This window comes from Hyperoodon ampullatus, assembly GCF_949752795.1.
Source record: "Hyperoodon ampullatus genome assembly, chromosome: 4".
Lineage (NCBI taxonomy): Eukaryota > Metazoa > Chordata > Mammalia > Artiodactyla > Ziphiidae > Hyperoodon > Hyperoodon ampullatus.
This window is the reverse complement of record NC_136917.1, coordinates 46452394-46523156: the sequence shown is the minus strand read 5'-3', so window position 1 is coordinate 46523156 and position 70763 is coordinate 46452394. Positions and strand designations below refer to the sequence as shown.

Here is a 70763-nt window from a genome sequence, read left to right as displayed (position 1 = left end):
TATAGTTCTCTGTGCTCTACAGTAGGACCCTGCTGTTTATCCATCCTGTAGTTTGTATCTGCTAATCCCAAACTCTCAATCCTTCCCTCCTTGACCCCCGGTTTTTTTGTTTTTTTTTTGCGGTACGCAGGCCTCTCACTGTTGTGGCCTCTCTCGTTGCAGAGCACAGGCTCCGGAGCCATGGCTCACGGGCCCAGCCGCTCCGCGGCATGTGGGGTCCTCCCGGACCGGGGCACGAACCCGTGTCCCCTGCATCGGCAGGCGGACTCCCAACCACTGCGCCACCAGGGAAGCCCGAAGCTGAGCTCTTGAACTGGAGTGACCCTTCCGAGAGGGTCTGTGTTGGGCTACGATGGCCTGAGCTTCACACTCCACATCAATCATTTCTTGCCGTGCACCTCGGGTGAGGAACCCAGGCAATTTCCAAACTCACTGCCAGCTGAAGGCTTTCTGTGGGATGCACCCCCAGCAGCTGGGGCCACAAGTCCTTCATTCAAGAAATGCACCCCACGTGGATATTTCAAATGGAACGGTGTCTTTCAAAACATACCCTCCAATCTCCTCATTATATAGATCCTGTGGCCAAAACTAGGAAGTAACATAAAGTCCCATATTAACAACCCCCCCAGCCAAATACTTCTTTTCACAGAAACCACAGTGCCCTCCACAAAGTGCACATTTGATCAGGCCACTCCCCTATTTAAAACATATCATGGCTTTGCATCACTCCAAGGTCCGAAATGAAAATCCTTTAAATGGACCTCAAGGCCTTGCATGGCGTGGCCCCTGCTGTGTCCCCCAGCATCACATCATGCTTGCTCTGCCAGCCACGACACTGCCTTCAATATGCCTCCCACCATAGCACATCTTCAACAATCCTGTGAATGACCTTATTTTGCTGTAGGGAAAAAAACCCTTTCTAGTATGTATGTGTGTTGCCAGACTTGAAGTTTGGGACATTGGTTAGTTTGTAATCAACCATCCATTGCCTAATTGCACTTTCAGCTGCAGAATTGCCACCATGGTGATGAATATTGCTGTCCAAAATATTGGCCTCTATCTGATAGGGTGTACTGACTTGATACCCAAATTGATGTCTCCCTCCAGAGGAAGATGCCTGTTGCTTTGAAATACGTAGGTATCTGTGCATGTGTCTCTTGATGAACTGTCAAGATAGAAAAGGAAATCCAGAGAAAGTGCCAGGCAGGGCAGTTGCGGTGGGCAAGTCCCCACCTCCACTTTACTACTGCACTGGAGGTGTAAATTGTGTCAACTGTGGGTCTGGTCAGCTAACGCCCTGCACAGTGGACTAACTAGGTTCACGTTAAAGAAGTCCTTTGGGGTGAGGGAGTGAGAATGCCTAATACAGGCTAAGAAAGACAAAAGCTAAAGCCAAGGGTACAGAATCCTAAGATGAAGCTGTTTTAAGTAGGCTGATTCAGCCTCTGGCATAGTGAGAATCTGGGGCTCTGAGTCAAAGGCTTTGGAAAGAGTTCCCCTTTATCTCCCTCCTCTACCCCAGAACTCCTCACATTTCCGGAAGGCTTCCCCCAAATCCCTCTCAGGTCTTAGAGAACATGGCTCTTTCTCTCCTCTTACCAAGACCCAGTGCTTCAAGAGTTAACTCCAAGGACACATTGATCCCCACAATCTATTGGTCTTTGTTTATTGGAAATCACAAGATGGGATTTTCCAGCCACCCACCAGAGCAACTGAGAAGGGCTTCCTCTCATCCTCCCAAGCTACCACTCCTCCCAGAATCCGTATCTTATTTCTCACCTCCTCCACCTCTACCACTTAATTTGCTCTGCAGAGAAAGTCCCTAAGTTTTACTGGAAACCCAACTTCCATCCTAGTAGACCCTGTTGTCACAGAAGGGAATGAGCAGAGAATTGCAAGGCTAGCAGATGACTCCCCGGTTCATACAAACACACATGGGGCTTCCCTGGTGGCGCAGTGGTTGGGAGTCCACCTGCCGATGCAGGGGACACGGGTTCGTGTCCTTGTCCGGGAAGATCCTACATGCCGTGGAGCCGCTGGGCCCGTGAGCCATGGCCGCTGAGCCTGTGCGTCCGGAGTCTGTGCTCCGCAATGGGAGAGGCCACAGCAGCGAGAGGCCCGCATACCGCAAAAAAACCCCAAAAACGAAACACACACATGGTTCTCAGAGGCATTCTTCTCAAATCCAACGGTTGTTAACTGTTATCAACAGTTACTCTAATCCAACTGTTATCAACTGTTGTTAACAATTTAATGATTTTCATGGACTCATGAAATTTATTTACAACTTATTTTTAAATTGGAAAGACTTTTTTATGATGGACTTTTAAAAATGCATAATCTCATTATGAAATGAGATTTCATAATCTCATTTATGATGTTTTAATTTTTAGAATCGCTTTCCACATGCATACATAATTTGCATAGTTCATCAGTACAGAGCATTTTGGATTATTCTGTTATTCCTTAACAATATATCTAAACCTTTCTTGTGTTCCTGGATAGTGAGTATTTATGCCCCTTAGTTTCTTTATCTTATAGTTCTTGAAAGATATCTTTCAGACTTTGTCATCCATCTCTTGTGCATATATTGAAAGGAAAACAACAGTGAAACAAATTGGTTGAGATATTTCTAAGGCAGTGACTGCCACTTGGCTGACAGCAGTATGAAAATCATCCTGATGTCAGAGATGTTAAAATAAAATGGAAATGATAATACATTCCCATGGACATACCGCTTTGCATAATAGCTTTTCCTCCCAGACCATCCCTCCCTTCTTTTTACCCTACAGAAATCGACTATTGTGAATTTTGTGTTTATCATGTCCTTGTTTTTTTCTCCCCTTTTAGCAAATGTGTGCTAAACATGGAAGCCAACCAAGCCGATCCCAGCCAACCGGGGCTTTGTCTGCCTCTCAGTGGTCATGTGTGAGCCTTGTTTCTGAACCAGGAATGACTCTGAAGCTCCTAAAGAAGGAGAGGATCTTACTGGATGTCTTACTTAGAGTCCCTGAACTGGTGGTGGACTGGCTGTTCCTCGGTTTGCGAGCTGTCCTCCCGTCCTTTGTCAACTTTGGAGTTTCCATGGCCAGATGAGGACCAGTAGGAGGATGATTTCTGGGTCTTGTCCCCTCCTGTCCAGTGGTGACCTGCACGTGTCCTGCGGTGTTGGGAACTTTTCCTCGATGAAGACATGTCCTTCTTTTTTTCCGTCCAGGCTTCATCCCTGGGGTGGGAGCCCTTCTGGCTTCCATCCCGTTCAGACATGTAGCCTTCGGTCTGCAAGGTGGAGACCACGGGGTCTGCGACCTTCCCTTCAGCTCTTCCAGCAGCAGGCTTGCCGGTTGTGACTGCAACTGGCAACACCATGCTCATGCTGCTCTCTGGACCATCTGCCCCCGTCGAGGATGTGCTGGCATCATCCGCCAAGACCAGGTTCGTGTCCTGCAAGGATAAGCTGGCAGCACCTGCAATGTCCTCGCCGGATCCGCTTTCTCCTGGATCCTTGATGGTGGCTCCCGCCAGGCCCATGGTCATCCCTGCGGCTGATCCTTTGGGGCTTTTCACGGCTGCAGTTGATCCATGGGGGGTACCTGCAATGGCCTCGCCAGATCCCCTTTCTCCTGGATCCTGGATGGTGGCTCCCACCAGGCCCATGGTCATTCCTGCCGCTGATGCTTCGGCGCTTTTCACGGCTGCATTTGATCCATGGGGGGCACCCGCAGTGGCCTCGCCGGATCCGCTTTCTGCTGGATCCTTGATAATGGCTCCCGCCAGGCCCATGGACATCCCTGCCCCTGATCCTTCAGCGCTTTTCACGGCTGCACTTGAGCTATGGGGGCACCTGCAATGGCCTCGCCGGATCCGCTTTCTCCTGGATCCTTGATGTTGGCTCCAGCCAGGCCCATGGCCATTCCTGCCGCTGATCCTTCGTCGCTTTTCACGGCTGTAGTAGATCCATGTTGGGTACCTGCAATGGCCTCGCCGGATCTGCTTTCTCCTGGATCCTTGATAATGGCTCCCGCCAGGCCCATGGACATCCCTGCCGATGATCCTTCGGCGCTTTTCACGGCTGCAGTTGATCCATGGGGGGCACCTGCAATGGCCTCGCCGGATCCGCATTCTCCTGTATCTTTGATGGTGACTCCCGCCAGGCCCATGGATATCCCTGCCTCTGATCCTTCGGCGCTTTTCACGGCTGCAGTTGATCCATGGGGGGCACCTGCAATGGCCTCGCCGGATCCGCTTTCTCCTGAATCTTTGATGGTGGCTCCCACCAGGCCCATGGTCATCCCTTTCGCTGACCTTTCGGCACTTTTCTCAGCTGCAGTTGATGCATGTGGGGCACCTGCAATGGCCTCGCCGGATCCGCCTTTTCCTGGATCCTTGACGGTGGCTCCCGCCAGGACCATGGGCATCCCTGCCGCTGATACTTCGGCGCTTTTCACGGCTGCACTTGATCTATGGGGGCACCTGCAATGGCCTCGCCGGATCCGCTTTCTCCTGGATCCTTGATGTTGGCTCCAGCCAGGACCATGGCCATTCCTGCCACTGATCCTTCGTCGCTTTTCACGGCTGTAGTAGATCCATGTTGGGTACCTGCAATGGCCTCGCCGGATCTGCTTTCTCCTGGATCCTTGATAATGGCTCCCGCCAGGCCCATGGACATCCCTGCCGATGATCCTTCGGCGCTTTTCACGGCTGCAGTTGATCCATGGGGGGCACCTGCAATGGCCTCGCCGGATCCGCATTCTCCTGTATCTTTGATGGTGACTCCCGCCAGGCCCATGGATATCCCTGCCTCTGATCCTTCTGCGCTTTTCACGGCTGCAGTTGATCCATGGGGGGCACCTGCAATGGCCTCGCCGGATCCGCTTTCTCCTGAATCTTTGATGGTGGCTCCCGCCAGGCCCATGGTCATCCCTTTCGCTGACCTTTCGGCGCTTTTCTCGGCTGCAGTTGATGCATGTGGGGCACCTGCAATGGCCTCGCCGGATCCGCCTTTTCCTGGATCCTTGACGGTGGCTCCCGCCAGGACCATGGGCATCCCTGCCGCTGATACTTCGGCGCTTTTCACGGCTGCACTTGATCTATGGGGGCACCTGCAATGGCCTCGCCGGATCCGCTTTCTCCTGGATCCTTGATGTTGGCTCCAGCCAGGCCCATGGCCATTCCTGCCGCTGATCCTTCGTCGCTTTTCACGGCTGTAGTAGATCCATGTTGGGTACCTGCAATGGCCTCGCCGGATCTGCTTTCTCCTGGATCCTTGATAATGGCTCCCGCCAGGCCCATGGACATCCCTGCCGATGATCCTTCGGCGCTTTTCACGGCTGCAGTTGATCCATGGGGGGCACCTGCAATGGCCTCGCCGGATCCGCATTCTCCTGTATCTTTGATGGTGACTCCCGCCAGGCCCATGGATATCCCTGCCTCTGATCCTTCGGCGCTTTTCACGGCTGCAATTGATCCATGGGGGGCACCTGCAATGGCCTCGCCGGATCCGCTTTCTCCTGAATCTTTGATGGTGGCTCCCGCCAGGCCCATGGTCATCCCTTTCGCTGACCTTTCGGCGCTTTTCTCGGCTGCAGTTGATGCATGTGGGGCACCTGCAATGGCCTCGCCGGATCCGCCTTTTCCTGGATCCTTGACGGTGGCTCCCGCCAGGACCATGGGCATCCCTGCCGCTGATACTTCGGCGCTTTTCACGGCTGCACTTGATCTATGGGGGCACCTGCAATGGCCTCGCCGGATCCGCTTTCTCCTGGATCCTTGATGTTGGCTCCAGCCAGGCCCATGGCCATTCCTGCCGCTGATCCTTCGTCGCTTTTCACGGCTGTAGTAGATCCATGTTGGGTACCTGCAATGGCCTCGCCGGATCTGCTTTCTCCTGGATCCTTGATAATGGCTCCCGCCAGGCCCATGGACATCCCTGCCGCTGATCCTTCGGAGCTTTTCACGGCTGCAGTTGATCCATGGGGGGCACCTGCAATGGCCTCAGCACATCTGCTTTCTCCTGGATCCTTGATGGTGGCTCCCGCCAGGCCCATGGTCATCCCTGCGGCTGATCCTTTGGCGCTTTTCACGACTGCAGTTGAACCATGGGGGGCACCTGCAATGGCCTCGCCAGATACCCTTTCTCCTGTATCCTGGATGGTGGCTCGCAGCAGGCCCATGGTCATTCCTGCCGCTGATCCTTCGGCGCTTTTCACGGCTGCATTTGATCCATGGGGGGCACCCGCAGTGGCCTCGCCTGATCTGCTTTCTCCTGGATCCTTGATAATGGCTCCGCCAGGCCCATGGACATTCCTGCCGCTGATCCTTCCTCACTTTTCACGGCTGTAGTAGATCCAAGTTGGGTACCTGCAATGGCCTCGCCGGATCTGCTTTCTCCTGAATCCTTGATAATGGCTCCCGCCAGGCCCATGGACATCCCTGCCGCTGATCCTTTGGCGCTTTTCACGGCTGCAGTTGATCCATGGGGGGCACCTGCAATGGCCTCGCCGGATCCGCATTCTCCTGTATCTTTGATGGTGACTCCCGCCAGGCCCATGGATATCCCTGCCGCTGATCCTTCGGTGCTTTTCACGGCTGCAGTTGATCCATGGGGGGCACCTGCAATGGCCTCACCGGATCCGCTTTCTCCTGGATCCTTGATGTTGGCTCCAGCCAGGCCCATGGCCATTCCTGCCGCTGATCCTTCGTCGCTTTTCACGGCTGCAGTAGATCCATGTTGGGTACCTGCAATGGCCTCGCTGGATCTGCTTTCTCCTGTATCCTTGATAATGGCTCCCGCCAGGCCCATGGACATCCCTGCCGCTGATCCTTCGGCGCTTTTCACGGCTGCAGTTGATCCATGGGGGGCACCTGCAATGGCCTCACCAGATCCGCTTTCTCCTGGATCCTTGATGGTTGCTCCCGCCAGGCCCGTGGTCATCCCTGCCGCTGATCCTTCGGCGCTTTTCACGGCTGCAGTTGATCCATCGGGGGCACCTGCAATGGCCTGGCCGGATCCGCTTTCTCCTGGATCCTTGATGGTGGCTCCCGCCAGGCCCATGGTCATCCCTCCTGCTGATCTTTCGGCGCTTTTTGTGGCTCCAGTCACGTCACGAAGCTTGTGAAGCCCAGCCTCATCCTGATCCCTTTCTCTGTGGAGCTCTGTGGTCTGAGCCAAGGGGAGGAGAATCAGGTAAGATAGAGATGACAGAAAGTGAGATCAGAACTGTCCGCTCCTCTCTCATCCTGGAGCTGAGCAACTCAAGGGCTTATACTTAGAATAACCTTTGAAATCACCCAGTCTAAGCTCCCATTGGATGCAAGATCCCATCTACTGCACCCCTGTCAAACGGCCACTCCATTTTACTTGAACAGTCCCAGGGTCAGGGAAAGCACTGATACAATTCTCCATGATATACACTTTAATTTTATATCCTTGTGCTTCTCTCTCTGCAGGACAGATTCCTAGAAGTGGGGTTCCTGGGTCAAGGGATGCACACCTCCTACATTTGGGTGACTCCACGGGTTGGGCTGATTTGAATCAGCATGTTGGCGTCACGGGGAGACACAATGAAGGAAGGACTTCCTAACTGTGAATGATGTTCCCCAACTGCTGAGACTACCTGGGCTGGGGTAAGTGTTCAAGAAGAGACCAGACAATCAGGATGCTGTAGAAGGGATTACAGCCCTGGTGATGAGACCAGTGCAGCTGATATGATACCTAAGGTCTCTCTGAAATTCAGCCCTGTGGGACAAGGTGGAGAAGCACTCGGAACCTCTCCAGTGTGGTGAATCCCATAGTGATAGCTCGTTTGTCCCTGACCCTTTTCAACAATAGAAGGTATTTCCCAGGTGAGTCTCAGAGAGCACCAAAGGCTATGAAGGACCAGCTTTGCCCTGCTCTCCCAAAGCACCCTGCCCCGTGTTCTTGAGTCTCTGTGGGTGCTTCCCACTAGGATTTTGGCATCCTCTGTAGTCTCTGCATCTCCAGTTTGGAGCATCGGGGTACTGCGTAACTGTCTACCGGTGGTCCCGGGATATAGACAAGCTTTTCCCAATGGGAAAAGAGGTCTTTTTGTGCATGGGATGAGGGGCACAGCTGCAGATAGAAAGTACGGCCAGTAGCAAGATTCAGGCACAGCTGCTGTTTCTCACGGTTGTGGATGGAGATCTTGACAAACTTCAAGGGAAGCAGCCTGGTGAGCTCTAGGATCTTCACGGGCTTGCAACCTCTCCCCTTGGTGATCCCGGCGCATCTGACATGCTCTTCACAGACTTTCGTTGTTCGGGCTAGCAGCATGACGTCAGGTAGTGGGAAGAGGGGGCTGGTGGATGCGACACCCACAGTCACCCTTCGGACGCGGTTGTCTAGGTCAATCAGTTCTCCTTTCTTGCTGACCTGGATAAAGTCGCTCTCAAACATGGGAGCATACTTGAAAAGGTCATACTCTCCTCCCTCGTACAGTTGTCGTTGCAGGACCCCCATGGAGGTCCTCAACACCCCCACTGAACAGTAGCTATTGGCCATGTAATGAGGTAAAGTCTCACTGCTCATGGCTCTCTTCGTTCAAGACAGAGCCACCAGCCACAAATTGAGTCTCGGAGAGAGAGAGGGAACGAAAGCAACTCGTCACCTCCCTGCAGGACTCTGCCAGAGTCTCTTGGCCCGACCATATTTATACCGCAAGTCCTTTGTGACCCGTCACCATCACATCACACACCCCTTTGTTGAGCCTCCAAGTCCCCACCCCCTTGGGGCAGGCTCACCAGCCTCCCCCTAAACCAACCACCATGTCCATAGGGAACAGGCTGACCCTGCCAGGGTATAGGTGTGGGTAGGCTGGATAGTCTTTCTAATCAAAAGGTTGAGAAAACCCTCCTGCTTTTGTAAATATCTGGGTGGTTTCCAGTCTTGTTGTTGTGACAAATCTCCCTGCAGGGATCCTCTTCGTGCTTCTGCTGAATGATGTCCTGGGGATAAAATCCTGGAAGTGGACTGTGTACTTGCTAAGGGCAGGCATCCTATGGGAATTGGTGTTCTCTGTGCCCCCAGCGTATATAACACAGTGCTGGCAGGAACTTAGAAAGAGTGCTACCTGTCAGAGTCCCATTGGTACTGTCATTTCCAGGATATGGAGAATTTTCTCACCCATTTTGTCTTTTCAAGGAGGCTAACTTTTATTTATATTTATATTTTTTACAGTTTTAGAAAGTTTTTATTGTGAAATATAACACACATTCATGAAAGTGCAGAAACCATAAATATAGCTTAATGAGTAACAAGAAAGTGAACACCCTTGTAGCTGCCACCCAGAGCAAGAAATAGAACCCTGCCAGCCCCTCTTCTGCATGCTCCCTCCCCACAAAGGTAACCCAAACTTGGTTTGTATTTTTTTTCTTTTCCTTCTTCTTTTTTATTGATGTATAGTTGATTTACAATGTTGTGTTAATTTGTGTTGTGTTAATTTCTTCTGTTAATTTCTGATTCAGTTTTTTGTATACATACATTCTTTTTCATATTCTTTTCCATTATGGTTTATCACAGGATACTGAATATAGTTCTCTGTGCTCTACAGTAGGACCCTGCTGTTTATCCATCCTGTAGTTTGTATCTGCTAATCCCAAACTCTCAATCCTTCCCTCCTTGACCCCCGGTTTTTTTGTTTTTTTTTTGCGGTACGCAGGCCTCTCACTGTTGTGGCCTCTCTCGTTGCGGAGCACAGGCTCCGGAGCCATGGCTCACGGGCCCAGCCGCTCCGCGGCATGTGGGGTCCTCCCGGACCGGGGCACGAACCCGTGTCCCCTGCATCGGCAGGCGGACTCCCAACCACTGCGCCACCAGGGAAGCCCGAAGCTGAGCTCTTGAACTGGAGTGACCCTTCCGAGAGGGTCTGTGTTGGGCTACGATGGCCTGAGCTTCACACTCCACATCAATCATTTCTTGCCGTGCACCTCGGGTGAGGAACCCAGGCAATTTCCAAACTCACTGCCAGCTGAAGGCTTTCTGTGGGATGCACCCCCAGCAGCTGGGGCCACAAGTCCTTCATTCAAGAAATGCACCCCACGTGGATATTTCAAATGGAACGGTGTCTTTCAAAACATACCCTCCAATCTCCTCATTATATAGATCCTGTGGCCAAAACTAGGAAGTAACATAAAGTCCCATATTAACAACCCCCCCAGCCAAATACTTCTTTTCACAGAAACCACAGTGCCCTCCACAAAGTGCACATTTGATCAGGCCACTCCCCTATTTAAAACATATCATGGCTTTGCATCACTCCAAGGTCCGAAATGAAAATCCTTTAAATGGACCTCAAGGCCTTGCATGGCGTGGCCCCTGCTGTGTCCCCCAGCATCACATCATGCTTGCTCTGCCAGCCACGACACTGCCTTCAATATGCCTCCCACCATAGCACATCTTCAACAATCCTGTGAATGACCTTATTTTGCTGTAGGGAAAAAAACCCTTTCTAGTATGTATGTGTGTTGCCAGACTTGAAGTTTGGGACATTGGTTAGTTTGTAATCAACCATCCATTGCCTAATTGCACTTTCAGCTGCAGAATTGCCACCATGGTGATGAATATTGCTGTCCAAAATATTGGCCTCTATCTGATAGGGTGTACTGACTTGATACCCAAATTGATGTCTCCCTCCAGAGGAAGATGCCTGTTGCTTTGAAATACGTAGGTATCTGTGCATGTGTCTCTTGATGAACTGTCAAGATAGAAAAGGAAATCCAGAGAAAGTGCCAGGCAGGGCAGTTGCGGTGGGCAAGTCCCCACCTCCACTTTACTACTGCACTGGAGGTGTAAATTGTGTCAACTGTGGGTCTGGTCAGCTAACGCCCTGCACAGTGGACTAACTAGGTTCACGTTAAAGAAGTCCTTTGGGGTGAGGGAGTGAGAATGCCTAATACAGGCTAAGAAAGACAAAAGCTAAAGCCAAGGGTACAGAATCCTAAGATGAAGCTGTTTTAAGTAGGCTGATTCAGCCTCTGGCATAGTGAGAATCTGGGGCTCTGAGTCAAAGGCTTTGGAAAGAGTTCCCCTTTATCTCCCTCCTCTACCCCAGAACTCCTCACATTTCCGGAAGGCTTCCCCCAAATCCCTCTCAGGTCTTAGAGAACATGGCTCTTTCTCTCCTCTTACCAAGACCCAGTGCTTCAAGAGTTAACTCCAAGGACACATTGATCCCCACAATCTATTGGTCTTTGTTTATTGGAAATCACAAGATGGGATTTTCCAGCCACCCACCAGAGCAACTGAGAAGGGCTTCCTCTCATCCTCCCAAGCTACCACTCCTCCCAGAATCCGTATCTTATTTCTCACCTCCTCCACCTCTACCACTTAATTTGCTCTGCAGAGAAAGTCCCTAAGTTTTACTGGAAACCCAACTTCCATCCTAGTAGACCCTGTTGTCACAGAAGGGAATGAGCAGAGAATTGCAAGGCTAGCAGATGACTCCCCGGTTCATACAAACACACATGGGGCTTCCCTGGTGGCGCAGTGGTTGGGAGTCCACCTGCCGATGCAGGGGACACGGGTTCGTGTCCTTGTCCGGGAAGATCCTACATGCCGTGGAGCCGCTGGGCCCGTGAGCCATGGCCGCTGAGCCTGTGCGTCCGGAGCCTGTGCTCCGCAATGGGAGAGGCCACAGCAGCGAGAGGCCCGCATACCGCAAAAAAACCCCAAAAACGAAACACACACATGGTTCTCAGAGGCATTCTTCTCAAATCCAACGGTTGTTAACTGTTATCAACAGTTACTCTAATCCAACTGTTATCAACTGTTGTTAACAATTTAATGATTTTCATGGACTCATGAAATTTATTTACAAGTTTTTTTTAAATTGGAAAGACTTTTTTATGATGGACTTTTAAAAATGCATAATCTCATTATGAAATGAGATTTCATAATCTCATTTATGATGTTTTAATTTTTAGAATCGCTTTCCACATGCATACATAATTTGCATAGTTCATCAGTACAGAGCATTTTGGATTATTCTGTTATTCCTTAACAATATATCTAAACCTTTCTTGTGTTCCTGGATAGTGAGTATTTATGCCCCTTAGTTTCTTTATCTTATAGTTCTTGAAAGATATCTTTCAGACTTTGTCATCCATCTCTTGTGCATATATTGAAAGGAAAACAACAGTGAAACAAATTGGTTGAGATATTTCTAAGGCAGTGACTGCCACTTGGCTGACAGCAGTATGAAAATCATCCTGATGTCAGAGATGTTAAAATAAAATGGAAATGATAATACATTCCCATGGACATACCGCTTTGCATAATAGCTTTTCCTCCCAGACCATCCCTCCCTTCTTTTTACCCTACAGAAATCGACTATTGTGAATTTTGTGTTTATCATGTCCTTGTTTTTTTCTCCCCTTTTAGCAAATGTGTGCTAAACATGGAAGCCAACCAAGCCGATCCCAGCCAACCGGGGCTTTGTCTGCCTCTCAGTGGTCATGTGTGAGCCTTGTTTCTGAACCAGGAATGACTCTGAAGCTCCTAAAGAAGGAGAGGATCTTACTGGATGTCTTACTTAGAGTCCCTGAACTGGTGGTGGACTGGCTGTTCCTCGGTTTGCGAGCTGTCCTCCCGTCCTTTGTCAACTTTGGAGTTTCCATGGCCAGATGAGGACCAGTAGGAGGATGATTTCTGGGTCTTGTCCCCTCCTGTCCAGTGGTGACCTGCACGTGTCCTGCGGTGTTGGGAACTTTTCCTCGATGAAGACATGTCCTTCTTTTTTTCCGTCCAGGCTTCATCCCTGGGGTGGGAGCCCTTCTGGCTTCCATCCCGTTCAGACATGTAGCCTTCGGTCTGCAAGGTGGAGACCACGGGGTCTGCGACCTTCCCTTCAGCTCTTCCAGCAGCAGGTTTGCCAGTTGTGACTGCAACTGGCAACACCATGCTCATGCTGCTCTCTGGACCATCTGTCCCCGTCGAGGATGTGCTGGCATCATCCGCCAAGACCAGGTTCGTGTCCTGCAAGGATAAGCTGGCAGCACCTGCAATGTCCTCGCCGGATCCGCTTTCTCCTGGATCCTTGATGGTGGCTCCCGCCAGGCCCATGGTCATCCCTGCGGCTGATCCTTTGGGGCTTTTCACGGCTGCAGTTGATCCATGGGGGGTACCTGCAATGGCCTCGCCAGATCCCCTTTCTCCTGGATCCTGGATGGTGGCTCCCACCAGGCCCATGGTCATTCCTGCCGCTGATCCTTCGGCGCTTTTCACGGCTGCATTTGATCCATGGGGGGCACCCGCAGTGGCCTCGCCGGATCCGCTTTCTGCTGGATCCTTGATAATGGCTCCCGCCAGGCCCATGGACATCCCTGCCCCTGATCCTTCAGCGCTTTTCACGGCTGCACTTGATCTATGGGGGCACCTGCAATGGCCTCGCCGGATCCGCTTTCTCCTGGATCCTTGATGTTGGCTCCAGCCAAGCCCATGGCCATTCCTGCCGCTGATCCTTCGTCGCTTTTCACGGCTGTAGTAGATCCATGTTGGGTACCTGCAATGGCCTCGCCGGATCTGCTTTCTCCTGGATCCTTGATAATGGCTCCCGCCAGGCCCATGGACATCCCTGCCGATGATCCTTCGGCGCTTTTCACGGCTGCAGTTGATCCATGGGGGGCACGTGCAATGGCCTCGCCGGATCCGCATTCTCCTGTATCTTTGATGGTGACTCCCGCCAGGCCCATGGATATCCCTGCCTCTGATCCTTCGGCGCTTTTCACGGCTGCAGTTGATCCATGGGGGGCACCTGCAATGGCCTCGCCGGATCCGCTTTCTCCTGAATCTTTGATGGTGGCTCCCGCCAGGCCCATGGTCATCCCTTTCGCTGACCTTTCGGCGCTTTTCTCGGCTGCAGTTGATGCATGTGGGGCACCTGCAATGGCCTCGCCGGATCCGCCTTTTCCTGGATCCTTGACGGTGGCTCCCACCAGGACCATGGGCATCCCTGCCGCTGATACTTCGGCGCTTTTCACGGCTGCACTTGATCTATGGGGGCACCTGCAATGGCCTCGCCGGATCCGCTTTCTCCTGGATCCTTGATGTTGGCTCCAGCCAGGCCCATGGCCATTCCTGCCGCTGATCCTTCGTCGCTTTTCACGGCTGTAGTAGATCCATGTTGGGTACCTGCAATGGCCTCGCCGGATCTGCTTTCTCCTGGATCCATGATAATGGCTCCCGCCAGGCCCATGGACATCCCTGCCGCTGATGCTTCGGAGCTTTTCACGGCTGCAGTTGATCCATGGGGGGCACCTGCAATGGCCTCAGCATATCCGCTTTCTCCTGGATCCTTGATGGTGGCTCCCGCCAGGCCCGTGGTCATCCCTGCCGCTGATCCTTCGGCGCTTTTCACGGCTGCAGTTGATCCATGGGGGGCACCTGCAATGGCCTCGCCGGATCCGCTTTCTCCTGGATCCTTGATGGTGGCTCCCGCCAGGCCCATGGTCATCCCTGCTGCTGATCTTTCGGCGCTTTTTGTGGCTCCAGTCACGTCACGAAGCTTGTGAAGCCCAGCCTCATCCTGATCCCTTTCTCTGTGGAGCTCTGTGGTCTCAGCCAAGGGGAGGAGAATCAGGTAAGATAGAGATGACAGAAAGTGAGATCAGAACTGTCCGCTCCTCTCTCATCCTGGAGCTGAGCAACTCAAGGGCTTATACTTAGAATAACCTTTGAAATCACCCAGTCTAAGCTCCCATTGGATGCAAGATCCCATCTACTGCACCCCTGTCAAACGGCCACTCCATTTTACTTGAACAGTCCCAGGGTCAGGGAAAGCACTGATACAATTCTCCATGATATACACTTTAATTTTATACCCTTGTGCTTCTCTCTCTGCAGGATAGATTCCTAGAAGTGGGGTTCCTGGGTCAAGGGATGCACACCTTCTACATTTGGGTGACTCCACGGGTTGGGCTGATTTGAATCAGCATGTCGGCGTCACGGGGAGACACAATGAAGGAAGGACTTCCTAACTGTGAATCATGTTCCCCAACTGCTGAGACTACCTGGGCTGGGGTAAGTGTTCAAGAAGAGACCAGACAATCAGGATGCTGTAGAAGGGATTACAGCCCTGGTGATGAGACCAGTGCAGCTGATATGATACCTAAGGTCTCTCTGAAATTCAGCCCTGTGGGACAAGGTGGAGAAGCACTCGGAACCTCTCCAGTGTGGTGAATCCCATAGTGATAGCTCGTTTGTCCCTGACCCTTTTCAACAATAGAAGATATTTCCCAGGTGAGTCTCAGAGAGCACCAAAGGCTATGAAGGACCAGCTTTGCCCTGCTCTCCCAAAGCACCCTGCCCCGTGTTCTTGAGTCTCTGTGGGTGCTTCCCACTAGGATTTTGGCATCCTCTGTAGTCGCTGCATCTCCAGTTTGGAGCATCGGGGTACTGCCGTAACTGTCTACCGGTGGTCTCAGGATATAGACAAGCTTTTCCCAATGGGAAAAGAGGTCTTTTTGTGCATGGGATGAGGGGCACAGCTGCAGATAGAAAGTACGGCCAGTAGCAAGATTCAGGCACAGCTGCTGTTTCTCACGGTTGTGGATGGAGATCTTGACAAACTTCAAGGGAAGCAGCCTGGTGAGCTCTAGGATCTTCACGGGCTTGCAACCTCTCCCCTTGGTGATCCCGGCGCATCTGACATGCTCTTCACAGACTTTCGTTGTTCGGGCCAGGAGCATGACGTCAGGTAGTGGGAAGAGGGGGCTGGTGGATGCGACACCCACAGTCACCCTTCGGACGCGGTTGTCTAGGTCAATGAGTTCTCCTTTCTTGCTGACCTGGATAAAGTCGCTCTCAAACATGGGAGCGTACTTGAAAAGGTCATACTCTCCTCCCTCGTACAGTTGTCGTTGCAGGACCCCCATGGAGGTCCTCAACACCCCCACTGAACAGTAGCTATTGGCCATGTAATGAGGTAAAGTCTCACTGCTCATGGCTCTCTTCGTTCAAGACAGAGCCACCAGCCACAAATTGAGTCTCGGAGAGAGAGAGGGAACGAAAGCAACTCGTCACCTCCCTGCAGGACTCTGCCAGAGTCTCTTGGCCCGACCATATTTATACCGCAAGTCCTTTGTGACCCGTCACCATCACATCACACACCCCTTTGTTGAGCCTCCAAGTCCCCACCCCCTTGGGGCAGGCTCACCAGCCTCCCCCTAAACCAACCACCATGTCCATAGGGAACAGGCTGACCCTGCCAGGGTATAGGTGTGGGTAGGCTGGATAGTCTTTCTAATCAAAAGGTTGAGAAAACCCTCCTGCTTTTGTAAATATCTGGGTGGTTTCCAGTCTTGTTGTTGTTACAAATCTCCCTGCAGGGATCATCTTCGTGCTTCTGCTGAATGATGTCCTGGGGATAAAATCCTGGAAGTGGACTGTGTACTTGCTAAGGGCAGGCATCCTATGGAAATTGCTGTTCTCTGTGCCCCCAGCGTATATAACACAGTGCTGGCAGGAACTTAGAAAGAGTGCTACCTGTCAGAGTCCCATTGGTACTGTCATTTCCAGGATATGGAGAATTTTCTCACCCGTTTTGTCTTTTCAAGGAGGCTAACTTTTTTTTTTTTTTTTTTTTAATTTTTTTAAATTTATGGCTGTGTTGGGTCTTCGTTTCTGTGCGAGGGCTTTCTCTAGTTGTGGCGAGTGGGGGCCACTCCTCATCGCGGTGCGCGGGCCTCTCACTATCGCGGCCTCTCTTGTTGCGGAGCACAGGCTCCAGACGCCCAGGCTCAGTAATTGTGGCTCACGGGGCCAGCTGCTCCGTGGCATGTGGGATCTTCCCAGACCAGGGCTCGAACCCTTGTGTCCTACATTGGCAGGCGGACTCTCAACCACTGCGCCACCAGGGAAGCCCGAGGCTAACTTTTATTTAGATTTATATTTATATTTATATTTTTTACAGTTTTAGAAAGTTTTTATTGTGAAATATAACACACATTCATGAAAGTGCAGAAACCATAAATATAGCTTAATGAGTAACAAGAAAGTGAACACCCTTGTAGCTGCCACCCAGAGCAAGAAATAGAACCCTGCCAGCCCCTCTTCTGCATGCTCCCTCCCCACAAAGGTAACCCAAACTTGGTTTGTATTTTTTTTCTTTTCCTTCTTCTTTTTTATTGATGTATAGTTGATTTACAATGTTGTGTTAATTTGTGTTGTGTTAATTTCTTCTGTTAATTTCTGATTCAGTTTTTTGTATACATACATTCTTTTTCATATTCTTTTCCATTATGGTTTATCACAGGATACTGAATATAGTTCTCTGTGCTCTACAGTAGGACCCTGCTGTTTATCCATCCTGTAGTTTGTATCTGCTAATCCCAAACTCCCAATCCTTCCCTCCTTGACCCCTGCTTTTTTTTTTTTTGCGGTACGCGGGCCTCTCACTGTTGTGGCCTCTCTCGTTGCGGAGCACAGGCTCCGGAGCCATAGCTCACGGGCCCAGCCGCTCCGCGTCATGTGGGGTCCTCCCGGACCGGGGCATGAACCCGTGTCCCCTGCATCGGCAGGCGGACTCCCAACCACTGCGCCACCAGGGAAGCCCGAAGCTGAGCTCTTGAACTGGAGTGACCCTTCCGAGAGGGTCTGTGTTGGGCTACGATGGCCTGAGCTTCACACTCCACATCAATCATTTCTTGCCGTGCACCTCGGGTGAGGAACCCAGGCAATTTCCAAACTCACTGCCAGCTGAAGGCTTTCTGTGGGATGCACCCCCAGCAGCTGGGGCCACAAGTCCTTCGTTGAAGAAATGCACCCCACGTGGATATTTCAAATGGAACGGTGTCTTTCAAAACATACCCTCCAATCTCCTCATTATATAGATCCTGTGGCCAAAACTAGGGAGTAACATAAAGTCCCATATTAACAACCCCCCCAGCCAAATACTTCTTTTCACAGAAACCACAGTGCCCTCCACAAAGTGCACATTTGATCAGGCCACTCCCCTATTTAAAACATATCATGGCTTTGCATCACTCCAAGGTCCGAAATGAAAATCCTTTAAATGGACCTCAAGGCCTTGCATGGCGTGGCCCCTGCTGTGTCCCCCAGCATCACATCACGCTTGCTCTGCCAGCCACGACACTGCCTTCAATATGCCTCCCACCATAGCACATCTTCAACAATCCTGTGAATGACCTTATTTTGCTGTAGGGAAAAAAACCCTTTCTAGTATGTATGTGTGTTGCCAGACTTGAAGTTTGGGACATTGCTTAGTTTGTAATCAACCATCCATTGCCTAATTGCACTTTCAGCTGCAGAATTGCTACCATGGTGATGAATATTGCTGTCCAAAATATTGGCCTCTATCTGATAGGGTGTACTGACTTGATACTGAAATTGATGTCTCCCTCCAGAGGAAGATGCCTGTTGCTTTGAAATACGTAGGTATCTGTGCATGTGTCTCTTGATGAACTGTCAAGATAGAAAAGGAAATCCAGAGAAAGTGCCAGGCAGGGCAGTTGCGGTGGGCAAGTCCCCACCTCCACTTTACTACTGCACTGGAGGTGTAAATTGTGTCAACTGTGGGTCTGCTCAGCTAACGCCCTGCATAGTGGACTAACTAGGTTCACGTTATAGAAGTCCTTTGGGGTGAGGGAGTGAGAATGCCTAATACAGGCTAAGAAAGACAAAAGCTAAAGCCAAGGGTACAGAATCCTAAGATGAAGCTGTTTTAAGTAGGCTGATTCAGCCTCTGGCATAGTGAAAACCTGGGGCTCTGAGTCAAAGGCTTTGGAACGAGTTCCCCTTTATCTCCCTCCTCTACCCCAGAACTCCTCACATTTCCGGAAGGCTTCCCCCAAATCCCTCTCAGGTCTTAGAGAGCATGGCTCTTTCTCTCCTCTTACCAAGACCCACTGCTTCAAGAGTTAACTCCAAGGACACATTGCTCCCCACAATCTATTGGTCTTTGTTTATTGGAAATCACAAGATGGGATTTTCCAGCCACCCACCAGAGCAACTGAGAAGGGCTTCCTCTCATCCTCCCAAGCTACCACTCCTCCCAGATTCCGTATCTTATTTCTCACCTCCTCCACCTCTACCACTTAATTTGCTCTGCAGAGAAAGTCCCTAAGTTTTACTGGAAACCCAACTTCCATCCTAGTAGACCCTGTTGTCACAGAAGGGAATGAGCAGAGAATTGCAAGGCTAGCAGATGACTCCCCGGTTCATACAAACACACATGGGGCTTCCCTGGTGGCACAGTGGTTGGGAGTCCACCTGCCGATGCAGGGGACACGGGTTCGTGTCCTTGTCCGGGAAAATCCTACATGCCGTGGAGCCGCTGGGCCCGTGAGCCATGGCCGCTGAGCCTGTGCGTCCGGAGCCTGTGCTCCGCAATGGGAGAGGCCACAGCAGCGAGACGCCCGCATACCACAAAATAAAAACCCCAAAAACAAAAAACACACATGGTTCTCAGAGGCATTCTTCTCAAATCCAACGGTTGTTAACTGTTATCAACAGTTACTCTAATCCAACTGTTATCAACTGTTGTTAACAATTTAATGATTTTCATGGACTCATGAAATTTATTTACAACTTTTTTTTAAATTGGAAAGACTTTTTTATGATGGACATTTAAAAATGCATAATCTCATTATGAAATGAGATTTCATAATCTCATTTATGATTTTTTTATTTTTAGAATCGCTTTCCACATGCATACATAATTTGCATAGTTCATCAGTACAGAGCATTTTGGATTATTCTGTTATTCCTTAACAATATATCTAAACCTTTCTTGTGTTCCTGGATAGTGAGTATTTATGCCCCTTAGTTTCTTTATCTTATAGTTCTTGAAAGATATCTTTCAGACTTTGTCATCCATCTCTTGTGCATATATTGAAAGGAAAACAACAGTGAAACAAATTGGTTGAGATATTTCTAAGGCAGTGACTGCCACTTGGCTGACAGCAGTATGAAAATCATCCCGATGTCAGAGATGTTAAAATAAAATGGAAATGATAATACATTCCCATGGACATACCGCTTTGCATAATAGCTTTTCCTCCCAGACCATCCCTCCCTTCTTTTTACCCTACAGAAATCGACTATTGTGAATTTTGTGTTTATCATGTCCTTGTTTTTTTCTCCCCTTTTAGCAAATGTGTGCTAAACATGGAAGCCAACCAAGCCGATGTCAGCCAACCGGGGCTTTGTCTGCCTCTCAGTGGTCATGTGTGAGCCTTGTTTCTGAGCCAGGAATGACTCTGAAGCTCCTAAAGAAGGAGAGGATCTTACTGGATGTCTTACTTAGAGTCCCTGAACTGGTGGTGGACTGGCTGTTCCTCGGTTTGCGAGCTGTCCTCCCGTCCTTTGTCAACTTTGGAGTTTCCATGGCCAGATGAGGACCAGTAGGAGGATGATTTCTGGGTCTTGTCCCCTCCTGTCCTGTGGTGACCTGCACGTGTCCTGCAGTGTTGGGAACTTTTCCTCGATGAAGACATGTCCTTCTTTTCTTTTTTTCCGTCCAGGCTTCATCCCTGAGGTGGGAGCCCTTCTGGCTTCCATCCCGTTCAGACATGTAGCCTTCGGTCTGCAAGGTGGAGACCACGGGGTCTGCGACCTTCCCTTCAGCTCTTCCAGCAGCAGGCTTGCCGGTTGTGACTGCAACTGGCAACACCATGCTCATGCTGCTCTCTGGACCATCTGCCCCCGTCGAGGATATGCTGGCATCATCCGCCAAGACCAGGTTCGTGTCCTGCAAGGATAAGCTGGCAGCACCTGCAGTGTCCTCGCCGGATCCGCTTTCTCCTGGATCCTTGATGGTGGCTCCCGCCAAGCCCATGGTCATCCCTGCGGCTGATCCTTTGGCGCTTTTCACGACTGCAGTTGAACCATGGGGGGCACCTGCAATGGCCTCGCCAGATCCCCTTTCTCCTGGATCCTGGATGGTGGCTCCCACCAGGCCCATGGTCATTCCTGCCGCTGATCCTTCGGCGCTTTTCATGGCTGCATTTGATCCATGGGGGGCACCCGCAGTGGCCTCGCCGGATCTACTTTCTCCTGGATCCTTGATAATGGCTCCCGCCCGGCCCATGGACATCCCTGCCGCTGATCCTTCGGCGCTTTTCACGGCTGCACTTGATCTATGGGGGCACCTGCAATGGCCTCGCCGGATCCGCTTTCTCCTGGATCCTTGATGTTGGCTCCAGCCAAGCCCATGGCCATTCCTGCCGCTGATCCTTCGTCGCTTTTCACGGCTGTAGTAGATCCATGTTGGGTACCTGCAAAGGCCTCGCCGGATCTGCTTTCTCCTGGATCCTTGATAATGGCTCCCGCCAGGCCCATGGACATCCCTGCCGCTGATCCTTCGGCGCTTTTCACGGCTGCAGTTGATCCATGGGGGGCACCTGCAATGGCCTCGCCGGATCCGCTTTCTCCTGAATCTTTGATGGTGGCTCCCGCCAGGCCCGTGGTCATCCCTTTCGCTGATCTTTCGGTGCTTTTCACGGCTGCAGTTGATCCATGTGGGGCACCTGCAGTGGCCTCGCCGGATCCGCCTTTTCCTGGATCCTTGACGGTGGCTCCTGCCAGGACCATGGGCATCCCTTCGACTGATACTTCGGCGCTTTTCACGGCCGCACTTGATCTATGGGGGCACCTGCAATGGCCTCGCCGGATCCGCTTTCTCCTGGATCCTTGATGTTGGCCCCAGCCAGGCCCATGGCCATTCCTGCCACTGATCCTTCGTCGCTTTTCACGGCTGTAGTAGATCCATGTTGGGTACCTGCAATGGCCTCGCCGGATCTGCTTTCTCCTGGATCCTTGATAATGGCCCCCGCCAGGCCCATGGACATCCCTGCCGCTGATCCTTCGGCGCTTTTCACGGCTGCAGTTGATCCATGGGGGGCACCTGCAATGGCCTCACCAGATCCGCTTTCTCCTGGATCCTTGATGGTGGCTGACGCCAGGCCTGTGGTCATCCCTTCCACTGATCCTTCGGCGCTTTTCACGGCTGCAGTTGATCCATGGGGGGCACCTGCAATGGCCTCGCCGGATCCGCTTTCTCCTGGATCCTTGATGGTGGCTCCCGCTAGGCCCATGGTCATCCCTCCTGCTGATATTTTGGCGCTTTTTGTGGCTCCAGTCACGTCACGAAGCTTGTGAAGCCCAGCCTAATCCTGATCCCTTTCTCTGTGGAGCTCTGTGGTCTGAGCCAAGGGGAGGAGAATCAGGTAAGATAGAGATGACAAGTGAGATCTGAACTGTCTGCTCCTCTCTCATCCTGGAGCTGAGCAACTCAAGGGCTTATACTTAGAATAACCTTTGAAATCACCCAGTCTAAGCTCCCATTGGATGCAAGACCCCATCTACTGCACCCCTGTCAAACGGCCACTCCATTTTACTTGAACAGTCCCAGGGTCAGGGAAAGCACTGATACAATTCTCCATGATATACACTTTAATTTTATACCCTTGTGGTTCTCTCTCTGCAGGACAGATTCCTAGAAGTGGGGTTCCTGGGTCAAGGGATGCACACCTTCTACATTTGGGTGACTCCACGGGTTGGGCTGATTTGAATCAGCATGTCGGCGACACGGGGAGACACAATGAAGGAAGGACTTCCTAACTGTGAATGATGTTCCCCAACTGATGAGAGTACCTGGGCTGGGGTAAGTGTTCAAGAAGAGACCAGACAATCAGGATGCTGTAGAAGGGATTACAGCCCTGGTGATGAGAACAGTCCAGCTGATATGATACCTAAGGGCTCTCTGAAATTCAGCCCTGTGGGACAAGGTGGAGAAGCACTCGGAACCTCTCCAGTGTGGTGAATCCCATAGTGATAGCTCGTTTGTCCCTGACCCTTTTCAACAATAGAAGGTATTTCCCAGGTGAGTCTCAGAGAGCACCAAAGGCTATGAAGGACCAGCTTTGCCCTGCTCTCCCAAAGCACCCTGCCCCGTGTTCTTGAGTCTCTGTGGGTGCTTCCCACTAGGATTTTGGCATCCTCTGTAGTGGCTGCATCTCCAGTTTGGAGCATCAGTGTACTGCTGTAACTGTCTACCGGTGGTCTCAGGATATAGACAAGCTTTTCCCAATGGGAAAAGAGGTCTTTTTGTGCATCGGAAGAGGGGCACAGCTGCAGATAGAAAGTACGGCCAGTAGCAAGATTCAGGCACAGCTGCTGTTTCTCACGGTTGTGGATGGAGATCTTGACAAATTTCAAGGGAAGCAGCCTGGTGAGCTCTAGGATCTTCACGGGCTTGCAACCTCTCCCCTTGGTGATCCCGGCGCATCTGACATGCTCTTCACAGACTTTCATTGTTCGGGCCAGCAGCATGACGTCAGGTAGTGGGAAGAGGGGGCTGGTGGATGCGACACCCACAGTCACCCTTCGGACGCGGTTGTCTAGGTCAATCAGTTCTCCTTTCTTGCTGACCTGGATAAAGTCGCTCTCAAACATGGGAGCGTACTTGAAAAGGTCATACTCTCCTCCCTCGTACAGTTGTCGTTGCAGGACCCCCATGGAGGTCCTCAACACCCCCACTGAACAGTAGCTATTGGCCATGTAATGAGGTAAAGTCTCACTGCTCATGGCTCTCTTCGTTCAAGACAGAGCCACCAGCCACAAATTGAGTCTCGGAGAGAGAGAGGGAACGAAAGCAACTCGTCACCTCCCTGCAGGACTCTGCCAGAGTCCCTTGGCCCGACCATATTTATACCGCAAGTCCTTTGTGACCCGTCACCATCACATCACACACCCCTTTGTTGAGCCTCCAAGTCCCCACCCCCTTGGGGCAGGCTCACCAGCCTCCCCCTAAACCAACCACCATGTCCATAGGGAACAGGCTGACCCTGCCAGGGTATAGGTGTGGGTAGGCTGGATAGTCTTTCTAATCAAAAGGTTGAGAAAACCCTCCTGCTTTTGTAAATATCTGGGTGGTTTCCAGTCTTGTTGTTGTTACAAATCTCCCTGCAGGGATCATCTTCGTGCTTCTGCTGAATGATGTCCTGGGGATAAAATCCTGGAAGTGGACTGTGTACTTGCTAAGGGCAGGCATCCTATGGGAATTGCTGTTCTCTGTGCCCCCAGCGTATATAACACAGTGCTGGCAGGAGCTTAGAAAGAGCGCTACCTGTCAGAGTCCCATTGGTACTGTCATTTCCAGTATATGGAGAATTTTCTCACCCGTTTTGTCTTTTCAAGGAGGCTAACTTTTATTTATATTTATATTTATATTTTTTACAGTTTTAGAAAGTTTTTATTGTGAAATATAACACAGATTCATGAAAGTGCAGAAACCATAAATATAGCTTAATGAGTAACAAGAAAGTGAACACCCTTGTAGCTGCCACCCAGAGCAAGAAATAGAACCCTGCCAGCCCCTCTTCTGCATGCTCCCTCCCCACAAAGGTAACCCAAACTTGGTTTGTATTTTTTTTCTTTTCCTTCTTCTTTTTTATTGATGTATAGTTGATTTACAATGTTGTGTTAATTTGTGTTGTGTTAATTTCTTCTGTTAATTTCTGATTCAGTTTTTTGTATACATACATTCTTTTTCATATTCTTTTCCATTATGGTTTATCACAGGATACTGAATATAGTTCTCTGTGCTCTACAGTAGGACCCTGCTGTTTATCCATCCTGTAGTTTGTATCTGCTAATCCCAAACTCCCAATCCTTTCCTCCTTGACCCCTGCTTTTTTTTTTTTTTTGCGGTACGCGGGCCTCTCACTGTTGTGGCCTCTCTCGTTGCGGAGCACAGGCTCCGGAGCCATAGCTCACGGGCCCAGCCGCTCCGCGTCATGTGGGGTCCTCCCGGACCGGGGCACGAACCCGTGTCCCCTGCATCGGCAGGCGGACTCCCAACCACTGCGCCACCAGGGAAGCCCGAAGCTGAGCTCTTGAACTGGAGTGACCCTTCCGAGAGGGTCTGTGTTGGGCTACGATGGCCTGAGCTTCACACTCCACATCAATCATTTCTTGCCGTGCACCTCGGGTGAGGAACCCAGGCAATTTCCAAACTCACTGCCAGCTGAAGGCTTTCTGTGGGATGCACCCCCAGCAGCTGGGGCCACAAGTCCTTCATTCAAGAAATGCACCCCACGTGGATATTTCAAATGGAACGGTGTCTTTCAAAACATACCCTCCAATCTCCTCATTATATAGATCCTGTGGCCAAAACTAGGAAGTAACATAAAGTCCCATATTAACAACCCCCCCAGCCAAATACTTCTTTTCACAGAAACCACAGTGCCCTCCACAAAGTGCACATTTGATCAGGCCACTCCCCTATTTAAAACATATCATGGCTTTGCATCACTCCAAGGTCCGAAATGAAAATCCTTTAAATGGACCTCAAGGCCTTGCATGGCGTGGCCCCTGCTGTGTCCCCCAGCATCACATCATGCTTGCTCTGCCAGCCACGACACTGCCTTCAATATGCCTCCCACCATAGCACATCTTCAACAATCCTGTGAATGACCTTATTTTGCTGTAGGGAAAAAAACCCTTTCTAGTATGTATGTGTGTTGCCAGACTTGAAGTTTGGGACATTGCTTAGTTTGTAATCAACCATCCATTGCCTAATTGCACTTTCAGCTGCAGAATTGCCACCATGGTGATGAATATTGCTGTCCAAAATATTGGCCTCTATCTGATAGGGTGTACTGACTTGATACCCAAATTGATGTCTCCCTCCAGAGGAAGATGCCTGTTGCTTTGAAATACGTAGGTATCTGTGCATGTGTCTCTTGATGAACTGTCAAGATAGAAAAGGAAATCCAGAGAAAGTGCCAGGCAGGGCAGTTGCGGTGGGCAAGTCCCCACCTCCACTTTACTACTGCACTGGAGGTGTAAATTGTGTCAACTGTGGGTCTGGTCAGCTAACGCCCTGCACAGTGGACTAACTAGGTTCACGTTAAAGAAGTCCTTTGGGGTGAGGGAGTGAGAATGCCTAATACAGGCTAAGAAAGACAAAAGCTAAAGCCAAGGGTACAGAATCCTAAGATGAAGCTGTTTTAAGTAGGCTGATTCAGCCTCTGGCATAGTGAGAATCTGGGGCTCTGAGTCAAAGGCTTTGGAAAGAGTTCCCCTTTATCTCCCTCCTCTACCCCAGAACTCCTCACATTTCCGGAAGGCTTCCCCCAAATCCCTCTCAGGTCTTAGAGAACATGGCTCTTTCTCTCCTCTTACCAAGACCCAGTGCTTCAAGAGTTAACTCCAAGGACACATTGATCCCCACAATCTATTGGTCTTTGTTTATTGGAAATCACAAGATGGGATTTTCCAGCCACCCACCAGAGCAACTGAGAAGGGCTTCCTCTCATCCTCCCAAGCTACCACTCCTCCCAGAATCCGTATCTTATTTCTCACCTCCTCCACCTCTACCACTTAATTTGCTCTGCAGAGAAAGTCCCTAAGTTTTACTGGAAACCCAACTTCCATCCTAGTAGACCCTGTTGTCACAGAAGGGAATGAGCAGAGAATTGCAAGGCTAGCAGATGACTCCCCGGTTCATACAAACACACATGGGGCTTCCCTGGTGGCGCAGTGGTTGGGAGTCCACCTGCCGATGCAGGGGACACGGGTTCGTGTCCTTGTCCGGGAAGATCCTACATGCCGTGGAGCCGCTGGGCCCGTGAGCCATGGCCGCTGAGCCTGTGCGTCCGGAGTCTGTGCTCCGCAATGGGAGAGGCCACAGCAGCGAGAGGCCCGCATACCGCAAAAAAACCCCAAAAACGAAACACACACATGGTTCTCAGAGGCATTCTTCTCAAATCCAACGGTTGTTAACTGTTATCAACAGTTACTCTAATCCAACTGTTATCAACTGTTGTTAACAATTTAATGATTTTCATGGACTCATGAAATTTATTTACAACTTATTTTTAAATTGGAAAGACTTTTTTATGATGGACTTTTAAAAATGCATAATCTCATTATGAAATGAGATTTCATAATCTCATTTATGATGTTTTAATTTTTAGAATCGCTTTCCACATGCATACATAATTTGCATAGTTCATCAGTACAGAGCATTTTGGATTATTCTGTTATTCCTTAACAATATATCTAAACCTTTCTTGTGTTCCTGGATAGTGAGTATTTATGCCCCTTAGTTTCTTTATCTTATAGTTCTTGAAAGATATCTTTCAGACTTTGTCATCCATCTCTTGTGCATATATTGAAAGGAAAACAACAGTGAAACAAATTGGTTGAGATATTTCTAAGGCAGTGACTGCCACTTGGCTGACAGCAGTATGAAAATCATCCTGATGTCAGAGATGTTAAAATAAAATGGAAATGATAATACATTCCCATGGACATACCGCTTTGCATAATAGCTTTTCCTCCCAGACCATCCCTCCCTTCTTTTTACCCTACAGAAATCGACTATTGTGAATTTTGTGTTTATCATGTCCTTGTTTTTTTCTCCCCTTTTAGCAAATGTGTGCTAAACATGGAAGCCAACCAAGCCGATCCCAGCCAACCGGGGCTTTGTCTGCCTCTCAGTGGTCATGTGTGAGCCTTGTTTCTGAACCAGGAATGACTCTGAAGCTCCTAAAGAAGGAGAGGATCTTACTGGATGTCTTACTTAGAGTCCCTGAACTGGTGGTGGACTGGCTGTTCCTCGGTTTGCGAGCTGTCCTCCCGTCCTTTGTCAACTTTGGAGTTTCCATGGCCAGATGAGGACCAGTAGGAGGATGATTTCTGGGTCTTGTCCCCTCCTGTCCAGTGGTGACCTGCACGTGTCCTGCGGTGTTGGGAACTTTTCCTCGATGAAGACATGTCCTTCTTTTTTTCCGTCCAGGCTTCATCCCTGGGGTGGGAGCCCTTCTGGCTTCCATCCCGTTCAGACATGTAGCCTTCGGTCTGCAAGGTGGAGACCACGGGGTCTGCGACCTTCCCTTCAGCTCTTCCAGCAGCAGGCTTGCCGGTTGTGACTGCAACTGGCAACACCATGCTCATGCTGCTCTCTGGACCATCTGCCCCCGTCGAGGATGTGCTGGCATCATCCGCCAAGACCAGGTTCGTGTCCTGCAAGGATAAGCTGGCAGCACCTGCAATGTCCTCGCCGGATCCGCTTTCTCCTGGATCCTTGATGGTGGCTCCCGCCAGGCCCATGGTCATCCCTGCGGCTGATCCTTTGGGGCTTTTCACGGCTGCAGTTGATCCATGGGGGGTACCTGCAATGGCCTCGCCAGATCCCCTTTCTCCTGGATCCTGGATGGTGGCTCCCACCAGGCCCATGGTCATTCCTGCCGCTGATGCTTCGGCGCTTTTCACGGCTGCATTTGATCCATGGGGGGCACCCGCAGTGGCCTCGCCGGATCCGCTTTCTGCTGGATCCTTGATAATGGCTCCCGCCAGGCCCATGGACATCCCTGCCCCTGATCCTTCAGCGCTTTTCACGGCTGCACTTGAGCTATGGGGGCACCTGCAATGGCCTCGCCGGATCCGCTTTCTCCTGGATCCTTGATGTTGGCTCCAGCCAGGCCCATGGCCATTCCTGCCGCTGATCCTTCGTCGCTTTTCACGGCTGTAGTAGATCCATGTTGGGTACCTGCAATGGCCTCGCCGGATCTGCTTTCTCCTGGATCCTTGATAATGGCTCCCGCCAGGCCCATGGACATCCCTGCCGATGATCCTTCGGCGCTTTTCACGGCTGCAGTTGATCCATGGGGGGCACCTGCAATGGCCTCGCCGGATCCGCATTCTCCTGTATCTTTGATGGTGACTCCCGCCAGGCCCATGGATATCCCTGCCTCTGATCCTTCGGCGCTTTTCACGGCTGCAGTTGATCCATGGGGGGCACCTGCAATGGCCTCGCCGGATCCGCTTTCTCCTGAATCTTTGATGGTGGCTCCCACCAGGCCCATGGTCATCCCTTTCGCTGACCTTTCGGCACTTTTCTCAGCTGCAGTTGATGCATGTGGGGCACCTGCAATGGCCTCGCCGGATCCGCCTTTTCCTGGATCCTTGACGGTGGCTCCCGCCAGGACCATGGGCATCCCTGCCGCTGATACTTCGGCGCTTTTCACGGCTGCACTTGATCTATGGGGGCACCTGCAATGGCCTCGCCGGATCCGCTTTCTCCTGGATCCTTGATGTTGGCTCCAGCCAGGACCATGGCCATTCCTGCCACTGATCCTTCGTCGCTTTTCACGGCTGTAGTAGATCCATGTTGGGTACCTGCAATGGCCTCGCCGGATCTGCTTTCTCCTGGATCCTTGATAATGGCTCCCGCCAGGCCCATGGACATCCCTGCCGATGATCCTTCGGCGCTTTTCACGGCTGCAGTTGATCCATGGGGGGCACCTGCAATGGCCTCGCCGGATCCGCATTCTCCTGTATCTTTGATGGTGACTCCCGCCAGGCCCATGGATATCCCTGCCTCTGATCCTTCTGCGCTTTTCACGGCTGCAGTTGATCCATGGGGGGCACCTGCAATGGCCTCGCCGGATCCGCTTTCTCCTGAATCTTTGATGGTGGCTCCCGCCAGGCCCATGGTCATCCCTTTCGCTGACCTTTCGGCGCTTTTCTCGGCTGCAGTTGATGCATGTGGGGCACCTGCAATGGCCTCGCCGGATCCGCCTTTTCCTGGATCCTTGACGGTGGCTCCCGCCAGGACCATGGGCATCCCTGCCGCTGATACTTCGGCGCTTTTCACGGCTGCACTTGATCTATGGGGGCACCTGCAATGGCCTCGCCGGATCCGCTTTCTCCTGGATCCTTGATGTTGGCTCCAGCCAGGCCCATGGCCATTCCTGCCGCTGATCCTTCGTCGCTTTTCACGGCTGTAGTAGATCCATGTTGGGTACCTGCAATGGCCTCGCCGGATCTGCTTTCTCCTGGATCCTTGATAATGGCTCCCGCCAGGCCCATGGACATCCCTGCCGATGATCCTTCGGCGCTTTTCACGGCTGCAGTTGATCCATGGGGGGCACCTGCAATGGCCTCGCCGGATCCGCATTCTCCTGTATCTTTGATGGTGACTCCCGCCAGGCCCATGGATATCCCTGCCTCTGATCCTTCGGCGCTTTTCACGGCTGCAATTGATCCATGGGGGGCACCTGCAATGGCCTCGCCGGATCCGCTTTCTCCTGAATCTTTGATGGTGGCTCCCGCCAGGCCCATGGTCATCCCTTTCGCTGACCTTTCGGCGCTTTTCTCGGCTGCAGTTGATGCATGTGGGGCACCTGCAATGGCCTCGCCGGATCCGCCTTTTCCTGGATCCTTGACGGTGGCTCCCGCCAGGACCATGGGCATCCCTGCCGCTGATACTTCGGCGCTTTTCACGGCTGCACTTGATCTATGGGGGCACCTGCAATGGCCTCGCCGGATCCGCTTTCTCCTGGATCCTTGATGTTGGCTCCAGCCAGGCCCATGGCCATTCCTGCCGCTGATCCTTCGTCGCTTTTCACGGCTGTAGTAGATCCATGTTGGGTACCTGCAATGGCCTCGCCGGATCTGCTTTCTCCTGGATCCTTGATAATGGCTCCCGCCAGGCCCATGGACATCCCTGCCGCTGATCCTTCGGAGCTTTTCACGGCTGCAGTTGATCCATGGGGGGCACCTGCAATGGCCTCAGCACATCTGCTTTCTCCTGGATCCTTGATGGTGGCTCCCGCCAGGCCCATGGTCATCCCTGCGGCTGATCCTTTGGCGCTTTTCACGACTGCAGTTGAACCATGGGGGGCACCTGCAATGGCCTCGCCAGATACCCTTTCTCCTGTATCCTGGATGGTGGCTCGCAGCAGGCCCATGGTCATTCCTGCCGCTGATCCTTCGGCGCTTTTCACGGCTGCATTTGATCCATGGGGGGCACCCGCAGTGGCCTCGCCTGATCTGCTTTCTCCTGGATCCTTGATAATGGCTCCGCCAGGCCCATGGACATTCCTGCCGCTGATCCTTCCTCACTTTTCACGGCTGTAGTAGATCCAAGTTGGGTACCTGCAATGGCCTCGCCGGATCTGCTTTCTCCTGAATCCTTGATAATGGCTCCCGCCAGGCCCATGGACATCCCTGCCGCTGATCCTTTGGCGCTTTTCACGGCTGCAGTTGATCCATGGGGGGCACCTGCAATGGCCTCGCCGGATCCGCATTCTCCTGTATCTTTGATGGTGACTCCCGCCAGGCCCATGGATATCCCTGCCGCTGATCCTTCGGTGCTTTTCACGGCTGCAGTTGATCCATGGGGGGCACCTGCAATGGCCTCACCGGATCCGCTTTCTCCTGGATCCTTGATGTTGGCTCCAGCCAGGCCCATGGCCATTCCTGCCGCTGATCCTTCGTCGCTTTTCACGGCTGCAGTAGATCCATGTTGGGTACCTGCAATGGCCTCGCTGGATCTGCTTTCTCCTGTATCCTTGATAATGGCTCCCGCCAGGCCCATGGACATCCCTGCCGCTGATCCTTCGGCGCTTTTCACGGCTGCAGTTGATCCATGGGGGGCACCTGCAATGGCCTCACCAGATCCGCTTTCTCCTGGATCCTTGATGGTTGCTCCCGCCAGGCCCGTGGTCATCCCTGCCGCTGATCCTTCGGCGCTTTTCACGGCTGCAGTTGATCCATCGGGGGCACCTGCAATGGCCTGGCCGGATCCGCTTTCTCCTGGATCCTTGATGGTGGCTCCCGCCAGGCCCATGGTCATCCCTCCTGCTGATCTTTCGGCGCTTTTTGTGGCTCCAGTCACGTCACGAAGCTTGTGAAGCCCAGCCTCATCCTGATCCCTTTCTCTGTGGAGCTCTGTGGTCTGAGCCAAGGGGAGGAGAATCAGGTAAGATAGAGATGACAGAAAGTGAGATCAGAACTGTCCGCTCCTCTCTCATCCTGGAGCTGAGCAACTCAAGGGCTTATACTTAGAATAACCTTTGAAATCACCCAGTCTAAGCTCCCATTGGATGCAAGATCCCATCTACTGCACCCCTGTCAAACGGCCACTCCATTTTACTTGAACAGTCCCAGGGTCAGGGAAAGCACTGATACAATTCTCCATGATATACACTTTAATTTTATATCCTTGTGCTTCTCTCTCTGCAGGACAGATTCCTAGAAGTGGGGTTCCTGGGTCAAGGGATGCACACCTCCTACATTTGGGTGACTCCACGGGTTGGGCTGATTTGAATCAGCATGTCGGCGTCACGGGGAGACACAATGAAGGAAGGACTTCCTAACTGTGAATGATGTTCCCCAACTGCTGAGACTACCTGGGCTGGGGTAAGTGTTCAAGAAGAGACCAGACAATCAGGATGCTGTAGAAGGGATTACAGCCCTGGTGATGAGACCAGTGCAGCTGATATGATACCTAAGGTCTCTCTGAAATTCAGCCCTGTGGGACAAGGTGGAGAAGCACTCGGAACCTCTCCAGTGTGGTGAATCCCATAGTGATAGCTCGTTTGTCCCTGACCCTTTTCAACAATAGAAGGTATTTCCCAGGTGAGTCTCAGAGAGCACCAAAGGCTATGAAGGACCAGCTTTGCCCTGCTCTCCCAAAGCACCCTGCCCCGTGTTCTTGAGTCTCTGTGGGTGCTTCCCACTAGGATTTTGGCATCCTCTGTAGTCTCTGCATCTCCAGTTTGGAGCATCGGGGTACTGCGTAACTGTCTACCGGTGGTCCCGGGATATAGACAAGCTTTTCCCAATGGGAAAAGAGGTCTTTTTGTGCATGGGATGAGGGGCACAGCTGCAGATAGAAAGTACGGCCAGTAGCAAGATTCAGGCACAGCTGCTGTTTCTCACGGTTGTGGATGGAGATCTTGACAAACTTCAAGGGAAGCAGCCTGGTGAGCTCTAGGATCTTCACGGGCTTGCAACCTCTCCCCTTGGTGATCCCGGCGCATCTGACATGCTCTTCACAGACTTTCGTTGTTCGGGCTAGCAGCATGACGTCAGGTAGTGGGAAGAGGGGGCTGGTGGATGCGACACCCACAGTCACCCTTCGGACGCGGTTGTCTAGGTCAATCAGTTCTCCTTTCTTGCTGACCTGGATAAAGTCGCTCTCAAACATGGGAGCATACTTGAAAAGGTCATACTCTCCTCCCTCGTACAGTTGTCGTTGCAGGACCCCCATGGAGGTCCTCAACACCCCCACTGAACAGTAGCTATTGGCCATGTAATGAGGTAAAGTCTCACTGCTCATGGCTCTCTTCGTTCAAGACAGAGCCACCAGCCACAAATTGAGTCTCGGAGAGAGAGAGGGAACGAAAGCAACTCGTCACCTCCCTGCAGGACTCTGCCAGAGTCTCTTGGCCCGACCATATTTATACCGCAAGTCCTTTGTGACCCGTCACCATCACATCACACACCCCTTTGTTGAGCCTCCAAGTCCCCACCCCCTTGGGGCAGGCTCACCAGCCTCCCCCTAAACCAACCACCATGTCCATAGGGAACAGGCTGACCCTGCCAGGGTATAGGTGTGGGTAGGCTGGATAGTCTTTCTAATCAAAAGGTTGAGAAAACCCTCCTGCTTTTGTAAATATCTGGGTGGTTTCCAGTCTTGTTGTTGTGACAAATCTCCCTGCAGGGATCCTCTTCGTGCTTCTGCTGAATGATGTCCTGGGGATAAAATCCTGGAAGTGGACTGTGTACTTGCTAAGGGCAGGCATCCTATGGGAATTGGTGTTCTCTGTGCCCCCAGCGTATATAACACAGTGCTGGCAGGAACTTAGAAAGAGTGCTACCTGTCAGAGTCCCATTGGTACTGTCATTTCCAGGATATGGAGAATTTTCTCACCCATTTTGTCTTTTCAAGGAGGCTAACTTTTATTTATATTTATATTTTTTACAGTTTTAGAAAGTTTTTATTGTGAAATATAACACACATTCATGAAAGTGCAGAAACCATAAATATAGCTTAATGAGTAACAAGAAAGTGAACACCCTTGTAGCTGCCACCCAGAGCAAGAAATAGAACCCTGCCAGCCCCTCTTCTGCATGCTCCCTCCCCACAAAGGTAACCCAAACTTGGTTTGTATTTTTTTTCTTTTCCTTCTTCTTTTTTATTGATGTATAGTTGATTTACAATGTTGTGTTAATTTGTGTTGTGTTAATTTCTTCTGTTAATTTCTGATTCAGTTTTTTGTATACATACATTCTTTTTCATATTCTTTTCCATTATGGTTTATCACAGGATACTGAATATAGTTCTCTGTGCTCTACAGTAGGACCCTGCTGTTTATCCATCCTGTAGTTTGTATCTGCTAATCCCAAACTCTCAATCCTTCCCTCCTTGACCCCCGGTTTTTTTGTTTTTTTTTTGCGGTACGCAGGCCTCTCACTGTTGTGGCCTCTCTCGTTGCGGAGCACAGGCTCCGGAGCCATGGCTCACGGGCCCAGCCGCTCCGCGGCATGTGGGGTCCTCCCGGACCGGGGCACGAACCCGTGTCCCCTGCATCGGCAGGCGGACTCCCAACCACTGCGCCACCAGGGAAGCCCGAAGCTGAGCTCTTGAACTGGAGTGACCCTTCCGAGAGGGTCTGTGTTGGGCTACGATGGCCTGAGCTTCACACTCCACATCAATCATTTCTTGCCGTGCACCTCGGGTGAGGAACCCAGGCAATTTCCAAACTCACTGCCAGCTGAAGGCTTTCTGTGGGATGCACCCCCAGCAGCTGGGGCCACAAGTCCTTCGTTGAAGAAATGCACCCCACGTGGATATTTCAAATGGAACGGTGTCTTTCAAAACATACCCTCCAATCTCCTCATTATATAGATCCTGTGGCCAAAACTAGGGAGTAACATAAAGTCCCATATTAACAACCCCCCCAGCCAAATACTTCTTTTCACAGAAACCACAGTGCCCTCCACAAAGTGCACATTTGATCAGGCCACTCCCCTATTTAAAACATATCATGGCTTTGCATCACTCCAAGGTCCGAAATGAAAATCCTTTAAATGGACCTCAAGGCCTTGCATGGCGTGGCCCCTGCTGTGTCCCCCAGCATCACATCACGCTTGCTCTGCCAGCCACGACACTGCCTTCAATATGCCTCCCACCATAGCACATCTTCAACAATCCTGTGAATGACCTTATTTTGCTGTAGGGAAAAAAACCCTTTCTAGTATGTATGTGTGTTGCCAGACTTGAAGTTTGGGACATTGCTTAGTTTGTAATCAACCATCCATTGCCTAATTGCACTTTCAGCTGCAGAATTGCTACCATGGTGATGAATATTGCTGTCCAAAATATTGGCCTCTATCTGATAGGGTGTACTGACTTGATACTGAAATTGATGTCTCCCTCCAGAGGAAGATGCCTGTTGCTTTGAAATACGTAGGTATCTGTGCATGTGTCTCTTGATGAACTGTCAAGATAGAAAAGGAAATCCAGAGAAAGTGCCAGGCAGGGCAGTTGCGGTGGGCAAGTCCCCACCTCCACTTTACTACTGCACTGGAGGTGTAAATTGTGTCAACTGTGGGTCTGCTCAGCTAACGCCCTGCATAGTGGACTAACTAGGTTCACGTTATAGAAGTCCTTTGGGGTGAGGGAGTGAGAATGCCTAATACAGGCTAAGAAAGACAAAAGCTAAAGCCAAGGGTACAGAATCCTAAGATGAAGCTGTTTTAAGTAGGCTGATTCAGCCTCTGGCATAGTGAAAACCTGGGGCTCTGAGTCAAAGGCTTTGGAACGAGTTCCCCTTTATCTCCCTCCTCTACCCCAGAACTCCTCACATTTCCGGAAGGCTTCCCCCAAATCCCTCTCAGGTCTTAGAGAGCATGGCTCTTTCTCTCCTCTTACCAAGACCCACTGCTTCAAGAGTTAACTCCAAGGACACATTGCTCCCCACAATCTATTGGTCTTTGTTTATTGGAAATCACAAGATGGGATTTTCCAGCCACCCACCAGAGCAACTGAGAAGGGCTTCCTCTCATCCTCCCAAGCTACCACTCCTCCCAGATTCCGTATCTTATTTCTCACCTCCTCCACCTCTACCACTTAATTTGCTCTGCAGAGAAAGTCCCTAAGTTTTACTGGAAACCCAACTTCCATCCTAGTAGACCCTGTTGTCACAGAAGGGAATGAGCAGAGAATTGCAAGGCTAGCAGATGACTCCCCGGTTCATACAAACACACATGGGGCTTCCCTGGTGGCACAGTGGTTGGGAGTCCACCTGCCGATGCAGGGGACACGGGTTCGTGTCCTTGTCCGGGAAAATCCTACATGCCGTGGAGCCGCTGGGCCCGTGAGCCATGGCCGCTGAGCCTGTGCGTCCGGAGCCTGTGCTCCGCAATGGGAGAGGCCACAGCAGCGAGACGCCCGCATACCACAAAATAAAAACCCCAAAAACAAAAAACACACATGGTTCTCAGAGGCATTCTTCTCAAATCCAACGGTTGTTAACTGTTATCAACAGTTACTCTAATCCAACTGTTATCAACTGTTGTTAACAATTTAATGATTTTCATGGACTCATGAAATTTATTTACAACTTTTTTTTAAATTGGAAAGACTTTTTTATGATGGACATTTAAAAATGCATAATCTCATTATGAAATGAGATTTCATAATCTCATTTATGATTTTTTTATTTTTAGAATCGCTTTCCACATGCATACATAATTTGCATAGTTCATCAGTACAGAGCATTTTGGATTATTCTGTTATTCCTTAACAATATATCTAAACCTTTCTTGTGTTCCTGGATAGTGAGTATTTATGCCCCTTAGTTTCTTTATCTTATAGTTCTTGAAAGATATCTTTCAGACTTTGTCATCCATCTCTTGTGCATATATTGAAAGGAAAACAACAGTGAAACAAATTGGTTGAGATATTTCTAAGGCAGTGACTGCCACTTGGCTGACAGCAGTATGAAAATCATCCCGATGTCAGAGATGTTAAAATAAAATGGAAATGATAATACATTCCCATGGACATACCGCTTTGCATAATAGCTTTTCCTCCCAGACCATCCCTCCCTTCTTTTTACCCTACAGAAATCGACTATTGTGAATTTTGTGTTTATCATGTCCTTGTTTTTTTCTCCCCTTTTAGCAAATGTGTGCTAAACATGGAAGCCAACCAAGCCGATGTCAGCCAACCGGGGCTTTGTCTGCCTCTCAGTGGTCATGTGTGAGCCTTGTTTCTGAGCCAGGAATGACTCTGAAGCTCCTAAAGAAGGAGAGGATCTTACTGGATGTCTTACTTAGAGTCCCTGAACTGGTGGTGGACTGGCTGTTCCTCGGTTTGCGAGCTGTCCTCCCGTCCTTTGTCAACTTTGGAGTTTCCATGGCCAGATGAGGACCAGTAGGAGGATGATTTCTGGGTCTTGTCCCCTCCTGTCCTGTGGTGACCTGCACGTGTCCTGCAGTGTTGGGAACTTTTCCTCGATGAAGACATGTCCTTCTTTTCTTTTTTTCCGTCCAGGCTTCATCCCTGAGGTGGGAGCCCTTCTGGCTTCCATCCCGTTCAGACATGTAGCCTTCGGTCTGCAAGGTGGAGACCACGGGGTCTGCGACCTTCCCTTCAGCTCTTCCAGCAGCAGGCTTGCCGGTTGTGACTGCAACTGGCAACACCATGCTCATGCTGCTCTCTGGACCATCTGCCCCCGTCGAGGATATGCTGGCATCATCCGCCAAGACCAGGTTCGTGTCCTGCAAGGATAAGCTGGCAGCACCTGCAGTGTCCTCGCCGGATCCGCTTTCTCCTGGATCCTTGATGGTGGCTCCCGCCAAGCCCATGGTCATCCCTGCGGCTGATCCTTTGGCGCTTTTCACGACTGCAGTTGAACCATGGGGGGCACCTGCAATGGCCTCGCCAGATCCCCTTTCTCCTGGATCCTGGATGGTGGCTCCCACCAGGCCCATGGTCATTCCTGCCGCTGATCCTTCGGCGCTTTTCATGGCTGCATTTGATCCATGGGGGGCACCCGCAGTGGCCTCGCCGGATCTACTTTCTCCTGGATCCTTGATAATGGCTCCCGCCCGGCCCATGGACATCCCTGCCGCTGATCCTTCGGCGCTTTTCACGGCTGCACTTGATCTATGGGGGCACCTGCAATGGCCTCGCCGGATCCGCTTTCTCCTGGATCCTTGATGTTGGCTCCAGCCAAGCCCATGGCCATTCCTGCCGCTGATCCTTCGTCGCTTTTCACGGCTGTAGTAGATCCATGTTGGGTACCTGCAAAGGCCTCGCCGGATCTGCTTTCTCCTGGATCCTTGATAATGGCTCCCGCCAGGCCCATGGACATCCCTGCCGCTGATCCTTCGGCGCTTTTCACGGCTGCAGTTGATCCATGGGGGGCACCTGCAATGGCCTCGCCGGATCCGCTTTCTCCTGAATCTTTGATGGTGGCTCCCGCCAGGCCCGTGGTCATCCCTTTCGCTGATCTTTCGGTGCTTTTCACGGCTGCAGTTGATCCATGTGGGGCACCTGCAGTGGCCTCGCCGGATCCGCCTTTTCCTGGATCCTTGACGGTGGCTCCTGCCAGGACCATGGGCATCCCTTCGACTGATACTTCGGCGCTTTTCACGGCCGCACTTGATCTATGGGGGCACCTGCAATGGCCTCGCCGGATCCGCTTTCTCCTGGATCCTTGATGTTGGCCCCAGCCAGGCCCATGGCCATTCCTGCCACTGATCCTTCGTCGCTTTTCACGGCTGTAGTAGATCCATGTTGGGTACCTGCAATGGCCTCGCCGGATCTGCTTTCTCCTGGATCCTTGATAATGGCCCCCGCCAGGCCCATGGACATCCCTGCCGCTGATCCTTCGGCGCTTTTCACGGCTGCAGTTGATCCATGGGGGGCACCTGCAATGGCCTCACCAGATCCGCTTTCTCCTGGATCCTTGATGGTGGCTGACGCCAGGCCTGTGGTCATCCCTTCCACTGATCCTTCGGCGCTTTTCACGGCTGCAGTTGATCCATGGGGGGCACCTGCAATGGCCTCGCCGGATCCGCTTTCTCCTGGATCCTTGATGGTGGCTCCCGCTAGGCCCATGGTCATCCCTCCTGCTGATATTTTGGCGCTTTTTGTGGCTCCAGTCACGTCACGAAGCTTGTGAAGCCCAGCCTAATCCTGATCCCTTTCTCTGTGGAGCTCTGTGGTCTGAGCCAAGGGGAGGAGAATCAGGTAAGATAGAGATGACAAGTGAGATCTGAACTGTCTGCTCCTCTCTCATCCTGGAGCTGAGCAACTCAAGGGCTTATACTTAGAATAACCTTTGAAATCACCCAGTCTAAGCTCCCATTGGATGCAAGACCCCATCTACTGCACCCCTGTCAAACGGCCACTCCATTTTACTTGAACAGTCCCAGGGTCAGGGAAAGCACTGATACAATTCTCCATGATATACACTTTAATTTTATACCCTTGTGGTTCTCTCTCTGCAGGACAGATTCCTAGAAGTGGGGTTCCTGGGTCAAGGGATGCACACCTTCTACATTTGGGTGACTCCACGGGTTGGGCTGATTTGAATCAGCATGTCGGCGACACGGGGAGACACAATGAAGGAAGGACTTCCTAACTGTGAATGATGTTCCCCAACTGATGAGAGTACCTGGGCTGGGGTAAGTGTTCAAGAAGAGACCAGACAATCAGGATGCTGTAGAAGGGATTACAGCCCTGGTGATGAGAACAGTCCAGCTGATATGATACCTAAGGGCTCTCTGAAATTCAGCCCTGTGGGACAAGGTGGAGAAGCACTCGGAACCTCTCCAGTGTGGTGAATCCCATAGTGATAGCTCGTTTGTCCCTGACCCTTTTCAACAATAGAAGGTATTTCCCAGGTGAGTCTCAGAGAGCACCAAAGGCTATGAAGGACCAGCTTTGCCCTGCTCTCCCAAAGCACCCTGCCCCGTGTTCTTGAGTCTCTGTGGGTGCTTCCCACTAGGATTTTGGCATCCTCTGTAGTGGCTGCATCTCCAGTTTGGAGCATCAGTGTACTGCTGTAACTGTCTACCGGTGGTCTCAGGATATAGACAAGCTTTTCCCAATGGGAAAAGAGGTCTTTTTGTGCATCGGAAGAGGGGCACAGCTGCAGATAGAAAGTACGGCCAGTAGCAAGATTCAGGCACAGCTGCTGTTTCTCACGGTTGTGGATGGAGATCTTGACAAATTTCAAGGGAAGCAGCCTGGTGAGCTCTAGGATCTTCACGGGCTTGCAACCTCTCCCCTTGGTGATCCCGGCGCATCTGACATGCTCTTCACAGACTTTCATTGTTCGGGCCAGCAGCATGACGTCAGGTAGTGGGAAGAGGGGGCTGGTGGATGCGACACCCACAGTCACCCTTCGGACGCGGTTGTCTAGGTCAATCAGTTCTCCTTTCTTGCTGACCTGGATAAAGTCGCTCTCAAACATGGGAGCGTACTTGAAAAGGTCATACTCTCCTCCCTCGTACAGTTGTCGTTGCAGGACCCCCATGGAGGTCCTCAACACCCCCACTGAACAGTAGCTATTGGCCATGTAATGAGGTAAAGTCTCACTGCTCATGGCTCTCTTCGTTCAAGACAGAGCCACCAGCCACAAATTGAGTCTCGGAGAGAGAGAGGGAACGAAAGCAACTCGTCACCTCCCTGCAGGACTCTGCCAGAGTCCCTTGGCCCGACCATATTTATACCGCAAGTCCTTTGTGACCCGTCACCATCACATCACACACCCCTTTGTTGAGCCTCCAAGTCCCCACCCCCTTGGGGCAGGCTCACCAGCCTCCCCCTAAACCAACCACCATGTCCATAGGGAACAGGCTGACCCTGCCAGGGTATAGGTGTGGGTAGGCTGGATAGTCTTTCTAATCAAAAGGTTGAGAAAACCCTCCTGCTTTTGTAAATATCTGGGTGGTTTCCAGTCTTGTTGTTGTTACAAATCTCCCTGCAGGGATCATCTTCGTGCTTCTGCTGAATGATGTCCTGGGGATAAAATCCTGGAAGTGGACTGTGTACTTGCTAAGGGCAGGCATCCTATGGGAATTGCTGTTCTCTGTGCCCCCAGCGTATATAACACAGTGCTGGCAGGAGCTTAGAAAGAGCGCTACCTGTCAGAGTCCCATTGGTACTGTCATTTCCAGTATATGGAGAATTTTCTCACCCGTTTTGTCTTTTCAAGGAGGCTAACTTTTATTTATATTTATATTTATATTTTTTACAGTTTTAGAAAGTTTTTATTGTGAAATATAACACAGATTCATGAAAGTGCAGAAACCATAAATATAGCTTAATGAGTAACAAGAAAGTGAACACCCTTGTAGCTGCCACCCAGAGCAAGAAATAGAACCCTGCCAGCCCCTCTTCTGCATGCTCCCTCCCCACAAAGGTAACCCAAACTTGGTTTGTATTTTTTTTCTTTTCCTTCTTCTTTTTTATTGATGTATAGTTGATTTACAATGTTGTGTTAATTTGTGTTGTGTTAATTTCTTCTGTTAATTTCTGATTCAGTTTTTTGTATACATACATTCTTTTTCATATTCTTTTCCATTATGGTTTATCACAGGATACTGAATATAGTTCTCTGTGCTCTACAGTAGGACCCTGCTGTTTATCCATCCTGTAGTTTGTATCTGCTAATCCCAAACTCCCAATCCTTTCCTCCTTGACCCCTGCTTTTTTTTTTTTTTTGCGGTACGCGGGCCTCTCACTGTTGTGGCCTCTCTCGTTGCGGAGCACAGGCTCCGGAGCCATAGCTCACGGGCCCAGCCGCTCCGCGTCATGTGGGGTCCTCCCGGACCGGGGCACGAACCCGTGTCCCCTGCATCGGCAGGCGGACTCCCAACCACTGCGCCACCAGGGAAGCCCGAAGCTGAGCTCTTGAACTGGAGTGACCCTTCCGAGAGGGTCTGTGTTGGGCTACGATGGCCTGAGCTTCACACTCCACATCAATCATTTCTTGCCGTGCACCTCGGGTGAGGAACCCAGGCAATTTCCAAACTCACTGCCAGCTGAAGGCTTTCTGTGGGATGCACCCCCAGCAGCTGGGGCCACAAGTCCTTCATTCAAGAAATGCACCCCACGTGGATATTTCAAATGGAACGGTGTCTTTCAAAACATACCCTCCAATCTCCTCATTATATAGATCCTGTGGCCAAAACTAGGAAGTAACATAAAGTCCCATATTAACAACCCCCCCAGCCAAATACTTCTTTTCACAGAAACCACAGTGCCCTCCACAAAGTGCACATTTGATCAGGCCACTCCCCTATTTAAAACATATCATGGCTTTGCATCACTCCAAGGTCCGAAATGAAAATCCTTTAAATGGACCTCAAGGCCTTGCATGGCGTGGCCCCTGCTGTGTCCCCCAGCATCACATCATGCTTGCTCTGCCAGCCACGACACTGCCTTCAATATGCCTCCCACCATAGCACATCTTCAACAATCCTGTGAATGACCTTATTTTGCTGTAGGGAAAAAAACCCTTTCTAGTATGTATGTGTGTTGCCAGACTTGAAGTTTGGGACATTGGTTAGTTTGTAATCAACCATCCATTGCCTAATTGCACTTTCAGCTGCAGAATTGCCACCATGGTGATGAATATTGCTGTCCAAAATATTGGCCTCTATCTGATAGGGTGTACTGACTTGATACCCAAATTGATGTCTCCCTCCAGAGGAAGATGCCTGTTGCTTTGAAATACGTAGGTATCTGTGCATGTGTCTCTTGATGAACTGTCAAGATAGAAAAGGAAATCCAGAGAAAGTGCCAGGCAGGGCAGTTGCGGTGGGCAAGTCCCCACCTCCACTTTACTACTGCACTGGAGGTGTAAATTGTGTCAACTGTGGGTCTGGTCAGCTAACGCCCTGCACAGTGGACTAACTAGGTTCACGTTAAAGAAGTCCTTTGGGGTGAGGGAGTGAGAATGCCTAATACAGGCTAAGAAAGACAAAAGCTAAAGCCAAGGGTACAGAATCCTAAGATGAAGCTGTTTTAAGTAGGCTGATTCAGCCTCTGGCATAGTGAGAATCTGGGGCTCTGAGTCAAAGGCTTTGGAAAGAGTTCCCCTTTATCTCCCTCCTCTACCCCAGAACTCCTCACATTTCCGGAAGGCTTCCCCCAAATCCCTCTCAGGTCTTAGAGAACATGGCTCTTTCTCTCCTCTTACCAAGACCCAGTGCTTCAAGAGTTAACTCCAAGGACACATTGATCCCCACAATCTATTGGTCTTTGTTTATTGGAAATCACAAGATGGGATTTTCCAGCCACCCACCAGAGCAACTGAGAAGGGCTTCCTCTCATCCTCCCAAGCTACCACTCCTCCCAGAATCCGTATCTTATTTCTCACCTCCTCCACCTCTACCACTTAATTTGCTCTGCAGAGAAAGTCCCTAAGTTTTACTGGAAACCCAACTTCCATCCTAGTAGACCCTGTTGTCACAGAAGGGAATGAGCAGAGAATTGCAAGGCTAGCAGATGACTCCCCGGTTCATACAAACACACATGGGGCTTCCCTGGTGGCGCAGTGGTTGGGAGTCCACCTGCCGATGCAGGGGACACGGGTTCGTGTCCTTGTCCGGGAAGATCCTACATGCCGTGGAGCCGCTGGGCCCGTGAGCCATGGCCGCTGAGCCTGTGCGTCCGGAGTCTGTGCTCCGCAATGGGAGAGGCCACAGCAGCGAGAGGCCCGCATACCGCAAAAAAACCCCAAAAACGAAACACACACATGGTTCTCAGAGGCATTCTTCTCAAATCCAACGGTTGTTAACTGTTATCAACAGTTACTCTAATCCAACTGTTATCAACTGTTGTTAACAATTTAATGATTTTCATGGACTCATGAAATTTATTTACAACTTATTTTTAAATTGGAAAGACTTTTTTATGATGGACTTTTAAAAATGCATAATCTCATTATGAAATGAGATTTCATAATCTCATTTATGATGTTTTAATTTTTAGAATCGCTTTCCACATGCATACATAATTTGCATAGTTCATCAGTACAGAGCATTTTGGATTATTCTGTTATTCCTTAACAATATATCTAAACCTTTCTTGTGTTCCTGGATAGTGAGTATTTATGCCCCTTAGTTTCTTTATCTTATAGTTCTTGAAAGATATCTTTCAGACTTTGTCATCCATCTCTTGTGCATATATTGAAAGGAAAACAACAGTGAAACAAATTGGTTGAGATATTTCTAAGGCAGTGACTGCCACTTGGCTGACAGCAGTATGAAAATCATCCTGATGTCAGAGATGTTAAAATAAAATGGAAATGATAATACATTCCCATGGACATACCGCTTTGCATAATAGCTTTTCCTCCCAGACCATCCCTCCCTTCTTTTTACCCTACAGAAATCGACTATTGTGAATTTTGTGTTTATCATGTCCTTGTTTTTTTCTCCCCTTTTAGCAAATGTGTGCTAAACATGGAAGCCAACCAAGCCGATCCCAGCCAACCGGGGCTTTGTCTGCCTCTCAGTGGTCATGTGTGAGCCTTGTTTCTGAACCAGGAATGACTCTGAAGCTCCTAAAGAAGGAGAGGATCTTACTGGATGTCTTACTTAGAGTCCCTGAACTGGTGGTGGACTGGCTGTTCCTCGGTTTGCGAGCTGTCCTCCCGTCCTTTGTCAACTTTGGAGTTTCCATGGCCAGATGAGGACCAGTAGGAGGATGATTTCTGGGTCTTGTCCCCTCCTGTCCAGTGGTGACCTGCACGTGTCCTGCGGTGTTGGGAACTTTTCCTCGATGAAGACATGTCCTTCTTTTTTTCCGTCCAGGCTTCATCCCTGGGGTGGGAGCCCTTCTGGCTTCCATCCCGTTCAGACATGTAGCCTTCGGTCTGCAAGGTGGAGACCACGGGGTCTGCGACCTTCCCTTCAGCTCTTCCAGCAGCAGGCTTGCCGGTTGTGACTGCAACTGGCAACACCATGCTCATGCTGCTCTCTGGACCATCTGCCCCCGTCGAGGATGTGCTGGCATCATCCGCCAAGACCAGGTTCGTGTCCTGCAAGGATAAGCTGGCAGCACCTGCAATGTCCTCGCCGGATCCGCTTTCTCCTGGATCCTTGATGGTGGCTCCCGCCAGGCCCATGGTCATCCCTGCGGCTGATCCTTTGGGGCTTTTCACGGCTGCAGTTGATCCATGGGGGGTACCTGCAATGGCCTCGCCAGATCCCCTTTCTCCTGGATCCTGGATGGTGGCTCCCACCAGGCCCATGGTCATTCCTGCCGCTGATGCTTCGGCGCTTTTCACGGCTGCATTTGATCCATGGGGGGCACCCGCAGTGGCCTCGCCGGATCCGCTTTCTGCTGGATCCTTGATAATGGCTCCCGCCAGGCCCATGGACATCCCTGCCCCTGATCCTTCAGCGCTTTTCACGGCTGCACTTGAGCTATGGGGGCACCTGCAATGGCCTCGCCGGATCCGCTTTCTCCTGGATCCTTGATGTTGGCTCCAGCCAGGCCCATGGCCATTCCTGCCGCTGATCCTTCGTCGCTTTTCACGGCTGTAGTAGATCCATGTTGGGTACCTGCAATGGCCTCGCCGGATCTGCTTTCTCCTGGATCCTTGATAATGGCTCCCGCCAGGCCCATGGACATCCCTGCCGATGATCCTTCGGCGCTTTTCACGGCTGCAGTTGATCCATGGGGGGCACCTGCAATGGCCTCGCCGGATCCGCATTCTCCTGTATCTTTGATGGTGACTCCCGCCAGGCCCATGGATATCCCTGCCTCTGATCCTTCGGCGCTTTTCACGGCTGCAGTTGATCCATGGGGGGCACCTGCAATGGCCTCGCCGGATCCGCTTTCTCCTGAATCTTTGATGGTGGCTCCCACCAGGCCCATGGTCATCCCTTTCGCTGACCTTTCGGCACTTTTCTCAGCTGCAGTTGATGCATGTGGGGCACCTGCAATGGCCTCGCCGGATCCGCCTTTTCCTGGATCCTTGACGGTGGCTCCCGCCAGGACCATGGGCATCCCTGCCGCTGATACTTCGGCGCTTTTCACGGCTGCACTTGATCTATGGGGGCACCTGCAATGGCCTCGCCGGATCCGCTTTCTCCTGGATCCTTGATGTTGGCTCCAGCCAGGACCATGGCCATTCCTGCCACTGATCCTTCGTCGCTTTTCACGGCTGTAGTAGATCCATGTTGGGTACCTGCAATGGCCTCGCCGGATCTGCTTTCTCCTGGATCCTTGATAATGGCTCCCGCCAGGCCCATGGACATCCCTGCCGATGATCCTTCGGCGCTTTTCACGGCTGCAGTTGATCCATGGGGGGCACCTGCAATGGCCTCGCCGGATCCGCATTCTCCTGTATCTTTGATGGTGACTCCCGCCAGGCCCATGGATATCCCTGCCTCTGATCCTTCTGCGCTTTTCACGGCTGCAGTTGATCCATGGGGGGCACCTGCAATGGCCTCGCCGGATCCGCTTTCTCCTGAATCTTTGATGGTGGCTCCCGCCAGGCCCATGGTCATCCCTTTCGCTGACCTTTCGGCGCTTTTCTCGGCTGCAGTTGATGCATGTGGGGCACCTGCAATGGCCTCGCCGGATCCGCCTTTTCCTGGATCCTTGACGGTGGCTCCCGCCAGGACCATGGGCATCCCTGCCGCTGATACTTCGGCGCTTTTCACGGCTGCACTTGATCTATGGGGGCACCTGCAATGGCCTCGCCGGATCCGCTTTCTCCTGGATCCTTGATGTTGGCTCCAGCCAGGCCCATGGCCATTCCTGCCGCTGATCCTTCGTCGCTTTTCACGGCTGTAGTAGATCCATGTTGGGTACCTGCAATGGCCTCGCCGGATCTGCTTTCTCCTGGATCCTTGATAATGGCTCCCGCCAGGCCCATGGACATCCCTGCCGATGATCCTTCGGCGCTTTTCACGGCTGCAGTTGATCCATGGGGGGCACCTGCAATGGCCTCGCCGGATCCGCATTCTCCTGTATCTTTGATGGTGACTCCCGCCAGGCCCATGGATATCCCTGCCTCTGATCCTTCGGCGCTTTTCACGGCTGCAATTGATCCATGGGGGGCACCTGCAATGGCCTCGCCGGATCCGCTTTCTCCTGAATCTTTGATGGTGGCTCCCGCCAGGCCCATGGTCATCCCTTTCGCTGACCTTTCGGCGCTTTTCTCGGCTGCAGTTGATGCATGTGGGGCACCTGCAATGGCCTCGCCGGATCCGCCTTTTCCTGGATCCTTGACGGTGGCTCCCGCCAGGACCATGGGCATCCCTGCCGCTGATACTTCGGCGCTTTTCACGGCTGCACTTGATCTATGGGGGCACCTGCAATGGCCTCGCCGGATCCGCTTTCTCCTGGATCCTTGATGTTGGCTCCAGCCAGGCCCATGGCCATTCCTGCCGCTGATCCTTCGTCGCTTTTCACGGCTGTAGTAGATCCATGTTGGGTACCTGCAATGGCCTCGCCGGATCTGCTTTCTCCTGGATCCTTGATAATGGCTCCCGCCAGGCCCATGGACATCCCTGCCGCTGATCCTTCGGAGCTTTTCACGGCTGCAGTTGATCCATGGGGGGCACCTGCAATGGCCTCAGCACATCTGCTTTCTCCTGGATCCTTGATGGTGGCTCCCGCCAGGCCCATGGTCATCCCTGCGGCTGATCCTTTGGCGCTTTTCACGACTGCAGTTGAACCATGGGGGGCACCTGCAATGGCCTCGCCAGATACCCTTTCTCCTGTATCCTGGATGGTGGCTCGCAGCAGGCCCATGGTCATTCCTGCCGCTGATCCTTCGGCGCTTTTCACGGCTGCATTTGATCCATGGGGGGCACCCGCAGTGGCCTCGCCTGATCTGCTTTCTCCTGGATCCTTGATAATGGCTCCGCCAGGCCCATGGACATTCCTGCCGCTGATCCTTCCTCACTTTTCACGGCTGTAGTAGATCCAAGTTGGGTACCTGCAATGGCCTCGCCGGATCTGCTTTCTCCTGAATCCTTGATAATGGCTCCCGCCAGGCCCATGGACATCCCTGCCGCTGATCCTTTGGCGCTTTTCACGGCTGCAGTTGATCCATGGGGGGCACCTGCAATGGCCTCGCCGGATCCGCATTCTCCTGTATCTTTGATGGTGACTCCCGCCAGGCCCATGGATATCCCTGCCGCTGATCCTTCGGTGCTTTTCACGGCTGCAGTTGATCCATGGGGGGCACCTGCAATGGCCTCACCGGATCCGCTTTCTCCTGGATCCTTGATGTTGGCTCCAGCCAGGCCCATGGCCATTCCTGCCGCTGATCCTTCGTCGCTTTTCACGGCTGCAGTAGATCCATGTTGGGTACCTGCAATGGCCTCGCTGGATCTGCTTTCTCCTGTATCCTTGATAATGGCTCCCGCCAGGCCCATGGACATCCCTGCCGCTGATCCTTCGGCGCTTTTCACGGCTGCAGTTGATCCATGGGGGGCACCTGCAATGGCCTCACCAGATCCGCTTTCTCCTGGATCCTTGATGGTTGCTCCCGCCAGGCCCGTGGTCATCCCTGCCGCTGATCCTTCGGCGCTTTTCACGGCTGCAGTTGATCCATCGGGGGCACCTGCAATGGCCTGGCCGGATCCGCTTTCTCCTGGATCCTTGATGGTGGCTCCCGCCAGGCCCATGGTCATCCCTCCTGCTGATCTTTCGGCGCTTTTTGTGGCTCCAGTCACGTCACGAAGCTTGTGAAGCCCAGCCTCATCCTGATCCCTTTCTCTGTGGAGCTCTGTGGTCTGAGCCAAGGGGAGGAGAATCAGGTAAGATAGAGATGACAGAAAGTGAGATCAGAACTGTCCGCTCCTCTCTCATCCTGGAGCTGAGCAACTCAAGGGCTTATACTTAGAATAACCTTTGAAATCACCCAGTCTAAGCTCCCATTGGATGCAAGATCCCATCTACTGCACCCCTGTCAAACGGCCACTCCATTTTACTTGAACAGTCCCAGGGTCAGGGAAAGCACTGATACAATTCTCCATGATATACACTTTAATTTTATATCCTTGTGCTTCTCTCTCTGCAGGACAGATTCCTAGAAGTGGGGTTCCTGGGTCAAGGGATGCACACCTCCTACATTTGGGTGACTCCACGGGTTGGGCTGATTTGAATCAGCATGTCGGCGTCACGGGGAGACACAATGAAGGAAGGACTTCCTAACTGTGAATGATGTTCCCCAACTGCTGAGACTACCTGGGCTGGGGTAAGTGTTCAAGAAGAGACCAGACAATCAGGATGCTGTAGAAGGGATTACAGCCCTGGTGATGAGACCAGTGCAGCTGATATGATACCTAAGGTCTCTCTGAAATTCAGCCCTGTGGGACAAGGTGGAGAAGCACTCGGAACCTCTCCAGTGTGGTGAATCCCATAGTGATAGCTCGTTTGTCCCTGACCCTTTTCAACAATAGAAGGTATTTCCCAGGTGAGTCTCAGAGAGCACCAAAGGCTATGAAGGACCAGCTTTGCCCTGCTCTCCCAAAGCACCCTGCCCCGTGTTCTTGAGTCTCTGTGGGTGCTTCCCACTAGGATTTTGGCATCCTCTGTAGTCTCTGCATCTCCAGTTTGGAGCATCGGGGTACTGCGTAACTGTCTACCGGTGGTCCCGGGATATAGACAAGCTTTTCCCAATGGGAAAAGAGGTCTTTTTGTGCATGGGATGAGGGGCACAGCTGCAGATAGAAAGTACGGCCAGTAGCAAGATTCAGGCACAGCTGCTGTTTCTCACGGTTGTGGATGGAGATCTTGACAAACTTCAAGGGAAGCAGCCTGGTGAGCTCTAGGATCTTCACGGGCTTGCAACCTCTCCCCTTGGTGATCCCGGCGCATCTGACATGCTCTTCACAGACTTTCGTTGTTCGGGCTAGCAGCATGACGTCAGGTAGTGGGAAGAGGGGGCTGGTGGATGCGACACCCACAGTCACCCTTCGGACGCGGTTGTCTAGGTCAATCAGTTCTCCTTTCTTGCTGACCTGGATAAAGTCGCTCTCAAACATGGGAGCATACTTGAAAAGGTCATACTCTCCTCCCTCGTACAGTTGTCGTTGCAGGACCCCCATGGAGGTCCTCAACACCCCCACTGAACAGTAGCTATTGGCCATGTAATGAGGTAAAGTCTCACTGCTCATGGCTCTCTTCGTTCAAGACAGAGCCACCAGCCACAAATTGAGTCTCGGAGAGAGAGAGGGAACGAAAGCAACTCGTCACCTCCCTGCAGGACTCTGCCAGAGTCTCTTGGCCCGACCATATTTATACCGCAAGTCCTTTGTGACCCGTCACCATCACATCACACACCCCTTTGTTGAGCCTCCAAGTCCCCACCCCCTTGGGGCAGGCTCACCAGCCTCCCCCTAAACCAACCACCATGTCCATAGGGAACAGGCTGACCCTGCCAGGGTATAGGTGTGGGTAGGCTGGATAGTCTTTCTAATCAAAAGGTTGAGAAAACCCTCCTGCTTTTGTAAATATCTGGGTGGTTTCCAGTCTTGTTGTTGTGACAAATCTCCCTGCAGGGATCCTCTTCGTGCTTCTGCTGAATGATGTCCTGGGGATAAAATCCTGGAAGTGGACTGTGTACTTGCTAAGGGCAGGCATCCTATGGGAATTGGTGTTCTCTGTGCCCCCAGCGTATATAACACAGTGCTGGCAGGAACTTAGAAAGAGTGCTACCTGTCAGAGTCCCATTGGTACTGTCATTTCCAGGATATGGAGAATTTTCTCACCCATTTTGTCTTTTCAAGGAGGCTAACTTTTATTTATATTTATATTTTTTACAGTTTTAGAAAGTTTTTATTGTGAAATATAACACACATTCATGAAAGTGCAGAAACCATAAATATAGCTTAATGAGTAACAAGAAAGTGAACACCCTTGTAGCTGCCACCCAGAGCAAGAAATAGAACCCTGCCAGCCCCTCTTCTGCATGCTCCCTCCCCACAAAGGTAACCCAAACTTGGTTTGTATTTTTTTTCTTTTCCTTCTTCTTTTTTATTGATGTATAGTTGATTTACAATGTTGTGTTAATTTGTGTTGTGTTAATTTCTTCTGTTAATTTCTGATTCAGTTTTTTGTATACATACATTCTTTTTCATATTCTTTTCCATTATGGTTTATCACAGGATACTGAATATAGTTCTCTGTGCTCTACAGTAGGACCCTGCTGTTTATCCATCCTGTAGTTTGTATCTGCTAATCCCAAACTCTCAATCCTTCCCTCCTTGACCCCCGGTTTTTTTGTTTTTTTTTTGCGGTACGCAGGCCTCTCACTGTTGTGGCCTCTCTCGTTGCGGAGCACAGGCTCCGGAGCCATGGCTCACGGGCCCAGCCGCTCCGCGGCATGTGGGGTCCTCCCGGACCGGGGCACGAACCCGTGTCCCCTGCATCGGCAGGCGGACTCCCAACCACTGCGCCACCAGGGAAGCCCGAAGCTGAGCTCTTGAACTGGAGTGACCCTTCCGAGAGGGTCTGTGTTGGGCTACGATGGCCTGAGCTTCACACTCCACATCAATCATTTCTTGCCGTGCACCTCGGGTGAGGAACCCAGGCAATTTCCAAACTCACTGCCAGCTGAAGGCTTTCTGTGGGATGCACCCCCAGCAGCTGGGGCCACAAGTCCTTCATTCAAGAAATGCACCCCACGTGGATATTTCAAATGGAACGGTGTCTTTCAAAACATACCCTCCAATCTCCTCATTATATAGATCCTGTGGCCAAAACTAGGAAGTAACATAAAGTCCCATATTAACAACCCCCCCAGCCAAATACTTCTTTTCACAGAAACCACAGTGCCCTCCACAAAGTGCACATTTGATCAGGCCACTCCCCTATTTAAAACATATCATGGCTTTGCATCACTCCAAGGTCCGAAATGAAAATCCTTTAAATGGACCTCAAGGCCTTGCATGGCGTGGCCCCTGCTGTGTCCCCCAGCATCACATCATGCTTGCTCTGCCAGCCACGACACTGCCTTCAATATGCCTCCCACCATAGCACATCTTCAACAATCCTGTGAATGACCTTATTTTGCTGTAGGGAAAAAAACCCTTTCTAGTATGTATGTGTGTTGCCAGACTTGAAGTTTGGGACATTGGTTAGTTTGTAATCAACCATCCATTGCCTAATTGCACTTTCAGCTGCAGAATTGCCACCATGGTGATGAATATTGCTGTCCAAAATATTGGCCTCTATCTGATAGGGTGTACTGACTTGATACCCAAATTGATGTCTCCCTCCAGAGGAAGATGCCTGTTGCTTTGAAATACGTAGGTATCTGTGCATGTGTCTCTTGATGAACTGTCAAGATAGAAAAGGAAATCCAGAGAAAGTGCCAGGCAGGGCAGTTGCGGTGGGCAAGTCCCCACCTCCACTTTACTACTGCACTGGAGGTGTAAATTGTGTCAACTGTGGGTCTGGTCAGCTAACGCCCTGCACAGTGGACTAACTAGGTTCACGTTAAAGAAGTCCTTTGGGGTGAGGGAGTGAGAATGCCTAATACAGGCTAAGAAAGACAAAAGCTAAAGCCAAGGGTACAGAATCCTAAGATGAAGCTGTTTTAAGTAGGCTGATTCAGCCTCTGGCATAGTGAGAATCTGGGGCTCTGAGTCAAAGGCTTTGGAAAGAGTTCCCCTTTATCTCCCTCCTCTACCCCAGAACTCCTCACATTTCCGGAAGGCTTCCCCCAAATCCCTCTCAGGTCTTAGAGAACATGGCTCTTTCTCTCCTCTTACCAAGACCCAGTGCTTCAAGAGTTAACTCCAAGGACACATTGATCCCCACAATCTATTGGTCTTTGTTTATTGGAAATCACAAGATGGGATTTTCCAGCCACCCACCAGAGCAACTGAGAAGGGCTTCCTCTCATCCTCCCAAGCTACCACTCCTCCCAGAATCCGTATCTTATTTCTCACCTCCTCCACCTCTACCACTTAATTTGCTCTGCAGAGAAAGTCCCTAAGTTTTACTGGAAACCCAACTTCCATCCTAGTAGACCCTGTTGTCACAGAAGGGAATGAGCAGAGAATTGCAAGGCTAGCAGATGACTCCCCGGTTCATACAAACACACATGGGGCTTCCCTGGTGGCGCAGTGGTTGGGAGTCCACCTGCCGATGCAGGGGACACGGGTTCGTGTCCTTGTCCGGGAAGATCCTACATGCCGTGGAGCCGCTGGGCCCGTGAGCCATGGCCGCTGAGCCTGTGCGTCCGGAGCCTGTGCTCCGCAATGGGAGAGGCCACAGCAGCGAGAGGCCCGCATACCGCAAAAAAACCCCAAAAACGAAACACACACATGGTTCTCAGAGGCATTCTTCTCAAATCCAACGGTTGTTAACTGTTATCAACAGTTACTCTAATCCAACTGTTATCAACTGTTGTTAACAATTTAATGATTTTCATGGACTCATGAAATTTATTTACAACTTTTTTTTAAATTGGAAAGACTTTTTTATGATGGACTTTTAAAAATGCATAATCTCATTATGAAATGAGATTTCATAATCTCATTTATGATGTTTTAATTTTTAGAATCGCTTTCCACATGCATACATAATTTGCATAGTTCATCAGTACAGAGCATTTTGGATTATTCTGTTATTCCTTAACAATATATCTAAACCTTTCTTGTGTTCCTGGATAGTGAGTATTTATGCCCCTTAGTTTCTTTATCTTATAGTTCTTGAAAGATATCTTTCAGACTTTGTCATCCATCTCTTGTGCATATATTGAAAGGAAAACAACAGTGAAACAAATTGGTTGAGATATTTCTAAGGCAGTGACTGCCACTTGGCTGACAGCAGTATGAAAATCATCCTGATGTCAGAGATGTTAAAATAAAATGGAAATGATAATACATTCCCATGGACATACCGCTTTGCATAATAGCTTTTCCTCCCAGACCATCCCTCCCTTCTTTTTACCCTACAGAAATCGACTATTGTGAATTTTGTGTTTATCATGTCCTTGTTTTTTTCTCCCCTTTTAGCAAATGTGTGCTAAACATGGAAGCCAACCAAGCCGATCCCAGCCAACCGGGGCTTTGTCTGCCTCTCAGTGGTCATGTGTGAGCCTTGTTTCTGAACCAGGAATGACTCTGAAGCTCCTAAAGAAGGAGAGGATCTTACTGGATGTCTTACTTAGAGTCCCTGAACTGGTGGTGGACTGGCTGTTCCTCGGTTTGCGAGCTGTCCTCCCGTCCTTTGTCAACTTTGGAGTTTCCATGGCCAGATGAGGACCAGTAGGAGGATGATTTCTGGGTCTTGTCCCCTCCTGTCCAGTGGTGACCTGCACGTGTCCTGCGGTGTTGGGAACTTTTCCTCGATGAAGACATGTCCTTCTTTTTTTCCGTCCAGGCTTCATCCCTGGGGTGGGAGCCCTTCTGGCTTCCATCCCGTTCAGACATGTAGCCTTCGGTCTGCAAGGTGGAGACCACGGGGTCTGCGACCTTCCCTTCAGCTCTTCCAGCAGCAGGCTTGCCAGTTGTGACTGCAACTGGCAACACCATGCTCATGCTGCTCTCTGGACCATCTGCCCCCGTCGAGGATGTGCTGGCATCATCCGCCAAGACCAGGTTCGTGTCCTGCAAGGATAAGCTGGCAGCACCTGCAATGTCCTCGCCGGATCCGCTTTCTCCTGGATCCTTGATGGTGGCTCCCGCCAGGCCCATGGTCATCCCTGCGGCTGATCCTTTGGGGCTTTTCACGGCTGCAGTTGATCCATGGGGGGTACCTGCAATGGCCTCGCCAGATCCCCTTTCTCCTGGATCCTGGATGGTGGCTCCCACCAGGCCCATGGTCATTCCTGCCGCTGATCCTTCGGCGCTTTTCACGGCTGCATTTGATCCATGGGGGGCACCCGCAGTGGCCTCGCCGGATCCGCTTTCTGCTGGATCCTTGATAATGGCTCCCGCCAGGCCCATGGACATCCCTGCCCCTGATCCTTCAGCGCTTTTCACGGCTGCACTTGATCTATGGGGGCACCTGCAATGGCCTCGCCGGATCCGCTTTCTCCTGGATCCTTGATGTTGGCTCCAGCCAAGCCCATGGCCATTCCTGCCGCTGATCCTTCGTCGCTTTTCACGGCTGTAGTAGATCCATGTTGGGTACCTGCAATGGCCTCGCCGGATCTGCTTTCTCCTGGATCCTTGATAATGGCTCCCGCCAGGCCCATGGACATCCCTGCCGATGATCCTTCGGCGCTTTTCACGGCTGCAGTTGATCCATGGGGGGCACGTGCAATGGCCTCGCCGGATCCGCATTCTCCTGTATCTTTGATGGTGACTCCCGCCAGGCCCATGGATATCCCTGCCTCTGATCCTTCGGCGCTTTTCACGGCTGCAGTTGATCCATGGGGGGCACCTGCAATGGCCTCGCCGGATCCGCTTTCTCCTGAATCTTTGATGGTGGCTCCCGCCAGGCCCATGGTCATCCCTTTCGCTGACCTTTCGGCGCTTTTCTCGGCTGCAGTTGATGCATGTGGGGCACCTGCAATGGCCTCGCCGGATCCGCCTTTTCCTGGATCCTTGACGGTGGCTCCCACCAGGACCATGGGCATCCCTGCCGCTGATACTTCGGCGCTTTTCACGGCTGCACTTGATCTATGGGGGCACCTGCAATGGCCTCGCCGGATCCGCTTTCTCCTGGATCCTTGATGTTGGCTCCAGCCAGGCCCATGGCCATTCCTGCCGCTGATCCTTCGTCGCTTTTCACGGCTGTAGTAGATCCATGTTGGGTACCTGCAATGGCCTCGCCGGATCTGCTTTCTCCTGGATCCATGATAATGGCTCCCGCCAGGCCCATGGACATCCCTGCCGCTGATGCTTCGGAGCTTTTCACGGCTGCAGTTGATCCATGGGGGGCACCTGCAATGGCCTCAGCATATCCGCTTTCTCCTGGATCCTTGATGGTGGCTCCCGCCAGGCCCGTGGTCATCCCTGCCGCTGATCCTTCGGCGCTTTTCATGGCTGCAGTTGATCCATGGGGGGCACCTGCAATGGCCTCGCCGGATCCGCTTTCTCCTGGATCCTTGATGGTGGCTCCCGCCAGGCCCATGGTCATCCCTGCTGCTGATCTTTCGGCGCTTTTTGTGGCTCCAGTCACGTCACGAAGCTTGTGAAGCCCAGCCTCATCCTGATCCCTTTCTCTGTGGAGCTCTGTGGTCTCAGCCAAGGGGAGGAGAATCAGGTAAGATAGAGATGACAGAAAGTGAGATCAGAACTGTCCGCTCCTCTCTCATCCTGGAGCTGAGCAACTCAAGGGCTTATACTTAGAATAACCTTTGAAATCACCCAGTCTAAGCTCCCATTGGATGCAAGATCCCATCTACTGCACCCCTGTCAAACGGCCACTCCATTTTACTTGAACAGTCCCAGGGTCAGGGAAAGCACTGATACAATTCTCCATGATATACACTTTAATTTTATACCCTTGTGCTTCTCTCTCTGCAGGATAGATTCCTAGAAGTGGGGTTCCTGGGTCAAGGGATGCACACCTTCTACATTTGGGTGACTCCACGGGTTGGGCTGATTTGAATCAGCATGTCGGCGTCACGGGGAGACACAATGAAGGAAGGACTTCCTAACTGTGAATCATGTTCCCCAACTGCTGAGACTACCTGGGCTGGGGTAAGTGTTCAAGAAGAGACCAGACAATCAGGATGCTGTAGAAGGGATTACAGCCCTGGTGATGAGACCAGTGCAGCTGATATGATACCTAAGGTCTCTCTGAAATTCAGCCCTGTGGGACAAGGTGGAGAAGCACTCGGAACCTCTCCAGTGTGGTGAATCCCATAGTGATAGCTCGTTTGTCCCTGACCCTTTTCAACAATAGAAGGTATTTCCCAGGTGAGTCTCAGAGAGCACCAAAGGCTATGAAGGACCAGCTTTGCCCTGCTCTCCCAAAGCACCCTGCCCCGTGTTCTTGAGTCTCTGTGGGTGCTTCCCACTAGGATTTTGGCATCCTCTGTAGTGGCTGCATCTCCAGTTTGGAGCATCGGGGTACTGCCGTAACTGTCTACCGGTGGTCTCAGGATATAGACAAGCTTTTCCCAATGGGAAAAGAGGTCTTTTTGTGCATGGGATGAGGGGCACAGCTGCAGATAGAAAGTACGGCCAGTAGCAAGATTCAGGCACAGCTGCTGTTTCTCACGGTTGTGGATGGAGATCTTGACAAACTTCAAGGGAAGCAGCCTGGTGAGCTCTAGGATCTTCACGGGCTTGCAACCTCTCCCCTTGGTGATCCCGGCGCATCTGACATGCTCTTCACAGACTTTCGTTGTTCGGGCCAGGAGCATGACGTCAGGTAGTGGGAAGAGGGGGCTGGTGGATGCGACACCCACAGTCACCCTTCGGACGCGGTTGTCTAGGTCAATGAGTTCTCCTTTCTTGCTGACCTGGATAAAGTCGCTCTCAAACATGGGAGCGTACTTGAAAAGGTCATACTCTCCTCCCTCGTACAGTTGTCGTTGCAGGACCCCCATGGAGGTCCTCGACACCCCCACTGAACAGTAGCTATTGGCCATGTAATGAGGTAAAGTCTCACTGCTCATGGCTCTCTTCGTTCAAGACAGAGCCACCAGCCACAAATTGAGTCTCGGAGAGAGAGAGGGAACGAAAGCAACTCGTCACCTCCCTGCAGGACTCTGCCAGAGTCTCTTGGCCCGACCATATTTATACCGCAAGTCCTTTGTGACCCGTCACCATCACATCACACACCCCTTTGTTGAGCCTCCAAGTCCCCACCCCCTTGGGGCAGGCTCACCAGCCTCCCCCTAAACCAACCACCATGTCCATAGGGAACAGGCTGACCCTGCCAGGGTATAGGTGTGGGTAGGCTGGATAGTCTTTCTAATCAAAAGGTTGAGAAAACCCTCCTGCTTTTGTAAATATCTGGGTGGTTTCCAGTCTTGTTGTTGTTACAAATCTCCCTGCAGGGATCATCTTCGTGCTTCTGCTGAATGATGTCCTGGGGATAAAATCCTGGAAGTGGACTGTGTACTTGCTAAGGGCAGGCATCCTATGGAAATTGCTGTTCTCTGTGCCCCCAGCGTATATAACACAGTGCTGGCAGGAACTTAGAAAGAGTGCTACCTGTCAGAGTCCCATTGGTACTGTCATTTCCAGGATATGGAGAATTTTCTCACCCGTTTTGTCTTTTCAAGGAGGCTAACTTTTTTTTTTTTTTTTTTTTAATTTTTTTAAATTTATGGCTGTGTTGGGTCTTCGTTTCTGTGCGAGGGCTTTCTCTAGTTGTGGCGAGTGGGGGCCACTCCTCATCGCGGTGCGCGGGCCTCTCACTATCGCGGCCTCTCTTGTTGCGGAGCACAGGCTCCAGACGCCCAGGCTCAGTAATTGTGGCTCACGGGGCCAGCTGCTCCGTGGCATGTGGGATCTTCCCAGACCAGGGCTCGAACCCTTGTGTCCTACATTGGCAGGCGGACTCTCAACCACTGCGCCACCAGGGAAGCCCGAGGCTAACTTTTATTTAGATTTATATTTATATTTATATTTTTTACAGTTTTAGAAAGTTTTTATTGTGAAATATAACACACATTCATGAAAGTGCAGAAACCATAAATATAGCTTAATGAGTAACAAGAAAGTGAACACCCTTGTAGCTGCCACCCAGAGCAAGAAATAGAACCCTGCCAGCCCCTCTTCTGCATGCTCCCTCCCCACAAAGGTAACCCAAACTTGGTTTGTATTTTTTTTCTTTTCCTTCTTCTTTTTTATTGATGTATAGTTGATTTACAATGTTGTGTTAATTTGTGTTGTGTTAATTTCTTCTGTTAATTTCTGATTCAGTTTTTTGTATACATACATTCTTTTTCATATTCTTTTCCATTATGGTTTATCACAGGATACTGAATATAGTTCTCTGTGCTCTACAGTAGGACCCTGCTGTTTATCCATCCTGTAGTTTGTATCTGCTAATCCCAAACTCCCAATCCTTCCCTCCTTGACCCCTGCTTTTTTTTTTTTTGCGGTACGCGGGCCTCTCACTGTTGTGGCCTCTCTCGTTGCGGAGCACAGGCTCCGGAGCCATAGCTCACGGGCCCAGCCGCTCCGCGTCATGTGGGGTCCTCCCGGACCGGGGCATGAACCCGTGTCCCCTGCATCGGCAGGCGGACTCCCAACCACTGCGCCACCAGGGAAGCCCGAAGCTGAGCTCTTGAACTGGAGTGACCCTTCCGAGAGGGTCTGTGTTGGGCTACGATGGCCTGAGCTTCACACTCCACATCAATCATTTCTTGCCGTGCACCTCGGGTGAGGAACCCAGGCAATTTCCAAACTCACTGCCAGCTGAAGGCTTTCTGTGGGATGCACCCCCAGCAGCTGGGGCCACAAGTCCTTCGTTGAAGAAATGCACCCCACGTGGATATTTCAAATGGAACGGTGTCTTTCAAAACATACCCTCCAATCTCCTCATTATATAGATCCTGTGGCCAAAACTAGGGAGTAACATAAAGTCCCATATTAACAACCCCCCCAGCCAAATACTTCTTTTCACAGAAACCACAGTGCCCTCCACAAAGTGCACATTTGATCAGGCCACTCCCCTATTTAAAACATATCATGGCTTTGCATCACTCCAAGGTCCGAAATGAAAATCCTTTAAATGGACCTCAAGGCCTTGCATGGCGTGGCCCCTGCTGTGTCCCCCAGCATCACATCACGCTTGCTCTGCCAGCCACGACACTGCCTTCAATATGCCTCCCACCATAGCACATCTTCAACAATCCTGTGAATGACCTTATTTTGCTGTAGGGAAAAAAACCCTTTCTAGTATGTATGTGTGTTGCCAGACTTGAAGTTTGGGACATTGCTTAGTTTGTAATCAACCATCCATTGCCTAATTGCACTTTCAGCTGCAGAATTGCTACCATGGTGATGAATATTGCTGTCCAAAATATTGGCCTCTATCTGATAGGGTGTACTGACTTGATACTGAAATTGATGTCTCCCTCCAGAGGAAGATGCCTGTTGCTTTGAAATACGTAGGTATCTGTGCATGTGTCTCTTGATGAACTGTCAAGATAGAAAAGGAAATCCAGAGAAAGTGCCAGGCAGGGCAGTTGCGGTGGGCAAGTCCCCACCTCCACTTTACTACTGCACTGGAGGTGTAAATTGTGTCAACTGTGGGTCTGCTCAGCTAACGCCCTGCATAGTGGACTAACTAGGTTCACGTTATAGAAGTCCTTTGGGGTGAGGGAGTGAGAATGCCTAATACAGGCTAAGAAAGACAAAAGCTAAAGCCAAGGGTACAGAATCCTAAGATGAAGCTGTTTTAAGTAGGCTGATTCAGCCTCTGGCATAGTGAAAACCTGGGGCTCTGAGTCAAAGGCTTTGGAACGAGTTCCCCTTTATCTCCCTCCTCTACCCCAGAACTCCTCACATTTCCGGAAGGCTTCCCCCAAATCCCTCTCAGGTCTTAGAGAGCATGGCTCTTTCTCTCCTCTTACCAAGACCCACTGCTTCAAGAGTTAACTCCAAGGACACATTGCTCCCCACAATCTATTGGTCTTTGTTTATTGGAAATCACAAGATGGGATTTTCCAGCCACCCACCAGAGCAACTGAGAAGGGCTTCCTCTCATCCTCCCAAGCTACCACTCCTCCCAGATTCCGTATCTTATTTCTCACCTCCTCCACCTCTACCACTTAATTTGCTCTGCAGAGAAAGTCCCTAAGTTTTACTGGAAACCCAACTTCCATCCTAGTAGACCCTGTTGTCACAGAAGGGAATGAGCAGAGAATTGCAAGGCTAGCAGATGACTCCCCGGTTCATACAAACACACATGGGGCTTCCCTGGTGGCACAGTGGTTGGGAGTCCACCTGCCGATGCAGGGGACACGGGTTCGTGTCCTTGTCCGGGAAAATCCTACATGCCGTGGAGCCGCTGGGCCCGTGAGCCATGGCCGCTGAGCCTGTGCGTCCGGAGCCTGTGCTCCGCAATGGGAGAGGCCACAGCAGCGAGACGCCCGCATACCACAAAATAAAAACCCCAAAAACAAAAAACACACATGGTTCTCAGAGGCATTCTTCTCAAATCCAACGGTTGTTAACTGTTATCAACAGTTACTCTAATCCAACTGTTATCAACTGTTGTTAACAATTTAATGATTTTCATGGACTCATGAAATTTATTTACAACTTTTTTTTAAATTGGAAAGACTTTTTTATGATGGACATTTAAAAATGCATAATCTCATTATGAAATGAGATTTCATAATCTCATTTATGATTTTTTTATTTTTAGAATCGCTTTCCACATGCATACATAATTTGCATAGTTCATCAGTACAGAGCATTTTGGATTATTCTGTTATTCCTTAACAATATATCTAAACCTTTCTTGTGTTCCTGGATAGTGAGTATTTATGCCCCTTAGTTTCTTTATCTTATAGTTCTTGAAAGATATCTTTCAGACTTTGTCATCCATCTCTTGTGCATATATTGAAAGGAAAACAACAGTGAAACAAATTGGTTGAGATATTTCTAAGGCAGTGACTGCCACTTGGCTGACAGCAGTATGAAAATCATCCCGATGTCAGAGATGTTAAAATAAAATGGAAATGATAATACATTCCCATGGACATACCGCTTTGCATAATAGCTTTTCCTCCCAGACCATCCCTCCCTTCTTTTTACCCTACAGAAATCGACTATTGTGAATTTTGTGTTTATCATGTCCTTGTTTTTTTCTCCCCTTTTAGCAAATGTGTGCTAAACATGGAAGCCAACCAAGCCGATGTCAGCCAACCGGGGCTTTGTCTGCCTCTCAGTGGTCATGTGTGAGCCTTGTTTCTGAGCCAGGAATGACTCTGAAGCTCCTAAAGAAGGAGAGGATCTTACTGGATGTCTTACTTAGAGTCCCTGAACTGGTGGTGGACTGGCTGTTCCTCGGTTTGCGAGCTGTCCTCCCGTCCTTTGTCAACTTTGGAGTTTCCATGGCCAGATGAGGACCAGTAGGAGGATGATTTCTGGGTCTTGTCCCCTCCTGTCCTGTGGTGACCTGCACGTGTCCTGCAGTGTTGGGAACTTTTCCTCGATGAAGACATGTCCTTCTTTTCTTTTTTTCCGTCCAGGCTTCATCCCTGAGGTGGGAGCCCTTCTGGCTTCCATCCCGTTCAGACATGTAGCCTTCGGTCTGCAAGGTGGAGACCACGGGGTCTGCGACCTTCCCTTCAGCTCTTCCAGCAGCAGGCTTGCCGGTTGTGACTGCAACTGGCAACACCATGCTCATGCTGCTCTCTGGACCATCTGCCCCCGTCGAGGATATGCTGGCATCATCCGCCAAGACCAGGTTCGTGTCCTGCAAGGATAAGCTGGCAGCACCTGCAGTGTCCTCGCCGGATCCGCTTTCTCCTGGATCCTTGATGGTGGCTCCCGCCAAGCCCATGGTCATCCCTGCGGCTGATCCTTTGGCGCTTTTCACGACTGCAGTTGAACCATGGGGGGCACCTGCAATGGCCTCGCCAGATCCCCTTTCTCCTGGATCCTGGATGGTGGCTCCCACCAGGCCCATGGTCATTCCTGCCGCTGATCCTTCGGCGCTTTTCATGGCTGCATTTGATCCATGGGGGGCACCCGCAGTCGCCTCGCCGGATCTACTTTCTCCTGGATCCTTGATAATGGCTCCCGCCCGGCCCATGGACATCCCTGCCGCTGATCCTTCGGCGCTTTTCACGGCTGCACTTGATCTATGGGGGCACCTGCAATGGCCTCGCTGGATCCGCTTTCTCCTGGATCCTTGATGTTGGCTCCAGCCAGGCCCATGGCCATTCCTGCCGCTGATCCTTCGTCGCTTTTCACGGCTGTAGTAGATCCATGTTGGGTACCTGCAAAGGCCTCGCCGGATCTGCTTTCTCCTGGATCCTTGATAATGGCTCCCGCCAGGCCCATGGACATCCCTGCCGCTGATCCTTCGGCGCTTTTCACGGCTGCAGTTGATCCATGGGGGGCACCTGCAATGGCCTCGCCGGATCCGCTTTCTCCTGAATCTTTGATGGTGGCTCCCGCCAGGCCCGTGGTCATCCCTTTCGCTGATCTTTCGGTGCTTTTCACGGCTGCAGTTGATCCATGTGGGGCACCTGCAGTGGCCTCGCCGGATCCGCCTTTTCCTGGATCCTTGACGGTGGCTCCTGCCAGGACCATGGGCATCCCTTCGACTGATACTTCGGCGCTTTTCACGGCCGCACTTGATCTATGGGGGCACCTGCAATGGCCTCGCCGGATCTGCTTTCTCCTGGATCCTTGATGTTGGCCCCAGCCAGGCCCATGGCCATTCCTGCCACTGATCCTTCGTCGCTTTTCACGGCTGTAGTAGATCCATGTTGGGTACCTGCAATGGCCTCGCCGGATCTGCTTTCTCCTGGATCCTTGATAATGGCCCCCGCCAGGCCCATGGACATCCCTGCCGCTGATCCTTCGGCGCTTTTCACGGCTGCAGTTGATCCATGGGGGGCACCTGCAATGGCCTCACCAGATCCGCTTTCTCCTGGATCCTTGATGGTGGCTGACGCCAGGCCTGTGGTCATCCCTTCCACTGATCCTTCGGCGCTTTTCACGGCTGCAGTTGATCCATGGGGGGCACCTGCAATGGCCTCGCCGGATCCGCTTTCTCCTGGATCCTTGATGGTGGCTCCCGCTAGGCCCATGGTCATCCCTCCTGCTGATATTTTGGCGCTTTTTGTGGCTCCAGTCACGTCACGAAGCTTGTGAAGCCCAGCCTAATCCTGATCCCTTTCTCTGTGGAGCTCTGTGGTCTGAGCCAAGGGGAGGAGAATCAGGTAAGATAGAGATGACAAGTGAGATCTGAACTGTCTGCTCCTCTCTCATCCTGGAGCTGAGCAACTCAAGGGCTTATACTTAGAATAACCTTTGAAATCACCCAGTCTAAGCTCCCATTGGATGCAAGACCCCATCTACTGCACCCCTGTCAAACGGCCACTCCATTTTACTTGAACAGTCCCAGGGTCAGGGAAAGCACTGATACAATTCTCCATGATATACACTTTAATTTTATACCCTTGTGGTTCTCTCTCTGCAGGACAGATTCCTAGAAGTGGGGTTCCTGGGTCAAGGGATGCACACCTTCTACATTTGGGTGACTCCACGGGTTGGGCTGATTTGAATCAGCATGTCGGCGACACGGGGAGACACAATGAAGGAAGGACTTCCTAACTGTGAATGATGTTCCCCAACTGATGAGAGTACCTGGGCTGGGGTAAGTGTTCAAGAAGAGACCAGACAATCAGGATGCTGTAGAAGGGATTACAGCCCTGGTGATGAGAACAGTCCAGCTGATATGATACCTAAGGGCTCTCTGAAATTCAGCCCTGTGGGACAAGGTGGAGAAGCACTCGGAACCTCTCCAGTGTGGTGAATCCCATAGTGATAGCTCGTTTGTCCCTGACCCTTTTCAACAATAGAAGGTATTTCCCAGGTGAGTCTCAGAGAGCACCAAAGGCTATGAAGGACCAGCTTTGCCCTGCTCTCCCAAAGCACCCTGCCCCGTGTTCTTGAGTCTCTGTGGGTGCTTCCCACTAGGATTTTGGCATCCTCTGTAGTGGCTGCATCTCCAGTTTGGAGCATCAGTGTACTGCTGTAACTGTCTACCGGTGGTCTCAGGATATAGACAAGCTTTTCCCAATGGGAAAAGAGGTCTTTTTGTGCATCGGAAGAGGGGCACAGCTGCAGATAGAAAGTACGGCCAGTAGCAAGATTCAGGCACAGCTGCTGTTTCTCACGGTTGTGGATGGAGATCTTGACAAATTTCAAGGGAAGCAGCCTGGTGAGCTCTAGGATCTTCACGGGCTTGCAACCTCTCCCCTTGGTGATCCCGGCGCATCTGACATGCTCTTCACAGACTTTCATTGTTCGGGCCAGCAGCATGACGTCAGGTAGTGGGAAGAGGGGGCTGGTGGATGCGACACCCACAGTCACCCTTCGGACGCGGTTGTCTAGGTCAATCAGTTCTCCTTTCTTGCTGACCTGGATAAAGTCGCTCTCAAACATGGGAGCGTACTTGAAAAGGTCATACTCTCCTCCCTCGTACAGTTGTCGTTGCAGGACCCCCATGGAGGTCCTCAACACCCCCACTGAACAGTAGCTATTGGCCATGTAATGAGGTAAAGTCTCACTGCTCATGGCTCTCTTCGTTCAAGACAGAGCCACCAGCCACAAATTGAGTCTCGGAGAGAGAGAGGGAACGAAAGCAACTCGTCACCTCCCTGCAGGACTCTGCCAGAGTCCCTTGGCCCGACCATATTTATACCGCAAGTCCTTTGTGACCCGTCACCATCACATCACACACCCCTTTGTTGAGCCTCCAAGTCCCCACCCCCTTGGGGCAGGCTCACCAGCCTCCCCCTAAACCAACCACCATGTCCATAGGGAACAGGCTGACCCTGCCAGGGTATAGGTGTGGGTAGGCTGGATAGTCTTTCTAATCAAAAGGTTGAGAAAACCCTCCTGCTTTTGTAAATATCTGGGTGGTTTCCAGTCTTGTTGTTGTTACAAATCTCCCTGCAGGGATCATCTTCGTGCTTCTGCTGAATGATGTCCTGGGGATAAAATCCTGGAAGTGGACTGTGTACTTGCTAAGGGCAGGCATCCTATGGGAATTGCTGTTCTCTGTGCCCCCAGCGTATATAACACAGTGCTGGCAGGAGCTTAGAAAGAGCGCTACCTGTCAGAGTCCCATTGGTACTGTCATTTCCAGTATATGGAGAATTTTCTCACCCGTTTTGTCTTTTCAAGGAGGCTAACTTTTATTTATATTTATATTTATATTTTTTACAGTTTTAGAAAGTTTTTATTGTGAAATATAACACAGATTCATGAAAGTGCAGAAACCATAAATATAGCTTAATGAGTAACAAGAAAGTGAACACCCTTGTAGCTGCCACCCAGAGCAAGAAATAGAACCCTGCCAGCCCCTCTTCTGCATGCTCCCTCCCCACAAAGGTAACCCAAACTTGGTTTGTATTTTTTTTCTTTTCCTTCTTCTTTTTTATTGATGTATAGTTGATTTACAATGTTGTGTTAATTTGTGTTGTGTTAATTTCTTCTGTTAATTTCTGATTCAGTTTTTTGTATACATACATTCTTTTTCATATTCTTTTCCATTATGGTTTATCACAGGATACTGAATATAGTTCTCTGTGCTCTACAGTAGGACCCTGCTGTTTATCCATCCTGTAGTTTGTATCTGCTAATCCCAAACTCCCAATCCTTTCCTCCTTGACCCCTGCTTTTTTTTTTTTTTTGCGGTACGCGGGCCTCTCACTGTTGTGGCCTCTCTCGTTGCGGAGCACAGGCTCCGGAGCCATAGCTCACGGGCCCAGCCGCTCCGCGTCATGTGGGGTCCTCCCGGACCGGGGCACGAACCCGTGTCCCCTGCATCGGCAGGCGGACTCCCAACCACTGCGCCACCAGGGAAGCCCGAAGCTGAGCTCTTGAACTGGAGTGACCCTTCCGAGAGGGTCTGTGTTGGGCTACGATGGCCTGAGCTTCACACTCCACATCAATCATTTCTTGCCGTGCACCTCGGGTGAGGAACCCAGGCAATTTCCAAACTCACTGCCAGCTGAAGGCTTTCTGTGGGATGCACCCCCAGCAGCTGGGGCCACAAGTCCTTCGTTGAAGAAATGCACCCCACGTGGATATTTCAAATGGAACGGTGTCTTTCAAAATATACCCTCCAATCTCCTCATTATATAGATCCTGTGGCCAAAACTAGGGAGTAACATAAAGTCCCATATTAACAACCCCCCCAGCCAAATACTTCTTTTCACAGAAACCACAGTACCCTCCACAAAGTGCACATTTGATCAGGCCACTCCCCTATTTAAAACATATCATGGCTTTGCATCACTCCAAGGTCCGAAATGAAAATCCTTTAAATGGACCTCAAGGCCTTGCATGGCGTGGCCCCTGCTGTGTCCCCCAGCATCACATCACGCTTGCTCTGCCAGCCACGACACTGCCTTCAATATGCCTCCCACCATAGCACATCTTCAACAATCCTGTGCATGACCTTATTTTGCTGTAGGGAAAAAAACCCTTTCTAGTATGTATGTGTGTTGCCAGACTTGAAGTTTGGGACATTGCTTAGTTTGTAATCAACCATCCATTGCCTAATTGCACTTTCAGCTGCAGAATTGCTACCATGGTGATGAATATTGCTGTCCAAAATATTGGCCTCTATCTGATAGGGTGTACTGACTTGATACCGAAATTGATGTCTCCCTCCAGAGGAAGATGCCTGTTGCTTTGAAATACGTAGGTATCTGTGCATGTGTCTCTTGATGAACTGTCAAGATAGAAAAGGAAATCCAGAGAAAGTGCCAGGCAGGGCAGTTGCGATGGGCAAGTCCCCACCTCCACTTTACTACTGCACTGGAGGTGTAAATTGTGTCAACTGTGGGTCTGCTCAGCTAACGCCCTGCATAGTGGACTAACTAGGTTCACGTTAAAGAAGTCCTTTGGGGTGAGGGAGTGAGAATGCCTAATACAGGCTAAGAAAGACAAAAGCTAAAGCCAAGGGTACAGAATCCTAAGATGAAGCTGTTTTAAGTAGGCTGATTCAGCCTCTGGCATAGTGAAAATCTGGGGCTCTGAGTCAAAGGCTTTGGAACGAGTTCCCCTTTATCTCCCTCCTCTACCCCAGAACTCCTCACATTTCCGGAAGGCTTCCCCCAAATCCCTCTCAGGTCTTAGAGAGCATGGCTCTTTCTCTCCTCTTACCAAGACCCACTGCTTCAAGAGTTAACTCCAAGGACACATTGCTCCCCACAATCTATTGGTCTTTGTTTATTGGAAATCACAAGATGGGATTTTCCAGCCACCCACCAGAGCAACTGAGAAGGGCTTCCTCTCATCCTCCCAAGCTACCACTCCTCCCAGATTCCGTATCTTATTTCTCACCTCCTCCACCTCTACCACTTAATTTGCTCTGCAGAGAAAGTCCCTAAGTTTTACTGGAAACCCAACTTCCATCCTAGTAGACCCTGTTGTCACAGAAGGGAATGAGCAGAGAATTGCAAGGCTAGCAGATGACTCCCCGGTTCATACAAACACACATGGGGCTTCCCTGGTGGCGCAGTGGTTGGGAGTCCACCTGCCGATGCAGGGGACACGGGTTCGTGTCCTTGTCCGGGAAAATCCTACATGCCGTGGAGCCGCTGGGCCTGTGAGCCATGGCCGCTGAGCCTGTGCGTCCGGAGCCTGTGCTCCGCAATGGGAGAGGCCACAGCAGCGAGACGCCCGCATACCACAAAATAAAAACCCCAAAAACAAAAAACACACATGGTTCTCAGAGGCATTCTTCTCAAATCCAACGGTTGTTAACTGTTATCAACAGTTACTCTAATCCAACTGTTATCAACTGTTGTTAACAATTTAATGATTTTCATGGACTCATGAAATTTATTTACAACTTTTTTTTAAATTGGAAAGACTTTTTTATGATGGACATTTAAAAATGCATAATCTCATTATGAAATGAGATTTCATAATCTCATTTATGATTTTTTTATTTTTAGAATCGCTTTCCACATGCATACATAATTTGCATAGTTCATCAGTACAGAGCATTTTGGATTATTCTGTTATTCCTTAACAATATATCTAAACCTTTCTTGTGTTCCTGGATAGTGAGTATTTATGCCCCTTAGTTTCTTTATCTTATAGTTCTTGAAAGATATCTTTCAGACTTTGTCATCCATCTCTTGTGCATATATTGAAAGGAAAACAACAGTGAAACAAATTGGTTGAGATATTTCTAAGGCAGTGACTGCCACTTGGCTGACAGCAGTATGAAAATCATCCTGATGTCAGAGATGTTAAAATAAAATGGAAATGATAATACATTCCCATGGACATACCGCTTTGCATAATAGCTTTTCCTCCCAGACCATCCCTCCCTTCTTTTTACCCTACAGAAATCGACTATTGTGAATTTTGTGTTTATCATGTCCTTGTTTTTTTCTCCCCTTTTAGCAAATGTGTGCTAAACATGGAAGCCAACCAAGCCGATGTCAGCCAACCGGGGCTTTGTCTGCCTCTCAGTGGTCATGTGTGAGCCTTGTTTCTGAGCCAGGAATGACTCTGAAGCTCCTAAAGAAGGAGAGGATCTTACTGGATGTCTTACTTAGAGTCCCTGAACTGGTGGTGGACTGGCTGTTCCTCGGTTTGCGAGCTGTCCTCCCGTCCTTTGTCAACTTTGGAGTTTCCATGGCCAGATGAGGACCAGTAGGAGGATGATTTCTGGGTCTTGTCCCCTCCTGTCCTGTGGTGACCTGCACGTGTCCTGCAGTGTTGGGAACTTTTCCTCGATGAAGACATGTCCTTCTTTTCTTTTTTTCCGTCCAGGCTTCATCCCTGAGGTGGGAGCCCTTCTGGCTTCCATCCCGTTCAGACATGTAGCCTTCGGTCTGCAAGGTGGAGACCACGGGGTCTGCGACCTTCCCTTCAGCTCTTCCAGCAGCAGGCTTGCCGGTTGTGACTGCAACTGGCAACACCATACTCATGCTGCTCTCTGGACCATCTGCCCCCGTCGAGGATATGCTGGCATCATCCGCCAAGACCAGGTTCGTGTCCTGCAAGGATAAGCTGGCAGCACCTGCAATGTCCTCACCGGATCCGCTTTCTCCTGGATCCTTGATGGTGATTCCCGCAAGGCCCATGGATATCCCTGCCGCTGATCCTTCGGCGCTTTTCACGGCTGCAGTTGATCCATGGGGGGCACCTGCAATGTCCTCGCCGGTTCCACTTTCTCCGGAATCTTTGATGGTGGCACCCGCCAGGCCCGTGGTCATCCCTTTCGCTGATCTTTCAGGGCTTTTCACGGCTGCCGTTGATCCATGGGGGGCACCTGCAATGGCCTCTCTGAATCCGCTTTCTCCTGGATCCTTGATGGTGGCCCCAGCCAGGTCTGTGGTCATCCCTGCCACTGATCCTTCGGCGCTTTTCACGGTTGTATTTGATCCATTGGGGACACCCACATTGACCTCGCCGCATCTGCTTTCTCCTGGATCCTTGAAAATGGCTCCCGCTAAGCCAATGGACATCCCTGCCGCTGATCCTTCGGCGCTTTTCACGGCTGCAGTTGATCCAAGGGGGGCACCTTCAATGGCCTCACCGGATCCGCTTTCTCCTGGATCCTTGATGGTGGCTCCCGCCAGGCCCATGGTCATCCCTGCCGCTGATACTTCAGCCCTTTTCTCGGATGCACTTGATCTATGGGGGCACCTGCAATGGTCTCGCCAGATCCACTTTCTCCTGGATCCTTGATGGTGTCTCCAGCCAGGCCCATGGCCATTCCTGCCGCTGATACTTCGGCGATTTTCACAGCTGCAGTTGATCCATGGGGTGCACCTGCAATGGCCTCCCCAGATCTGCTTTCTCCTGGATCCTTGATGGTGGCTCCCGCCAGACCAGTGATCATCCCTGCCTCTGATACTTCGGTGCTTTTCACGGCTGCAGTTGATCCATGGAGGTCACCTGAAATGGCCTTGCCGTATCCGCATTCTCCTGAATCTTTGATGGTGGCTCCAGCCAGGACCGTGGCAATCCCTGCCGCTGATACTTCGGCCCTTTTCACTGGTGCACTTGATCCCTGGGGGGCACCTGCAATGGCCTCCTTAATCCGCTTTCTCCTGGATCCTTGATGGTGGCTCCCGCCAGGCTCATGGTCATCCCTGCCGCTGATTCTTCGGCCCTTTTCACGGCTGCAGTTGATACAGTGGGGGCGACCTGCAATTGCCTCGACGGATCCGATTTCTCCTGGATCCTTGATGGTGGCTCCCGCCAGGCCCATGATCATTCCTGCCGCTGATGCTTTGGCGCTTTTTACGGCTGCGCTTGATCTATGGGGGCACCTGCCATGGCCTCGCCGTATCCGTTTTCTCCTGGATCCTTGATGGTGGCTCCAGCCAGGCCCATGGCC

The 70763-nt window shown here is 51.0% G+C and overlaps 5 protein-coding genes across 5 annotated transcripts; all 5 read right to left on the bottom strand.

Moving 5' to 3' along the window:
- Positions 1 to 7945: 7945 nt before the first annotated feature.
- Positions 7946 to 8548, bottom strand: LOC307051193 (Golgi-associated RAB2B interactor protein 3-like; the record flags this gene model as incomplete). Its single annotated transcript, XM_079701533.1, has 1 exon — positions 7946 to 8548. One exon carries the CDS (start codon positions 8546 to 8548, stop codon positions 7946 to 7948), a length of 603 nt encoding a protein of 200 aa, XP_079557659.1.
- Positions 8549 to 21094: 12546 nt separating this feature from the next.
- On the bottom strand, positions 21095 to 23560 carry LOC307051192 (Golgi-associated RAB2B interactor protein 3-like; the record flags this gene model as incomplete). Its single annotated transcript, XM_079701532.1, has 4 exons — positions 21095 to 21111; positions 21376 to 21552; positions 21753 to 21854; positions 23014 to 23560. 4 exons carry the CDS (start codon positions 23558 to 23560, stop codon positions 21095 to 21097), a joined length of 843 nt encoding a protein of 280 aa, XP_079557658.1.
- An 8947-nt stretch (positions 23561 to 32507) lies between these two features.
- On the bottom strand, positions 32508 to 33110 carry LOC307051191 (Golgi-associated RAB2B interactor protein 3-like; the record flags this gene model as incomplete). The annotated part of the gene is made up of 1 exon (XM_079701531.1): positions 32508 to 33110. The coding sequence occupies one exon, from the start codon at positions 33108 to 33110 to the stop codon at positions 32508 to 32510; it is 603 nt and encodes a 200-aa protein (XP_079557657.1).
- A 16235-nt stretch (positions 33111 to 49345) lies between these two features.
- Positions 49346 to 49948, bottom strand: LOC307051189 (Golgi-associated RAB2B interactor protein 3-like; the record flags this gene model as incomplete). The annotated part of the gene is made up of 1 exon (XM_079701530.1): positions 49346 to 49948. The coding sequence occupies one exon, from the start codon at positions 49946 to 49948 to the stop codon at positions 49346 to 49348; it is 603 nt and encodes a 200-aa protein (XP_079557656.1).
- A 6592-nt stretch (positions 49949 to 56540) lies between these two features.
- Positions 56541 to 57595, bottom strand: LOC307051188 (Golgi-associated RAB2B interactor protein 3-like; the record flags this gene model as incomplete). Its single annotated transcript, XM_079701529.1, has 3 exons — positions 56541 to 56546; positions 56755 to 57363; positions 57590 to 57595. The coding sequence occupies 3 exons, from the start codon at positions 57593 to 57595 to the stop codon at positions 56541 to 56543; spliced, it is 621 nt and encodes a 206-aa protein (XP_079557655.1).
- Positions 57596 to 70763: the final 13168 nt, after the last annotated feature.